Here is a 72089-nt window from a genome sequence, read left to right on the forward strand (position 1 = left end):
CTGTCATTCCGATGCGACAAACAAAGACGTTCGTAACAGACACCCCAAGCCACATTCGGCAGAGAACGGTCGTCTCGGATCGAGGTAGGCCAGATGAAATCGTGAGTCGTAGGCACGGATCCAGGCGGTGACGACGGGTGTGGAGAAAACCGGGCGTGTTCGACATAGACCTTGCGACATCATACGCGAGCGTATTAATCCTTGCTGCTGCTTCCTGATAGTAGAATAAGTTCCATCACGCCATTTTCGTGAGCATTCCCAACTGCATCGTAGGTATGCTGGTTACCAATGATGCCGCAGTGGCCTGGTAACCACTGGAAAGTTGCATCATGCCCTTTGTCTATTAGTTTATTCTAAAGTTGTCTTATTTCCAGCACCAATCGGTCTTAAGGCCCACGACGCAGAGCAGTTTGAAGACATCGCAGAGCTGGTTTCGAATCATTAAAAATGACGGGTGCTTTTATGTCTAAATGCCCATTTGATCTCCCTGCGCAATCAAAGTAAAGAATCTGTCACTCTGTTTTTCAATCACATATTATTACACGCACTTGATCTGGACAACAATATTCAATTCAACTCAATTCAAGTTTATTCAGCATTACGAAACTTCCGGGAAGGAAATGCAAGGATAAGAGCAAAAAGTTGGAAATGCGAGGAAATGCAAGGATAAGAGCTGCTATGTTGGTAGCTTGACGACGCTGCTACCCCTTCTTCCTTGGCACCGGAAATCCGCAGAGCACAGATATGAAAACATTTAGGCATTGATCTGCACACTTCAGGAAATGAGAAAAAAAAACTGTTCATTACAACAGAGTTTCAGGTTTAGATAGAAATGAATAAAAAACAAAAAAGGAAAAAGAACAAGTCATACAAAAAACAGCGTACAGTCAATCATGAAACAATGCACACGTTGCTAAAAGGTTACCAATTGCTACAAAAACAATTACAAAAAGTATACATCATAAAATCTGAAAATCGTAAGCTTGGGAGTGGTATAAACGAAACACTGGCAGGTGAAAGGTTACATGTTCAACTCCTGAAGTAAAAAAATATGAAAATAATTAAGCCACAACGTACACTTCAGCGTTCAAGTCTTTTTAATCCATGATTAGTTCGCGAATAAGGTACAAACCGGAAAGGCCTTCATCATCAACCATATCATCAACAGATAATATAACTACTAATAATCCTCAAAGATTAGTAGTATTGCAAAAGAAAGAATATATATATATATATATATATATATATATATATATATATATATGTGTGTGTGTGTGTGTGTGTGTGTGTGTGTGTGTGTATGTGTGTGTGTGTGTGTGTGTTTTTACAATGTTATCCGCATCAACGCTGCCTTTTAATGTAGGCTACTCTAAATTTTCCGCAACGGTAGTGACTGTGATAGTCTCAATTTTCTTTTTATAGTAACGTTGAAGCATAAAGTTCCTCGAACCAGATGCGCTCGAAAGTGGACTGCTGTTCGTGACATTACGCACCATGGTAATCAAGCTCGGCGATGTTCTAATGCTGACCATCCTAAATACCTACAAAACGAATGACAAAGACATATGTATTCTCACGCTAATCCCATTGGACATTTTGAATGCAATTTTGTAATGTCTAACATACACAATTTTCAGCTTTTGATGAAATTGTTCGCGTGTTACTTCTGGAATAATTATTTCATTGCAACTTCCGTTAGCAATATATTGGACTAATTTGTGATACTGTGTTTAGATGTTGATACATTTATTACCACATATATGAACGTTTACTCTGTCAGCTTACTTGAACCTTATAGGTGGGAACCATGTTGAGATTTTGATTGTTGAAGATTTGTTTTCCTGACGTAATTTACGCGTAAGTCCACAGAATTTCATTTGTGTCAATGCGGAGGAAGTAATTTTGTCAAAACCAAGAAATGAATAAACAGTCGACCAGGTCATACCTGCTCAATAATTATCCGATTTTTCTAGCTGAAACGGGTGCTGAACCACTCTTTTCAGTAATCGTCGATTAGCCTCAGTATTGAGGTTGATGACGTCAAGAATCGATCACCGCAAATATCTTTGTAATCCTTCAAGAACGAACGGAGTTACAGGGTTTTGACGCACGCTTTAAACTCTCTCTCTCTCCTCTTCCGTTTCGACGGGAGAGCTGGAAGCTACACAGGGAGCGACTACCAGTGAGAGAGAACCCTCGTCACGTGTACGTCATGAAACGCGAGCGCACTCTATTCCGGTGCGCGCTGGTGTCGCTACTGTGTAATTTTACCATACTGTAGATTGCGGCACCCGGCACTCAGCACACCGTGGCAAGAAGAGCATCATACAAATACGCCGTTGTTGACTTATGTAGTCTATCGGCCAATGCCCAATAGTAGCTATCTGTGTTACGAGGAAAAATCTTTTATTTGACGGCCCTCCGAAGAGTGTGTACGGGCCTCTTCTTTAATAGAGGGCGCTTGAAAAAGTCGAACTTCGCGCTACACTTGTGAGCAGTCCATATCGCGCACAACTGCAGGATTTGGCTGAGCTGTTTATAACAGCGTCTGCTTTCCTCTGTTTTTTTTTTTCACCAAGCGAGAGGGGTGGTTCAAGACCCTTTTAATACCAAACTTTTAGCAGGTTTCCCTGACAACAAACCGGATGTGCCCGCTGGGAATCCGAAGACGCGTATAAGCTCGCGTTTCATGCCACGCTAAATGAAACGGCAATTCAGCGAATCGATTACCCGGGCGCAGCAGAGGCTTGCGCGTGTGAGCCTAAACACGGCATCCCCTCTTTGACGAGTCGATGGAGGAAGTGCCCCTGAAAGACAAGCTCCCCAGGGAACTTATTTCTTGCTCTGCGGAAGCGATAACATGGGATAATGGGGAGAATATCGATAGGAGTGCCTGTCACTTTGAAAGCCCCGCATCCATTTAGGCGCGCCGCTAGGCGAGCATAATGTGGCCGGCCTGACGGCGTAGAGTGATAAATGACTATTATGGGTGTGTTTCCCTTGCGAAAATTGCCTCGGTGACAGTCTCTTGACGAAATCGCTTGTGATAAAGCTTGTGTTTTTCTGTTGTCTGCCCTTCTATCGCCTTCGCTTCGTGGTATATTTTTTGTTGTTTTTTTCATGGCTATAATTTCTAGCATAGTGAATCGAAAAAGAAAAAACCAATCTGCTAAGACAAACGTCAATCTAATCATTTCACGATACTGTTATAGGAAAACTCTTCTGTTAGGGTGGTCATCGCAGGTTTTTGTGAAATATTTTGTGAATCCCTGAGTCTCAACGCCATCACATTATGGGTTCAGCTGATCCCTTATGCCCCAGTTGCATATGCCATCACTGGCGTTTTTATATAAACATTTCTTGCTTGTCCTTACTTCTCGATTAGTCAAATCAACGTCTCGTAATTGTGCTCTCTGCTTCCATTTTCTCGTCCCTCCTCGGAGATTATTTTCTGCGCCATGGCTACGCTATGCGCCCGTGGTGAAAACTAAAGGCGGTGCTGTTCGAAGGTCGTTGCATTTGGATCAATCGCAGTAAATGGTACACCTGGCATGCCTTTGAATGGGCACTGCGTGGAGAAATAATCTTCATGCTGAGAGATGCGTGTATGTTCGAGCAATGGAACGACTTGCCAGAAATAATTCCTCGTTTACGGCTCGTATTGCCTCGGCTCTGGCTCAGGCATGAAGAATCTGGGCTGTAACTATTTTCTCATTACCCTTTTATTTGGAAGGATGAGATCAAATCAGCCGACAAGGGCAAATTACTTATCGGCGATGTCCGACAGCTTCAGAGGCATCCACAAATAGTTTGTTTGCCTAGCGAACTCATTGCCCTTTACCTGGGCTAGCTTCCGAAAATCGGCATATTGACGTTCCCTTGAAAGCAAGCTAAGTTTGCGGCAAAAATCGTTTACATCCATGTTTTCTTCACCTGAACACTGCTATGAGCGTGTGCACAATCTTGAAGTAGTCTTGCAGACATTTCCTGCGTGCGACATAACGTGTGTGTTTTTTTTAAGTATAATCCTTAAAACAGAGTAAAAATGTTCTGGTTGCTAGCTTAGGTTCGAGATAGGGTACACACATCTTTTCACAGCTGAACTTTTACATGCTGCATTTATGAGGATTACTTAGATGCGCAGTATGATGCAGAGTGGGCCGGCTAATACAAGCAGCCTTCAGAAAGCAATATAAAGTAAATTTTCAAGCAAGTGAATCATACAGTATTAGTCAATAATGTTCTTGCCAACGCTGCATCGTGTGTAAAGTCAGTACGGCGAGGCGAATTCGCTAACATTAAATATTTTCGCAGGAGTTTTGAATCTAGCAGAAATATAATGTAGCATCTCGTACCACCTTTTTGAAAATTACGATGGAGTGTTGAGAGGAAGTAAGTGGGTCTTATGACCAAGTCAAATAAGGTTTCGTTTCCGGTCGAGTAATCTACACATGTTCACATTCGCATACCCAAGAAATTATGTCGCCTACCCGACTTGTGAGCAAGTCATATTACATATCAAAAGCGTATCATCACTATAATCATTTCTAATTTTCGAGGCGACAGCTTTTTCTCCATAATGTGAGTACTTTAATATAAAATAACTCTGCTTTAATGCACCAATGCCGCGCCATAGTTTTTTTGTCTTGATGAGAATAGTTTTAAATGGCTGTAAAAACATCCTTAACAACTTGTTCCGCCATTAACGTATGGTGAATGACAAGGAAGGCGGTTTACTAAAAAAAAGTCACAGTTTCGCCTCAAGGGCAAAGCAATGCATGTAAAAGCAAGAAATGGGAATGCCACAGTTAGAACGGCAAGCGGCGGAAACACGCTGCGCGCTGCTCAAGCACAAAGGACGCAGGAAAAAAAAAACACACAAGGGGAGTGCGAACTAACCACTACCACAGCACGACACTTGGAAGCGCGCTGGTAAAACACAAAGGACGGACGAAAAGAACGTATATCTATACATAGGCCGAGCGCGAACAGTCACAGTAGTTACTTCAACTAGCCCCTACTTTGGCTCTTCTAGCTAGCAGCTCACTCCTTTCGCAAACGCGGTCGCTGCAGTGAGCAAAGTGACCTTCGTGCGGTCGATAGATTTAACGCAAACTTTGCGGGGAAAGCACAAGACGTACAAAACTCCTCCTCAAGAGATAATCGCGCGAAGACGGTTGATCATGGCCTGTATGTCAAAGTACATGTCAGAGGCTCACATCCCAACCAACTCCAGCGCAACACTAGAGAGTTTTATATTTGGGGACCCAAGAAATTTGCGAGACACCAGGAAGCATGCGCAGAACACAAGCCATCCTCGGACTCTTGCGCTCGCTTTGTCCTAAGACTCTGCAGCGCCTTCCTTGGGGTGACGAACAAGACCGGAGAGCGCGCGACCTCAAGAGAAGAAAATAAGGACGGCGCTTGGCAGTGGCACGTGCAGCCATAGGCGTGCACACAGGAGGGGGGGACTGTGGCCTTACCCCCCCCCCCATTCACCTAAGAGGGGGGCGCAAAGTCAGCCCCACACATTGACATGATAGGGGGGGGGGGGCTGCGACACGAAGGAGCGCAATGTCAGCGCCATACATTGACATAATTGGGAGGGGGGGGGGCGCTGCGACGAACCTTCGCCCCCCCCCCTGAAGGGGAACCCTGCGCACGCCTATGCGCGCAGCCACGGCTCACGTTGATTGCTGTCTTCGATTATGGTTGGATTGGAGTGGAAAAACTTTATTAACAATGTCTGGAGGCGTGTGCCTTAGCACAAGGCGGGCCGCTCCCACGACGGGACAGTCAGACCGAGACCTACAGCAGCATCGCGGGCCCTCTGAGCATCACAAGGTTGTGACTGTATGTCCGGACTCGCCAGAGCGGAGCCCGATTTGCTGGCCGATGCTGTATCAGTGCCACGTACCGAGGGGCACTCCCAGAGCATGGGGTGTGAGGTGGCTACACCGCCACATTTCGTACATGAATGTGTCAAATAAACATCAAGATGAAGCTTGTGCAGAAAGGCAGGATTAGGATACGTTTCAGTTTGCAGCAATCTGTGTGTCAAAGCCTGCGCCCTGTTTCACTTCTGACCTGGAGGCGGAAAGACTCTCCTACTCATAGCGAAATGTAGAGTAATTTCATTGTACGTAATCGGTTGATCCCTATTTACCAATCTTCCAGGTTGACCCAGAAGTCCTCCGTGATCGCGGATATTTAACGCTCGCGCCCTGTAGTGGGCCAGCTCACTGAGGTTGATAATATCTTCTACCATGGAGCCCATGTGAGCAGGGAACCATGTAAGGGTATGAGTTGTTATTGTTTTCTCACCGAGTAGTGATTTGGCTTCTTTGCACACGCAACCAACACTGAAAGCGCGAATGGCCGCCCTAGAATCACTATATATATTTTAGTAATTGTCATCTAGGAGAGCCATGGCGATGGTAACCTGCTCGGCTGCATTAGCAGTTTGGGCGCATACCCCCGAGCGACCAGCGGACCTGCAAGGTAGCACGAGGACATTCTGCGTGCATGCGAAGTGGGAAAAGAGGGCTTCCGCGGCAACCCTCCTACTCCTCTCGGTTTCGCGCCCTTTTCTTCTATTTGCTGACCTCCCCCGTGACGTCATGAAAGAAATATTTTGTTTGAGAAATATTTGTAGTAGATATACCGGCAGCCGCCAGTGGTGGAAGCGGCGCTGCCGCAGCGTATCAGCATGCGAGAGCACCTCCCATGGAATGTATAGGGAGTTTCTGCCCCCTGCTAACAGCGCCAACACACTTTTTTGTCCTTCTTAATTCTTCTTACTTCTTTGTCTCTGCACCCATCTGAATATGATTTCATGTCTTCGCGTATCCAGTGCACTATCATCCTTGTTACACGTTTTCGTTTAGAGCCATTGTTGTGTGCGCATGTGCACTAAGGTTGCCTCGGGCTTATATATGCATTGGCGTATGAAAGAATAAAGCAGTTGTTAGTCAGCGCTTGTGTCTTACGTTTCTTTTCTTCGTGGGTGTCTTGCGCGTTTGCGCTGTAATCTTAGCCTCAGTCTACTGGTCACAGTGTAACATATATACTGTGATTCTGGTGGAGCCGCCTCGTTCCTTCCCTCCTGCGGCATAAGCCTACGTTCCCAAAGCGTTCCCACTAGCTCGCGCCACCACGAGCCACGGGACGCTCTTCCTTTGAGCTGACCGACAAGCCACGAGTCGGCGCGGCGCTGCAGCTCCAAGATGCAAAACTAGCGTGTGTCCCCAGCGATACGGCACAAACACAGCGCGGGCAACGCTGCAGCATGGCCCGCGTCTCGCATAAGTTTAATTTCGCCACGTGTGTCCCTCCGGGCGTTTCATCCAACGCTGCGTGCGCTTGTATTCTGTCATTAGTACACTAGAGAACGAATGACACATGGCGTAATTGCCTAAGACAGGGCGCCGAGGAGCCAGGGGTCGCAGGTTCCAACCCCCGGTGGAGCGGCGCGGAATTTCTTTCTTCTGAAGTATTTTTATTTGTGGCTTTTATTTATGTACATATGCACGGGAAATGACGGCGACGGCAACATTCCGCCGAGTGTCCATATCAATGCTATCGCAATAGAATCGAGTATTGTGCGATTTGTCTTGCAGAAATTAAAGGTTTCAATGTATTATGTATTCTTTTTTCTTGCGTTATGTGCATGCAGGGCACCGGTTTGCTGGGGCCAATGGAACCGGCCTGCGGTTAGCCTCGCTATGAAATGCCAGCGGGCCATCGTGCTCCATTGCATACTGTGTTTCACCATGGACCTCGCAAGGTATTCCGGCACTCTTCTCAACCAATCGATAAGTGCCTCCACCATTTCAATATCAGATATCCCCATTGGCTAGCAGTAGTAGTAGTAGTAGTAGTAGTAGTAGTAGTAGTAGTAGTAGTAGTAGTAGTAGCAGCAGTAGTAGTAAACAACTTTATTGAGGTCCTGAGAAGCTAGGCTGGGGGACCTACTAGGCAGGTCCTTAAACACCCGTTGGCTAGTTCCATGTGGGAAAAGAGTGTCCGTGCCTCTACGCTCGTTCAAGGGTCCTATGGACAGCCAGTAGCTGGACGCCTTGTCTGGGATCTGTGGTGGCCTCAGACAAGACAGGATGAAGTTCGACGGGATTTCATCGGAACGCTACCGCGGCGGAGGCGAAACGATGGAGGCGAAACGCTAGAGGCCCGTGCACTTAGACTTAGGTCGGCCTTGAAGAACCTTGAAGAAATTCCCGGAGCCCTCCACTACGGCGTCCCTCATAAACATATCGCTATTTTAGGACGTAAAACCTCCGAAGATTGTTATTGCTGACAAGGTGTGTGCAGTCTGCCTAAGAAGTTTAGAGACCACGAGACCCAAGAAAAAAACCTAATATTCTGACTGCTTGGGCAGGCAGCCCTTAGTTTAGATTTCCAGCTAGTTCTAAAACGCGCTAACGTGTGCTATGCAGTTCCACCGAATACAATCACAAATTCGTGGTAAAATGCAAAGTTGTCTCTGACCTGGTGGTCTGTACACTTTTGACGCCGACTGTACCTATGGAGACTGCAGTACGGGAAATGTCAAGGTGGGCATGCAAAAAAAATTCATTCGACCCTAATCTTTGACCTATGTGTCTGGTAGCGGGACTCACATGTCGGAGCTCCTGTGTTCTGGTTATTCCTTGGTCACGCGCTGCTGAAGCGCATCTCGGCGGCCGCGTAGAAAGAAGTGCGCGGCTGAGATCTGCTCCGCCAGGTGCCGCAACGATTCTAGCTGCTCACAAAGTTTAGGTGAACTCAGTTGTTTAATTTCCATTAATTATCCTCGCAGTTACATGGCCCGTATCTTAAGTGAAATTATGATCCAATATCATGTGTTCAAGTTGAACCAAAACCATCGATTTCTATTTTTGAAAAGACTGTTTCTGATATTCGGAAATCCGGAAGTCCTTCGAGCAAGAACAAGAGTGTCCCTCGCGGCTCGTGTTACTAAAAGGATAGATCGATAATGTGGCTACTTGGCATTGCGTTATGCGGAAGCTTACAGTGCAAGAAAGACACTACACGAAGAAACAAGAACTCACCGCCCACAAGCGTGTGGTGTGTGTTCCCGTTCCTTCTTAAGAAACTTGAGCTGCAAGTTTTTTAATACTGAGAAAACAAAGCTGGAGAGGAAGCACATATAGCGTGCCGTAATCTATAAAAAATACGACTAATAAAATATTAGCTTGACTTCAAGTCAAATGGCTGCACGATGGCAAGATGGGCTTGAAGAAAACTGAAGTGAAGATCCGTGCGCAAAAACTATTGGCTTACTGCATATCGTATCATGTCGGGTATTATTATCGACATGAAGCGATACGAACGGAAAACAAGAGGAGGAATGACACACTCGGATTTGGACAAAGAGCACGTAAAACCAGCGGATGTGTACCATAATTGAATATACGAACAGCGCAACTGACAAGGACAAAGGAAGGTAACAACACACACTGTGTGTTGTTACCTTCCTTTGTCCTTGTCAGTTGCGCTGTTCGTATATTCAATTATGACCTACCAACTTGCCCAAGTTTCCACGCTTCATGTGTACCATGTGTGGCTATAAGTTGCGGCCATAGAATATAGATCTCAACCTTTTCATTCAGGTTTGTCGCAAAGTCTACATCGATTTAAATTATATTCATTGGTGACACGGTATCATAGGAACATAAGGATATTTGTCGGAAACAACCGGGCCTGAAATGAGCACTATAACTGTTAGGCCGTATCAAAACACTGTGTAGCTAGTCGCAACTTGGCTAAATTAGTGACACCGCTCTGGATGCTAATCTTACAAAATCCCGTGTAAGTGGGATAGGTTTCAAACAGGAGAAAGTGCCTCGAACAGGCTGGCCGACGTTTCGATAGGGGACCTATCTTTGTCAAAGGCGCCTTGTCATCCCTGGCGTGTTAGTTTTAAGGCGTTAGTGATGGCGTCATGTCCAGCGGTGGCGCGTCTGTGCTGTTGGTAATTTCTGCCTGGAAAGAAAGAAACTCGAAAGCAGAGGAGTGTAGCCCTTGCCACATTTCAAGCAAGTTTGCAACCACGTTCGGGTCTGCCATGTCAGAGTTAAAAGGAGATGCAAAGAAAGAAAAAGGAAAAGAAAGGGGGGGGGTTACAACAAAGCGAGAGGGCGAGTGCAGCCATCACAAAGAGCTGCAGAAGGTGGTGGGGAAGGCAACTACAGGCGGGGAGAAAAACCGGGCGGCGTACGTTTAAAAGTACGTGTAAAAAGGACTTTTAAACGTACGCCGCCCGGCGTACGTTTAATCCCACCCCGTGTATCCATCTGTCGGCTCCCTTTTTGATCTTGGAATCCCGTGTAAGGGTATATTCAAGCATGTATTCATCAATATAACAGCGTCGCTGCTACCTTTAGCTTACAGCTTACTTAATACAGAGGGGCAACAATTATTACAAAGTCTCCTTTAACGTATTTCAGACAACATCTGTCCTTGCAAAGCTGTTTACCCGTTCCCGCATGGCGTTCACCTAAATATTGTAACGATGGTATGGATTTATTTACAGGCTGAGAGTAATGAGAGATGTTTGGTGCAGCGCAAGGGACAGGACGGTCAGCCCCACAACGGCTCGCTCCTCGTGCGCCCTACTCCTTCCTCTTCTTCTTGGCTCCAGCGAACTCATGCAGCGTGACAATTTCCCCGGGCGCAGACGAAGCTCTCCGAGCGAGTTACGTAGCCCGATGGTGGTAATGCTTTAGGCGGGCAACATGTACTGCTTGGGTTCTACGTGACCGCCGGTTGTCAGAGGACACTTTGGCGATGACGAACGTGACGTCACTCAAACGTCTCAATATGACGTATGGTCCGGTATACCTGGACAAAAACTTCGTGCACAATCCTTTTTTCCGCACAGGCGTCCAGAGCAAAACAAAGTCTCCACGAGCAAATGTGACAGGCGTGTGTCGAGCGTCGTAACGAGTTTTGGCTCGATCTTGTGACAAAATAGTCCTGAGGCGAGCCAGTCGACGAGCTTCTTCAGCACGACATAAAGTCCGGGCTACTGAGAAGTCTTCATGCGGAGACCAGGGAAGTATCGTGTCGATAAAGCTTTGGGGATGGCGAGCGTAGAGCAAGAAGAAAGGCGCATACCCGGTGACTTCGTGCTTCGCCGTGTTGTATGCGTACGTAACAAATGGCAAAACAGAGTCCCAATTTTTGTGGTCATTGGACACATACATGGCAAGCATGTTGGTCAAGGTGCGATTCGTGCGCTCAGTCAGGCCGTTTGTTTGAGGGTGGTAAGGCGACGAATGCCGATAGTCAGATCCACAAAGGCGTAATAGTTCTTCAACAACATCCGCTGTAAACTGTCGTCCTCGGTCACTAATCACAACACGCGGAGCACCGTGGCGAAGAATGACAGAGTGCAGCAGGAAGAATGAGACGTCAGCTGCTGTAGCGGAAGTGAGCGCCGCCGTCTCAGTATATCGCGTCAGGTAGTCCACACACACTATGATCCATCGACACCCAGCAGATGACTTAGGGAAGGGGCCAAGCAAATCGACGCCGACCTTTTCAAAGGGAAGGGTTGGTGGCTTAACTGGCTGCAAGGCACCCGCCTGAGGCGTTGTTGGTTGTTTGTGACGTTGGCAAATAGCACAGCTGGCAACGTACTGTTTTGTTGTCTTCCAGAGCTTGGGCCAGTAGAAACGCTGACGCACACGGTGCAGCGTCCGAGCGAAGCCTAGGTGACCTGATGTAATGTCATCGTGCATGGCGCGAAGGATCTCGGGTCTAAGATTCTGGGGCACGACGAGGAGGAGTGGAGCACCTTCAGCGGAATAGTTCTTCTTGTACAATAAACCTGCGGATATGGTGAAAGGTGAACTCCGTGCTGCTGACCGAGCGGCATCAAGAAGAATCCTTACTGAAGGGTCTTGCTCCTGTTCACGCTTGAAGGCGGCGGCATCGGGAAACTCCGTGGATATTCCGAAAAGATATTCGTCCAAGTCATCCTCCCCATCTCGGGTGCTTGCTGACGGAAGTCGAGATAAACAGTCAGCGTCGGTGTGACAGCGACCACTCTTGTATGTGACGGAAAAGTCGTATTCTTGCAGCCGTAATGACCAGCGAGCTAACCGGCTGGTGGGGTCGCGTAGTCCAACCAACCAGCAAAGTGAATGGTGGTCGGTGACTATCCTGAAGGGACGGCCGTAAAGGTATGGTCGAAACTTCTGAATGGCGAACACTACCGCGAGGCATTCCATTTCGGTGACGGTATAGTTCCGTTCTGCCTTTGTGAGTGTACGGCTTGCATAGGCGATGACTTGTTGGCGTCCGCTATGTATCTGTACAAGTACCGCTCCAATGCCCACACCACTAGCATCGGTGTGAAGCTCAGTTGGTGCCTCAGGATCAAAATGGCGTAAAATTGGAGCAGAGGTAAGTAAAAACTTTAGCTCACTGAACGCAGACTGGCACTCAGCAGTCCATGCGAAGGGTGTGTCCTTGTGAAGCAGAGACGTGAGTGGATGAGCTAGACGTGCAAAGTCCTTGATGAAACGTCGGAAATACGAGCACAGCCCAAGGAAGCTGCGGAGGTCTTTCACTGCCTTCGGTTGCTCGAAGTCTCGGACGGCGGCAAGCTTCTGAGGGTCGGGACGGATACCTTCCTTGTCGACAAGAAAACCAAGGACAAGCGTTTCACGCTCACCAAAGTGACACTTTTTCGAGTTAAGGATCAGTCCCGCACGGCGGATGCATTCGAGAATAACTTCAAGCCGTTGGTTGTGCTCGTAGAATGTCTTGCCGTAAATGACCACGTCGTCAAGGTAGCACATGCATATTTCCCATCGGAGGCCGCGAAGGATCGTGTCCATGAATCGCTCGAAGGTTGCCGGAGCATTACACAAGCCAAAGGGCATTACATTAAACTCAAAGAGCCCATCCGGCGTAATGAAAGCGGTCTTCTCTTTGTCTTGTGGGTTCATAGGTATTTGCCAGTAGCCTGAGCGCAAGTCGACAGATGAAAAGTATGAAGCGGAATGTAGGCAGTCTATGGCATCGTCTATTCGTGGGGCAGATGGTTGCCAGGGTACGGCGTCTTGCATGCGAAGCGGATACGCACGATCTCTTGCAGTGCGTTGCGGACGACGTCTGCAGTACCTCGAGATGTGTCCCTGAACACCGCAATTGAAGCAGACAGGTGGGTTGCGGTGGTTCTCGTTGTTGTAGGAGACAGGTCTCCTGGGCATTACGTAGTCGGAAGACACTCGCCGAGGCGGCACGTCCTGTCGACGCGTAAAAGTCGTCACTTGAGGCTGTGTCATGGTGCTCTCCATATGGACGTCATCGCGGTTGGCGTATGCAGGTCGTGACCAGGAGACCGGTACTTCCGGATAGCGCTCATCCAATGCACACTGGTGACACACGCGGTTGGCATCTCCACCTTGAAAGTGAGCCAGTTCGTCTCTGACAACACGCCGTATCATAGCGGCGAGGTCGTCAGAGGAAGAGATGTCTACACTTGCTACATTCGTGACGTTGTCCAGTCGGCCGAACTTCGGAAGTACCCGCCGTGTTTTGAGAGCTTCAAAAGCACGGCAGTGACGCCTCAAGTCGGATGGCGTCGTGACATCTTCCTTAGAGATAAGAAAGTTATAAACATCTTCGGCAATTCCCTTGAGCAAATGTCCCACCTTGTCCTCATCCGACATGTTTGGATTCACTATACCACATAGCTTCAGGATCTCTTCTATGTAGGTCGTGCACGTCTCTCCAGGTAGCTGTGCTCGCCGTGAAAGTGTCTGCTCGGCCTTTTTCTTTTTGGAGAGCGAATCACCGAAGCACTTCTTTATCTCGTCGACGAATGTCTCCCAAGTTGTCAGCACATCCTCATTGTTGTCAAACCACAAAAGTGCAGTTCCGGCAAGGTACAGGACAACATGCGAGAGTTGTGCAGAGGCGCTCCATTCATTAAGGCGGCTCACCCTCTTATAGTGCCGCAACCAGTCGTCGACGTCCTCATCTTCTCTTCCCGAGAATGTGCGCGGCTCCCGATAAGGGGTGCAGCCCGCCTGTCTTGGGCGAGCAGTCTCTTGTGCGGTTCTTTCATGGCCATCATCACGTCTGTCCGCGTCATTCATGGTAACGTCTCCCGGTGGTAGCCCGGCCAACCGTTTACTGCGTCGAGGGGGCGGTAGAGCTCGGTCGTCCAGTGTTACGTACCCCGCACGTCCACCAAAACTGTAACGATGGTATGGATTTATTTACAGGATGAGAGTAATGAGAGATGTTTGGTGCAGCGCAAGGGACAGGACGGTCAGCCCCACAACGGCTCGCTCCTCGTGCGCCCTACTCCTTCCTCTTCTTCTTGGCTCCAGCGAACTCATGCAGCGTGACAATATTATTGCCTGTACATCTAAAGCTTCGTATTTTACTAATATGACTAATGGTATCATTTCAATTGAGAAAGCCTGAAATGATACACAGGGTGTCCCAACTATCACGCAGCACAGTTTAAAAAAAAGTGGAGCAGCTTTACGCGATGCAAACCTGGTACATATTGTTCCCAGTACACTGTAGTATCCGCAGCAATTTTTTTCGTTAGTAAGGTCCAATATTTAGTCATAAGTATGTTTCTAACGTGAAAAGTACTCAGCTAGTTATCAGATGTCAATGAAGCATACGTAGGCATGCTCAAATGGCATCTAACTGCACTATTTTCAACAACGTACTGCAATTACAAGCTCATTTTTCTCCTGCTGATAAAAAATGCCCGCGAAATATGAAAAATGTTTATTATCTGTTATTATCGATAACGAGGCCGAAGCACTGTTCAGATCATGCCTGACTCAACACCCAAAGTGGCGCGTTTCTTCGACCGGCGAGTGTAGATAGGGTGATCCATACATTTTATTGCAATAGCAATTATATGGACAGTCTCGACGGGTTTTCGCCGTTGCCGTCGCCGTCATGTTTTCCGGTATGAAGTCCAAATTGATAAGACCTCCCGCGCATTGTACGTTCTACAGCGGGTAAAAGTGCGCGAGCGGGGGCGACGAACGCGGCCGAAGCAGAGTTCAAACGAGCCGGCTCATTTCCGTCGCTCGGAGGGTGCACGCGATAACATCACCTCGCTTGGGAAGCCTGCCGTCGAAGCAGACAGGAAACGCCCCGTCCGTCTTGAACGAGCTTTAAAAGACGCGAAGACGTGAAGGGGGTAGGGGGGGGGGAGTGTCGCTTGAGCAGCAACTTTGAACTTTGATTCTAAGGGCGCGGGAGCGATCGCTGGTGCGCGTGCTATCTCGAAAGCCATCACAGCGGGTGGCTCGTATACCCTTCTACGTGCTGCGCTGTCAACGCGAAGTGACTATGCGGAGAGCATCTCTCCCTGGAACGGCCGTATTCTCTTACACCAGCGTTTTGTAGCCACGCGAGATCGTATACAAAACAGTTAGCTGCCAGCCTCACTTCGTGTAACACTACAATTTGTTGCTATCGCATTCATTGCTTCGCGCTTGCGGTGAAACTGTGAATTTTTCCTTGACTTGCTACCTCACAGTGAGCCTGTTTGAGGGCGCTGCTTTCCGATGCGCTCAGCAGTGTAGTCACTGTCCTTTTTCAGATTCCGCGGGCTTTCTTTATTAACCAAAAGAAGTGAGCACGCAATTAGTACGTTGTTGAAAATAGCGCAGTTAGATGTCATTTGAACATCTCTACATACGCCCCAATTATATTTTAATGATTACATGAGTGTTTGTCGAGTGAGAAACATAATTAGGACTAATTAACTAAAAATGGTAGTAGCTACTACAGTGCACTGGGAGCAATATGCACGAGGTGTGCTTCGCGTAACGACATTCCTCTTTTTTTTTTTAATCATGATGCGTGATAGCTGGCCCGCCCTGTATGTTTACTAGCAGATCATCTAATTTTCTGCCCACATGGATATTTCTCTTCTAGAACAGAGCCTTTGGACTTGGAGTCAATCCTACCAGAGAATCCTGGCGACTACGATAGCCTGGAACCTCCAAAAGAAAATGGTGACACTTTTCTTATCCCTCGTATGGCGGCTTATTTTTGCTGTTTCTCATGTCATGTTCGTTCATAAGTATTCACAGCATGTGATGGGTGCCTGATTTAGCTCTTTTATTATTTTAACGCGACAGCGTCAACGAGTTCGTTTCGCAGAAATTCCGGCGTCGGTGTCGGCGTCGGTGTCATTGGTTGTGAGCGAAAATCAGCGTTTTCCGTGATCGAAAAAATCGAGAAAGATGCAAATAAAACAAATAATAAACATCTTAGGTTCAAGGGAGAATCGAAACCAGGCCTTCTGCGTGGGAAGCGTGTGTTCTACGAGCTAGGCCATTGCTTTTTTTTTCTTTATTACCTGGCTTTGGTACAAAAAAAACAGGGCACTAAAACTACTTGCTATAAAATCTGTCACAGTACACTGTACATGCGGTGACTCTGCAGTCAACCAGCATCATGCTGGTATCGTCAGATTAAAATTTGCGCAAGCAAACGAGCGGCTCTACTCTTGAGAGCCACTCGGGTGGTTCCGGTGACGCCTTATGTGTTTCCAAAAACCAATGCATACTTTCCCTGAAATATGCTCGCGCAGGTCGCGCATCTTTGTCAAAATGTAGCCTGCCATACGTGATCTCCACAAGGAGTGGAGGCCCAGGAGCATAATTGCGTCGAAAGGAACGCCATCTTCATTTTCTACGCTCAAAAACCGGATTCCATACGGGTCCAGAGGAAATTCTTTTTTGACAGATCTCTGCAAAACATCCCAAAAGTAATCCCCTTCCCAACAATGTAAAAAAACATGGTCAATTGTTTCTGGACATTTACAAATTAAACAATGAGTGCCCCACGGTAAAAAAAGCAACCCTTCTTTTCCAAAAAGGCTTTAACTGGCAACGTGGCTGAATGTAGTTTAAAGAAAAAGGTTTTTGTTCCAGGCTGCACCTGCATTTTTTTAACTCTTTTTAAAACGTTTCTACCTGGGCCTCCGCTGTACAATGATCTGTACAAAGGCACTGGGAATACCATTTCACACTAAGCAAAATAACGCTCTTTTCTCTTCACATTGGAAAGATACTCTGCTGAAAAACGTACGGTAAGAAATCTTGCACTGGTCACTATTTCTTTAAAGTAAGCACCGATTCCTCCAGACACTCTTCCGTTGATACGACATACTCAGGGAGCAGTCTGCTTAGCCGTAATTGAAGTATAGTGCGGAGGAACGGGTCGGTAATATCTCTAAAAAACAAAAACCGGCTTACAATCTGCCGTAAGAACAGGTGACCCAGTCCCAGCCCTCCATCCTTTACCCGACGAAACAAGTTAGTACGACTGCAGCGTTCCCACTCAGAAACCCAGACAAATACAGCGAATATTCTATGGATCTTCTGCACATTTGTACGTGAACAATGCAGTACCTGCATTACGTACCAGAGCTTGCTAATAAAAAAAATATTGCAAGTGGTGGCTCTGGCAAAGATCGATACCGCGGCACCTTTCCACTTCTCCGTTTTTTCCAGCATATCCTTGGCCTGCGCTTTCCAATATTGATCTCTGTCGCGGTAACAGTCGAGCGGGACGCCAAAGTACTTGCCCGGGGTCGTCACCCAAGGCACGTTAGCGAAGTGGTCTGGTTTCGCTGGCCACGATCTGTGCCAGAGCCCAAGGCACTTTGACCACTTGACGCCACTACCCGTAGCTTGGCTGAAATTCCGAACAATTTCGACACCCTCGGCTATACTACGCTCATCTCGCGTGAAAATCGCTACGTCGTCTGCATAGGCTAGCAGCTTCACTTCTGCTGCTTGTAACTTAAAACCAAGGATGTTATTGTTATTAATAATTTGCATTGTTTCCATGTACATGCAAAACAACAGAGGGCTTAGGGGGCAACCTTGACGTACCAAACGCTGCACGTTAATGGGGGCCCCCAGACTCTTATTTACAATCAACCTCGTCGTGCAGTTTCGATACGCCAGAGCCACTCCCTCACAGATAACAGTACCAAGGTTAACATTATTTAAAAAGCTAGGCCATTACTTGTAACTGCTGCGAAAAAAAAGAAACACTATATGAATGTCATGTTGTGGGAGGAGCCTCCTTACTGCATGTAATATTGCGTGGAAGAAGCGTATAATCGCGCCAGGCGTCAAAAGATGTGAATTGCAACGAGCGAATGTTTCAAAGCTCCACCCATTACAAAGCGCTTACACATATTTAATCATCATCAGCAGCAAAAGCATCCACAAAACCAGCAGCTTCGTACGCTCGCTTGCTGCCTTACGGACGCGTAGTGGGCTCGTCGCCGATTCGCAAATAAAAGAATTATGGCGCAGTGGGCACTTGCAAACTGTACTTGCAGTAGGCACTCTAAGATAGTTTGAAACGGCCAATGTTAAGCGCGCAGAAACATGCGAAAACCGTTTGTTTGCTGCGTTTGTTTACTATGTTGTTTGAAAAGTTTTTTTTTTTTCTGTGTCACCAAACTTTAGTGGTGTGATTCTTTCAAAGGTTTTTTTTTTTTTCTGGTACATGAACTACTCTATAAACAAGACCGCATTGTACCTGCTAGTATGCTACAGGTCCTTCTCCGATCCATTTGTCGGAGCGGAAAGGAAACGCTGCCATTTTTATAAAGTGGATCTAAGCATTCTATGAAATTATTCTAAAAGTGACATACTCAAAATAAACTTCAGTTGGTGAATGCATGAGTAGATAATTACAAAACTAGGTAAAGTAAGCTTTTAATTTTCTCTTGATTCTGCGTCACATAGTCCAACGGACAGCTTTAACTAAATGTTAAACCCATTTTTTGAAACAGCATCCATCAATCTATAATGTATGCCCTAAAATCCTGCTGTTTCATTCTTTGACCAGGAAAGCCTACAGTCGTGAGCTTCCACGTCACTGTGCTCAGCTTAGATTCCATTGATGAAGGATCCATGGTAAGTCAATCATCCTGTTGTTACTTCACCATTAATTATTGTTCTTATTTTCTTCAGCAGGGTGAGGGCCTCTCTTAGTGATCTATCATCACTTCGAATAAGTGCCGTTGGGCGTGTTGCTACAAGTTCATGACGACAAAAGCATGACTATATAAACCCGAAGGATGGCAGAAGACTGTTGTCTTGTGCCAACGGTTGCGGCCTTATGTGCGGAGGTTTGTTAATCTCGTGGTATGAATTAGTTACCTGCCAGTCATGACTAAGCATTTATGTGACTGTGACATTCTCTAAACCTAACAGGAGAAAGACAATACGCGGACTGCTCAAATCCACCTTTTTAACCTGAAGGATCATGTTGGTAGCCCTTATTAGCTCTCTAATCCACATTGCTGACTTCAGCCAACGGTATCTTACCTACGATTTTCAATTTCAATGACACTAATACGTCTTTTTCGCCGAACTACTCTCAGTATGATGGTGTCGTGCCAGTAATATTCAATACCTAAAGGAATACACCGAGGCAGACAGGTCATTGTCCCAACAGCTTGGAAGAAAGCTACTAAATTTATTCAAAATAGTAATTCCTAATTTGATATTGAACCCAAATAAATAACTCTTATACTCTGCAACTGTTTGCGATTCCGATGTTTGTAATACGTATGCTGTTCGTAGTTATTACGTAGTTATTCTGTTAACGTAACTCTATCAGTTCAGGATCTTTATCGCGATATAAGATTTGCCAGCGTCTTTTTTTTTTCACTGCAACTATCCGCTACGAATCATTTCACGCACACTGGAAGTTATGAACGCCTGCATTCACCAGTTTTAAAATTTGTATTTTTATACTGGCCCTGGAGTCATGGCTTGTTTCTCGTAAGCCCGGAGTCGAAACGTTGCCTCCGCAAAGGTTTTTTTTTTTTTTGGCAGCTCTTGATTATCAGGCTTAGCAACCTAGCTTCATTTACAGACACGTCATCCTCAGAGCTTGTCTTCTTCATGGTCCTCTACGTTGTCTACAACTACAGGCTTTTCCGCTACGCTCTAAGAAAAAAATAGCTATTTTGACTTTTTTTTTAGTCAGTCCTGTCTTGCCACGTATATGACTCTATTTAAACAAGACAGGCGAACTCTATTTGGGGATCATTTTAATCTCGTTGGAGAGTCGTGGAAGCCAAAAGAGAGTTAACGGGTGTCTTTAAAAAGAGTTATATACGTACATGGTAAATTAGGAATCACCGAAAGCAGTTAAGGTAGTCTTTTCTCACAGTGTACATCTGTTCATGTGGCGTCGGAAATTTCTAGGAAAGCACATCTTGTTCACTCATGTCTGTGGCCGCTCGGAAAGGTTGACATATCGTAGATGTATTGGAGATGCGGCATGTTTCGCGCAGACCTACGTCGCCGACATCTTCATGTCACAAACGTGGCATGACCACCGGCTACGTCTTCCCCGCAACATGACATCCAAGTACCGCCTGTTGCCTGTCAGCTGGCTGCAGCGCATGTGGCGTCCGGACTCGTTCTTCAAGAACGCCAAGCGCGTCACTTTCCAGGAGATGACCATACCAAACCACTACATATGGCTCTACTCCGACAGGCGCATCCTCTACATGGTCAAGTAAGAAACACCTGGCTGTTTGCATGCCCATGTCTCCCTAGTCTTTACCGCAGCTATTGACCGCTTCAAACTTTGGGATAGATGTGCAGTTGTAGTAACTACCTAGTAGGCAAAGCTTTTGAGAACGCATGGTGTTCGTAATTAAATGCTAATGTCGCGTACAGTATGTGAGTGCTAGTTACGACCTACAAATACTGATGACCGACAACTTTCCCACGTAAACAACTACGCCTAAGCTGACAACTAAAGTGTAGCGCTCATTATAATCTAATCCGGTGCTCATTCAGTGGTTAATGTAACGCTAAAGTGCAGGTCTTGGTGTAGTTCTAAATTCCGCGCTAAATCCCGCAATAATGTCGCCCTTGTGTAGGCCCTGGTATAGTTCCAAACCCTGCGCTATTCTACTTCTTGTGCAGTCCCTGGTGCAGTTAGAAATCCCGGGCTAACTCCTGCGCAAATGTCGTTTTTGTGTAGGAGTTGGTGTAGTTATAAATCCTGCGCTTAATGCAGCTCCACTAACGTGAAACCTGAAAAAGTATGTAGCACGCGCAACCCGGCGATTCCCTTGGCAATCGCGCGCTTGCCACCGCCTCGACCAGTAGAAGGAGGAATAAAGTTTATTGATACGAAATGGGAGTGAGAAATTTCGCGCTTGCCGAGGTGGTGGCACCCTCTTTGGTGTGGCGTAGCTATTAGCCAGATGTATTAGAAACGTCTTTCGCAATTTTAGGAACATTATTGCGTTTAATTCTTGGTTATTTCAGTAGTTTTGTACCGCTTTGTCCGACATTACGTACGCTCGTGCTCCAAGTGTCAACGCCGGAAGAGCCCAGCGCACACAGTCACTGGACCACTACAGCCGTTGCCTTGTCCCTCCCGGCCCTTTGATCGCATCGGCATAGACCTGTATGGCCCCCTTCCCTACACACCTGACGGGAACCGCTGGGTGATTGTCGCTATTGATCACCTGACACGCTATGCTGAAACTGCAGCGCTGCCAGAGGCCACATCACGTGAAGTCGGCTTATTCATTCTTCAAAAACTCGTTCTTCGCCACGGCGCACCTCGCGAGCTACTCAGTGACCGCGGACGTACGTTCCTTTCTGAAGCCGTGCAAGCCCTCCTTCGTGAATGCAACGTTGTGCATCGGACAACCAGCGCGTACCATCCCCAAACCAACGGAATGACTGAGCGCTTTAACCGCACACTGGGCGACATGCTGTCCATGTACGTGTCCGCTGACCACACCAACTGGGACCGCATACTACCCTTTGTTACGTACGCCTACAATAGCGCCACTCAGTCTACGACAGGATTCTCTCCATTCTTCCTTCTTTACGGCCGTGAACCTTCCTCGTTTATGGATACCATTCTTCTGTACCGCCCGGACGCTTCAGAATCCACGACTTTATCCGAAGTCGCCAATTATGCCGAGGAATGCAGACAACTCGCGCGTTCTTTAACCGCCCAAGACCAAGCGCGCCAGAAGGACCGTCACGACGTAAACCTGCCTACTGCGTCATATTCGCCTGGAACGTTGGTGTGGCTTCGCGTTCCCTCCTCTGCTCCTGGCCTTTCCACAAAGCTACTGCCTAAGTACGAAGGCCCCTACCGCGTCCTACGTCAAACATCCCCAGTCAACTATATTATTGAGCCTGTTCAATCATCTACGGACCGCCGTCGTCGCGGCCGCGAGACTGTTCACGTCGATCGACTGAAGCCGCACTATGACCCACCAGTTGTACCTGTTCCTTAGGTCGCCAGGATGGCTCCTTTTCCGCGGGGGAGTGATTTGTAACATGGTAGGGCGCAGACAAGAACGCCAGCGAAAGAAGAAGACGAAGACGGTTGTTGTTGGTGCTCGCGCTTGCTCGGCTTGGACCGCTGATCGCTTCAGCTGCTGCAATCTTCTAATAAACGCGTTACTGCCTGAACGTTAAACGACGAACCATAGGTGAAAGCGAACGTCGCCGCGGGGAGGGCGATCGACGTGGGTTGAAGGCACGGCGGTTCGATGAAAAGGTGTCTGAAGTAGCGTGTGGAGGCATTGACTGTGGTGGCTCTGGGCGGACGTAGCTGTAGCTGTCCTCGATGGTACCTGGACGAGGGACGCGCCTGCGACAGAACCGTTCAACATGGCCGGGTAGACAACAGTAGTAGCAGATTGGCCGGTTATCCGATGTGCGCCAAGGGTTATTGGAAGGCGTTGCAGGACGGCGATAAAGAGGAACGTGCGGGCCTGCCGGCGCCCGCGTTGCGTAAAATGCGTTTGTTTGGGGAGCAGTGTCCGCGATGGGCGGCAGCGCATGTGGCTGCCTTCTCGCGACGTCAGCGTAGGTGAGGGGCGCGGATACAGGCGGTGGCTGGTACGTGGGTGGTAGTGCCTCGGAGACTTGCTCTTCGATGGTTTGTCGCAGCGATGAAGTGAGCCCATGAGTATTGCCTGGGAGAAAGGGCGCAAGAGACAATTGGCGAGCCACTTCCTCTCGGATAAACTGCTGAATCTGCTGTGTCAGGACCGCCGGGTCCGAAGATATTGCGCCAACGGTCGCTGCTGACGTGCTGGTCATGTCCGAACTAGGACGTCGCGTGGAAATGCGCTGCTTTCGCAACTCATCGTAGCTCTGGCAGTGCTGAATGACGTCTGCGACTGTTTCAGGGTTTTTCGCCACAAGCATGTGGAACGCATCGTCCTCAATGCCCTTCAAGATGTGCTTGACTTTCTCGGCTTCGGACATGACAGGGTTGAAGCGGCGGCAGAGGCCTACGACGTCCTCAATATACGAAGTGAAGCACTCGCCAGCCAGTTGGGCGCGATCACGCAAGCGCTGTTCTGCGCGGAGCTTGCGCACGGTTGGTCGGCCGAATACGTCCGCGAAGGTCGTTTTGAAAGAGGCCCAGTTGGAAATCTCAGCCTCGTGGTTGTTCAACCAGAGTTCCGCTACTCCTCTCAGGTAGAAGTGGACGCGGCCAAGTTTGTCGTTGTCATCCCACCTGTTGTTGACACTCACTCGTTCATAAGAAGAGAGCCAGTCCTCGACGTCTTGCTCATCAGTGCCGCTGAAAATGACGGGGTCCCGCTCTCTTGGAACACCGGGACAGCGGGCAGCTTGGGGTGTGGTAGCATCGTTCGGCATTGTTGAAGGGGAAAGTAGAGTCCGGCTGCGGAGTTCCAGGATGGAGAACAGAACCAGCACCTCCACCACTTGATGGTATGCGTTTAACGTTGAGGCAGTAACGCGTTTATTAGAAGATTGCAGCAGCTGAAGCGATCAGCGGTCCAAGCCGAGCAAGCGCGAGCACCAACAACAACGGTCTTCGTCTTCTTCTTTCGCTGGCGTTCTTGTCTGCGCCCTACCATGTTACAAATCAGTTTATATAGTTTTGGACCTTGCTGGTTTATTTTACACTGGATTTGAACATGGTTAGCCTTGTTTTAGGCTTGTATTGAGCACTGCGTAACCATGCAGACATGAGACAGACGACAACCTGGATCCCTAAAGGGAAACACACTTAAAAAGTCAATTCACAAGTGTTTGCTGATTATGCATTTCAACTTAACCGAAGCTGCCGAAAAATATTTCCGCTTTGAAGTATACTTCGATTCCGCAGACTGCGGGTGCCTGAAACGCAGCGCTTTTTATAAATAACCTCCATTTTCTGGAGACACCTGTGTTGCGTTAATAGCATATGGCTGGCTTGAGGTTACAGAAAAAAAATGGAAGCTGGAACTCTTGTGAAAAAAAGTGAAATAGGCTAAACAGCTAAAATTCATTAGAGAATTTTAGATGCTTTCGCGAAATGTACTTCTGCGACAAAACAACATACTTATACATATACGGTGCATGTCGGCGGCGACGGCCACGGCGACGGCAAAATCCAGCCGAGACTGTCAATATAATTGCTATCGCAATAAAAGGCTTGCACTGCCCATCGTCAACATAACTGTACCCAATTGTCAGCAACACTTTGTAAATGATTGTCATTCTGTGAAAACGAACATTGGAGCGACGCTTTACTGCACTAAATTTGAATGGCAAGGGAGCCCTGTAGTTTTCACCTTCAAATGTATCTTCCATCACTCTGTAATTTGCGTTGGAGGCTGCCAAAATATTGATTCGTTCGTAACATTCAACGTCAGCGAATATATATATATATATATATATATATATATATATATATATATATATATATATATATATATATATATATTACGCATCTAATTTTTGCATTAATTATCATTCAGTTCTCCAATATTTTCCATGAGCGCCGAGACATTTCATGTCGTAACAATTTGTGCTGGGCATATGACTAATCTGGCTACGATTACTATACCTGTTAATTTTCGCAGTAGAGCCAAGACAGAGATGTGGCGTTATATAAACTTGAGAGCACCATTTAACATAAATTGGAATCGTGCAATGCTCCTCTAAACAAGTTCTGTAATGGAGACAAAGACACGTTACGACAAGAAAACACAAGAACAGAATCGCACAGGACAAAGGATGGAGTTACAAGTGTAGTTTGCTAAAAGCGGGTATTCACCACAACACCGCCACCCATGTGTAGTACACCAACAGTAGAAGTCATGCAAGCATACAAAATAACCCTACCCACCCCGCTGTTTATCTTTTGAAACGGGCGTTAACAGATGCGCTGCACGGTGAAATGATATTTTTGTCGATAATGGAGCCGCAAGGTGGTCGCCATTTGCTGCTAATGCATTATGCTGTGTGACGAGGTTCACGGCCTTTGTAATGCGTGGTAACTTATACCGCCCTCTACCAACGAAAGCCGCGTTTTTCAAAGAATATTCGCGAGTGAAAGTAGGTGGGGGATAACTTCAGTGAATGTGAAGGCGTCAGGAATTTCCAGTTAGTCGTCCAAAAGAAATTGCATAGGTTGGGCAGCACACACATATGGCCTTATTTATGTCTCCCGATGTAGTAAATCATTATCGTTCGATCACTTTGGTGCTTCAAAGGGATTGTTCTTAGTGTGAATCCTTTTAGTAGTGATGTAATAAAAATATCTGGGGTTTAACATCCCAAAACCACGATATGATTATGAGAGACGCCGTAGTGGAGGGCTCCGGAAATTTCGACCACCTGGGGTTTTTTAACGTGCACCTAAATCTAAGTACTCGGGCCTCAAACATTTTCGCCTAGTCATGTAGTTTATGTAAACATTAAATAGTTGTACAATGAGCACACCCTCCAACAGAAACACACAAAACAGAGTGTACATTTTCTTCAGCCATGTTCTTTACTACCGAGACAAGCGTTCGTCAAAATATCGATAATAATTAGCGCGACGTGTTTTTTTCTCTCTTTCGGACTGTAGAATTGCTCATGAAGGACGACGTGGTTGAGTTTTTCGAGATATCTCTAACGCATTCGTTTCTTTCATGTCTAATTCTCTTCAAATATCCTAATCTTGTTCTATTTTGACTCTTCGAATTGTGCCAAAGTGTCGGTGAATTGACGCTTCGGCCCTTAGGCTTCAACGCGTCATATCCACTCAGCCACAGCAGCGGGTGTTTACGGAATCAGAATTTTCGAAGAATCCTCTCTAAAGAAAGCAGAGGAAACCTGCAAACATGCGCATAAACAAACCGCCGATAAAATCTTTAGATTAGTACCTCAACATCGCCGAGGAATCACTGAATAACTTCCCTGTATTCTTATGCAGGCTGACCTTGCTGTTATCATGTGCCATGAAGTTTGAGACCTATCCCCACGACACCCAAGTCTGCACGCTCAAGATGGAAAGCAGTAAGTGAAACCTTGTCTTTTATCGGGATACTAGGTAAATAGAAAATGGCGCGTTTTATTGGGAACAAAGCGAGTATTTCATTAGTTTAGAGGCAATGCGGCGTTTTGTATATGGAGAAAATAGTCCAAAGTTTATCTCGTGTTGCGCGTGAAAGCTGTTTTGCCTGGGTGTTCTGCCTTCGCTATCGATTCGAATTATTGGCTAGTGCTCTTTAGCAGCTTGAAGAGATTGTGGGTATACCTGTCACTCAGTAAGAAAAATTCTGGCTGTGACGGCTTGTTACAAGCTGCCACCCTAGCGTCGCCAGCGCGAAGTCGGGCACGGGAATGACAGCAGGTTAGTTCGTTCCGTACGTAAGCAGAGACAGTGAAGAGATCAGAGACGTGTGAAACAAAACAAAACAACTTTACTCTAGTGCAGCACAAGAAATCTAGCACAACACTTAATACGAACTAACAAAATACAGATGAAATCAATAAATCAGCTTACAAGAGAGAAGCATTACAAACTACACAAAACTAACAAACAATAGAACTACTGATGAGAAACTTCGATGATATAAACAGGTGAAGGCATACGTGTGATTACCGGCAGCGTTGAGTCCACGACGATCGGATGCGAGAAGTCGAAGAGAGTTCTGGTACAACGGCGATGTCGGCGGTGTTGCAACGCTGGTGTTTCCGGGAGGCTAGTGCTTGAAGGTGACCTCGGGCAGGTTGAGCTAATTCGAGGGGAAATCCCGATGTCTACGTTGTAGACGTTAATTTCGCGTCACAACTAGACGAACGGCTAAGTTTAGGTGGCCACCCGATACAGAGCCACACTAAAAACTTCCAGAAGGAATACTTGTTGATCTGCTTCTACACCATGTTGGTCAGCAACTAGACTGCTTAGCAGGGCTAAATCCTGCGCTTGCATCATCCTCCGTGTCCCCTGATTCTCTTCCTGGGAGAAAAGGGACTTCTACATGGGTCCAATCATGCGCGTTTCATTGTTAGAAACTCCGCCCTATAAATATATTAACCACACCCCTTTTAAATTAGGAGAGGGTCCTCAATCGAGCGACAATGACAACCTGTTGGGGTGCTGTCATACAGCTTGTCCACGAGAAGTTTTTCCCGTGGGAACGGTAAGTTTGCTTGGCTCTCAGCCGGTGCGTCTTGTGGTCAAAAGCTTGTTCGGAGTACGTCGGGGCCTTCCAAAACCCTGCCGACGCCGCCGTAGGTACAAAGAATAAAACGTCCGCGGTGACATTCGAAGAAGGACACCCCATTCAGCACTTCCCGGCTCTTTTCATGAGTACGCGGCTCCCGCCGATCAGCGGGGGAGTGCGGCGCCCGTTAATTAGCCGTGACACCGGGTCGCAAAAATGGCAGTCCGTGACACGGCTCCAGCTCTGGCGCCCACGATCAGAGCACCATGCCATCCGAGTCGGCCGCACTTCACTAGCAACGAACATAAACCACGGCAGTTAGAGTTCGCTGTGTCATTCGTCGAAGACCGCAGTGGAGTGTAAACACTCGCATTCGCCCGGGCTCAACATCTGCATCTTATGAAGAGAGGAGGTCCTTGTTATCCTAGTTCCAGAAAACCAAAAGGAACTCAGTTAAAGCAGAAATACAGACAACTCTGCGTGTATACAGATAGCTATGTCTGTAGCGACCCGAGAGACATACCAAGGCTTAGGAACGCCGGCGTTCGAGTGCCACTACAGACACCTAAGTTGAGGAATTGGGTCTCCTCCAGCTTTTTCTTTAATTCGTTCTTTGTTTTTTTTTGCTTTTTTTTTTGCGGGTCACCATACAAATTTTCAATCATTCCCAACCCGTCTAAATTTCAATTCTTCCCAACTGTGAAGGGGTTGCTAATGCGTTAGGTCCACGCAGAGCGAAGGAAACCTTTTAAACACGAGCTCTCCGCTGTCGGGTAAGTTTAATACTTCTTTTAGTGTTGGGGAACATTGCCACCGAGCTCCCGTGCATGACGTATGTGTTTTCGCTCGTTCTGTCCGCTGCAGTCTCGTACACGACGGACGACCTGGTGTTCGCGTGGGAGGAGGACGTGCCTCTTGTGGTGGATGACTCAATTGAGCTGCCTCAGCACAACCTTGTCTCCACCACCATGGGAGACTGCACGCAGGTCTACTCCACAGGTACGTGGGCTAGTTTGAATGAAATAACTGCAATAGGTGGACACCAGAATATGCTAGCTGGTGCAGCGCGAAGCAACACAAAGGGACAAAGAAAGGATGAACGCAAGCGCACTTCTCTTGTCTATTCGCCTGGCTTCAGGACTGTAGATACGATTCTACCTACAATGCACTTACGATTGTAGATAACCAACTAAGCCGAACCCATGCCCGTCTATGTTTTGAGAAGGTTGTCGTCTAGGTAATGGTGCGATATGTATAGAGGAAAGAAGAATGGTCTGAAATTGGAGAACATGCACTTACTATACTGCGTCGTCTTCGTTGTTCCCGGGCACTCCTCCAAATTTAACAGTTTGTCCCAAGAAAGAAAATCATCGTCCAGGAACTCCGTCCAGGTGCTTAACTATCGAAGCTAAAACTTGCGGCCCCAGTGCTCATCACTACCTTAATCCCGAGGGTTCACGAATGTCTTTCTGAATTATTGGTTACGTCTGTTCAGAAATCTTAATTGGTGTTTGCCACCCTTGTTTTCCCTTCTACATTTCTAGTGGAGTAGTGGTGAGCACTGATGCTTGCCCGATTAGAGTGGCGCATACGCGCTAAGAGATTTGCGTACGTGGAACGAATGAATTCTGCTTTAGCCATATACTACTTCGCTGTAAAAGTAAAACTTATGCTGCTATTAGGACAGAAAGCCTGATTACTATAATTTTCACAATATAACATTAGCACAAACAATAATCTAGCAAAATGGTGTCTGTCATACATCCGCAATTTCAGCCGAACTGCTGGTATCGCTTATCTTTGCTTTCAACGAAGCAATGGAGCACCGTGTGATTGCTGCTATTTCTGAATTGGCAGAGTTCCGTACAGCTAACGGGGCCATTTTTTTCTAACTCTTAGTGCTACTTCGAGAAGCTGATGTGCTGAGCGAGCTGGTATAGAACTTTTCGCGAGAAAAGACCAAGTATCACCATAGGCTTTAGTTTGAGTGATACGTAACACTGGAAAGCGTGGCACAATTCCGCGTGGGCACGCGCGCCCCTCTCTCTCTCTCTCTGTTTGTGTGTGTGTTGTGTGTGTGAGTGTGTGAGTGAGTGAGTGAGCGAGTGTTCTGTATGGTGCGCGCTTATGTGAGTGAGTGAGTGAGTGAGTGAGTGAGTGAGTGAGTGAGTGAGTGAGTGAGTGAGTGAGTGAGTGAGTGAGCGAGTGAGCGAGTGAGCGAGTGAGTGAGTGAGTGAGTGAGTGAGTGAGTGAGTGAGTGAGTGAGTGAGTGAGTGAGTGAGTGAGTGAGTGAGTGAGTGTTCTGTAAGGTGCGCGCTTATTCTAACGCTACTGCTGACGTCAAACTTTCCCCTCCTCTTGGCCAACAGGCAACTTCACCTGCATCCAGCTCGTGTTCACGCTCAAGCGGCGACTGGGCTACTACATGTTTCACACGTACATTCCGACATGCCTGATCGTCATCATGTCCTGGATATCCTTCTGGATCAAGCCCGAGGCCGTGCCCGCCAGGGTGACCCTGTGTGTCACCAGTCTTTTGACTCTGTCCACGCAACACGCACAGTCACAGAAGTCTCTTCCGCCGGTGTCCTACATCAAGGCCATCGACATCTTTATGTCCTCGTGCACCGTGTTCGTGTTCGCCTCTCTCATGGAGTACGCTCTAGTGAACATACTGATGGGCGAAGCCCAGACTGACGACGACGGGCGCCGAAGGAGCATCAGGGCCGTGGTCGTCTCACCGCGGATGTCTGTAAGTTTATGCGTGATTCTGTTATGAGAGCATGCAGCAGTTACTCTAGCTTTCGTTCTAGAATTAACTGTGCTTAAGGCATATAACTTCAATTGTGTTATATCCTCCCCTCCTTTACCGGGGCGAACGTAGTTTCTTATTACAGTGTATATTTACATACACGAACGGGAACGTTTAGAACAGTGTTATTCTTGTTTTGTGACATGTCATGTGAAGGTTAATAATCAGATAATTAGAGATAAGATGAAAGGCCGCAAAATATACAGAGCCAAAATCAACCGCAGTGGCTTATGCCTCCACAAGCCACTTACATAGAACGCAATGATATACTAATTATTGGCATTTTACGTCCCAAAATCACATTTTCGATGGAGGGGAAAATGTCTGAGGCCCGTGTACTTAGATTTAGGTGCTCGTGGTTTTGGGACGCTAAACCCCAGATATTATTATTATTATTAGATTTAGGTGCGCGTGAAAGATCCCCAGGTGGTCGATATTTCCGGAGCCCTCCACTACGACGTCCCTCATAATCATATCGTAGTTTTGGGACGTTAAACCCGAATATTATTAGTCCCAAAATCACGCTATGACTATGAGGGACGCCGTAGGGGAGGGCTCCGAAAATTTCGACTGCATGGGGTTCTTTAACGTACACCTAAATCTAGTGCACGGGCATCAAGCATTTTTGTCTGCACCGAAAATGCAACCGCTGTGGCCGGGATTCGATCCCGCGACCTTAGGGTCAGCAGTCGAGCACCATAACTTCTAGATCACCGTGGCGGGCTACAAGCAGATTATTGCGTGTAGGCCTGTAGGACTGCATTTGTGCATGAGTGAGCTGTAGTGAGGGCATTCTGATACATCCGCAGCCGAGCTGGTGTGCACCTACCTTGTCCTGAGTTGGCTAGGCTTTTACCCTCTCGCCTGTCTCTTTTCCACCTATTACTATACTATACTATACTATACTATACTATACTATACTATACTATACTATACTATACTATACTATACTATACTATACTATACTATACTCATGGAACAACTTCAAAGTTCCGAAGAACAAGGACAGACGAAAAAGAGTGGACACCACGAGCGCTAACTTTCGTCTGTCCTTGATTTTTGGCGCTTTGAAGTTGTTCCAAGATGTCTTACAAACTCGCCCAAGCTTCCGTGCTTCTATACTATACTATACCATACTATACGGTACTACACTACACTATACTATACTATGCTATGCTATACTATGCTATGCTATATTAACTATACTATACTATACTTCACTAAAAAAATCACCGACTATCACGATACTGCCTAAAGCCAATTCTGAGCGCAGCTGTTTAGCTGTTTTGATTTTGCGATAAGTTGAGGCAGACAATTTGAGGGAGGCATGTTTTTATGTACAGTTGCATTCCACTCTTCATTTTCCAAAACATTAATAAACACTGCTCTGCCAGTCTGTTATTGTAATGAAGGAAGCTTTGTGGTCGGAGAAGTGAATGGAGATATGTTCGACTTGTTGCACGAATGCCTGATTCTCAAAGACGAGGTCTGTGCAAGTGCGATGAGTTACGATGGAGAGGAATGCAATGTTCTCGCGCATAAGTGGTAGGAAGCTCTCGTTTTTTATGTCTATAATAAAATCACCCACAAATAACATTGGTGTTCAGAAAGAACTGGCTGAGACTATTTTGTATATAGGTACACGGTTTGCAGAAAAGAAGAGAACGTCGTGAGTAGCATGACTGGCGCGCACAATTTCGTGCTGCCCATTTCCCATCAACTGCCGCAGACGGAGCGTAGTGCGTCTCCCTCGCTAACCCGGAGACAGCGCGTGGGCGCGTTCCACAACAGCCGCCGCAGACAGGGCCTCCGTTTATGCACCGATTTATTTCCATATATGGTATCAGTGGACTCTCTTACCGCAAACCTTAGTGATGACATCATCGGCGACCGCACGACGGGGCGCACTAGTGTGGCGCCGCGGGTGGCCGCCGCGGAACCTTTCGTCTCGCCACTGTCGTTCCCTCCTCCTAGTGCTCTCCTCGCTATCGCCGTCTTTCATCTTCGTCTGCTGCGCTCCGCGTTCGCTCTCTTTCGTCCTCGTTCGCTCTGTCGGTTGCAACGCCGCCGACGCCGCTCAACTCAGGAACGGGTGCCTAAGAGCTGCGCACTAAAATTTGAGAGAATAATTTATCGCAGACGTTTGAATTAGTGTTTCACCTTGGTGTTTCTTTATACATACCCCCTCCACCAACCCCCCCCCCACCCCCATCACGTCATACTTCACTGATATCCCTTTCACTGCAGGAAAACGCTGCCCTGCCAAACGGTACAAAGCTACCCAAGCCGCCAGAGGCCATTGCCAGTGAGTGCCGTGAAAGGGCCATGCTTGTAGACAAGATCAGCCGTGTCATCTTTCCAACGTCATTCATCCTGCTCAACTGCGTCTACTGGTCCCTGTACATCGATTCCTGAGGTCGGTGCTGAGAAGACTCATGCCCTGTGGCCAAACGCACTTGGCGGATTCCTGACGCTTTGTGATGCTCGAGCAACAAACCTTTGGCATCGGTCAAATGAAGCGCCCCGGCCATCTTCCTTCCAAGACTGCATCTTTCAGCATGCTGATGCCAAAATGGCCCACCACTGCGTCCTCTCATGTGCGGGACTTCCCCATTCACCCACATTTCTCCCAAATCTCGTAATTATCGCTATGTAACCCTTCGTACGGGTTGTGAGCGGGTTCCTAGACACGGGCAAAGAACACCTGCAAAGTGCCGAAAGACAGAATGAACGCAGTTTTCTTTCGCTTGCCCAACATTTCGAGAAGTGTTACGTGAAGCGTGTTCAATGCGCCTGTTATGGACAGTCTCTCACATGACCACACGCCTCAGTGGATTCTTCTAAAGTGATTCAAGCCATACTAAGTGGGCGGCTTCCGATTTATTTGTTAGCCTAGTCGGAAGCCGTACTGTACAATTTTCATCTCGCATGCATGTAACGATATCCGGTATTTTAAGAGTCACTGAAAACACTGTCGTGATTTGTTTTTTGTTTTTTTTTGCGTCAAGTGAGGTACAGTTGGCGCAAAGTTGTGGCATGTCGAAGTCAGAACGACCTCATCTCGCTGTTGTGACTAAACAAGATCTGTGAATTTCACCATGACACATAATTACCGCGGAGGTACAGGAGATGACTTAAGTTCTTTGAAAGGAAAAGAAAGAAAAGCTGGTGTGCAATAGATGGCGGTGTGCAATAGATGGAAGCAACGGAGGCATTCGTGCTTTTATCTTGAATATTGACACCGCCACTGCGGCACCATTTCGTCAAGTATTTTTTTTTTCTTTTCGTGCTGCCAGCCTTTCGAGTGTTGAGATTGTAAAGTAACCGTCCCATTAACTCGTATGCTCGAAGTTGATTAACCGAAACTGGGTAAAGCCTTCTCGCTTAAACTGCGAACCTTTCCTTCTGAGCTAAAATTTGTGCGTTTTAACAGCAGCTTCGCGCTGCTCTAGACCACATCACATTTTTTAATAAAAATTCACTGTAATTACCACTGTCATGTGCATCGTGAAAAGAGTTAAGGTCCGCAGACGCAGATGCAAGTGAAGGGAACAAGACGACACAAGCGCCGTCGATCGAATAGGAGGGGGCAACTCAGGTGGGAAAGAAAGTTCTCGCTTTTTTCTTCTCGTAGCGACGTTTAGCTACTGATTCAGTTGCAAGATCGAATACGAAGCGTATTTTCCCGAAATATATTCGACTGCTTAGCCCACGATCTCTGAAGCGTCCGATGTCTGCATACAAATTTACCGACGACCCTCGAGCCTGGTAGTTTCATGCAATAATTACAGGCCTGTCAAACAACGAGTCGAACATAACCTCACAGATGAGGACAGGAACTATCTAATAACGCTGTCTCACTCTTTCCTGACCTTTGCGCTGCAAAATTGAAAGATATTTGCGTTATGTTACAGAGCTATACAATTTTGTCACTGGTTTTCTCCTCAGAGTTTCTTGACCTCACGTGACAGCATTAGGTTTTTTTAAATAATTTAACTGTATGAAGAAAATACTAGGTGTTGGTACGTTGTAGTAGTAGTGGATACTTCCTTGCCAAAAATGCTTATTAGAAACACGAATATGTCTCTATCGGTCAAGATACAACAATGAAAGTCACACGGCCCCCTAAGGCGACTCGAAGGCGAAAGCCTTCTTCTTTCTCTTCTAAGACAATTTATTGATTCTTCCCGGCTCCCGCAACTTTCTGCATCCCACGTGGTTTTGCAGGGCCTCCGGAATCGGTCCATTTTTGACCAAGCGCTGGTGTGTGATGACGTCTTTATGTGAAATATCGTTATGCGGCGTCAGAGTGACGTGATAATGATCTCTTAAATCTTGGCGATTTGTGACGTGATGTTGACATCATATGATGACGTCACCACTTGATTTTTCTGCGTCGCTATCGTAGTTACTCCGACGCTGCAGACAGCGATGGTGACTTTTTGCGTATGATAAACTATCTGAGGCTTTCGCCTTAAAAATGACGCAAACAAGTTCATTTGGGTAGACATGTGTGAATATCAGCATGCAGCTGCCATGACAGCCATACATATATAAAAATTGCGCAGTTTAGTGCATCGTGGGTCTAACGTCTAACATGCGGTGTTTACCAGGCGCATATTATACGAAAGTGCTCGTAAATGTCCGCCTCGTTCGAACACGAGACAAACATAGCTGCTCTATAGTGCTATTTTCAATGCGTTTCCAATATATTTTGCTGTTGCACGTATTTATTTTGTTCTCACCCCTATAGAGAATCGTCTTCGTTCTATTAACCGCTTCTCAAGTGTCGTTATTTTTTTCTTTCTGTATAAACAGCATGAGCACATGAACAACAAAGGCTCCGTAGCATTCCAGAAAACTGCTCTAAATTTGTTGAGTTCAATGAATGGCAGTCGGTTAATATTTTCGTAATCGCGACAGTTGGTACCTTTTCGGTGCAAATTGTTTAGGAATGTATAACTTCAATTTATACTCTTTGCCCCCCTCTGCCCTTCCCCCCGAATCAATATACACAAAGGCAAAGCAGTTGTTTCTGAGTTAGGCTTTCCAAATGGAAGAAATGAAATCCATAAATACTCCCGTTTCATTATTTCAAAAAAGGTAAGTAGCCTGAATTACGAAACACGAAGTTGTTGCAGTCAGCAGTTACTCGAAGTTAAGACCCGACCAGATTCTTGTGAGTCGCTGTGCTTAATGAGTATTTTTGAAGATCAAGCTTGAACATTTCTCTGCGCTATTCTCTGCTGCTGCTATTGTAGCAGCAGAGCTGGATATGCTCGCACATTTTTCTCCTTTTACCTGCTCATGACTTCACACCTTTTAGTGGAAGGCGATCACTAAAATTCCTCTTTCAGCGGCAAGTGACGAGTCTGACTGCGAGAAAACATTTCAGAGTGACTAGAAGACATGTCTGTGCTGGATTTTCAAACTTGAGGTCTGTTAATGAGCGTTCTGGTGGCAGTAGCCAGACTGGAAAAAGTTCTTCCATAAACCTTTCGCGAAATTAAATGGTTGGACATCTGTGAACCGCTGTTACTGCTGAGTTTCTCTAATTCTTTCTGCGCTTCAATTTGTTTTCCTGGACTAAAATAAACATTAATAACCACAGGACTTGTTTTGCAATGTTCAGCACCAGAGCACTGGCGAGGAACGGAGCTGCATACTGGAACGGCACAAAGGTAACCTGATGCTTACTGTTTCTAACCCGGAGAATGGTCTGCCTTTAGGTGCATGACTCCTCTTGACCAAACAGAGATGAAGTTACGCGGAGACTTGTGACATCCTGGTCGAACAACATGAAAGACTATAGTTGAGTGATTGCAACAGTCAGTTGCGTAAGTAGCGTAAGTTATTCTGTTGCGTAAGTTATCTAATGCGGATGCGCAGGGCAAGTGCCTTTTATTGCGTAGAAACACGAAGAACCGCGATGTACTCGGGGATAGTATTACCATAACTGAACAGCTTAGCCCGTGAAGATATAGGAAGTTGCGAAAGCAGAAACCGTTTTTCTAGGAAAAGAATACGCTGATGTTCAGCAGGTGTGCTGTATTTAAGAAAAGTTCGTGTCTAGTGATCAGTGATAGCAACAAATCTTTTTCAAAATCTTTCTGCTAGATACCCAACAGCATGAATTTCAAATCTAGGGCATCAGAAAATGAAACAATTATGTGTAAGTCTAATCTAACAATGCATATCAATGCAATAAATTTGGTAGGTTTAGAGATACGCATAAAATCTAACGTTAATTTTGAGTAGGTCTTCTACTAAACATGGTTAAAAAAATTTGATAGCTCTGCGTGATCTTAACGAATACGTACTGAAGACACACTATCAGATGCGAAATGAAGCATAGCAATGTCTGACTTTGTTGCACAATTTTAATTTCATGCGGTTGTGCTTTTATTTGCCTTTCATATTTTCACATATTTCGCCAATGAATTCGAAGTCCGAAATCTACATTACCATTCGGTAAACACTTTCTACTGCCTGAATATTTATCTTAAACGCAGAAGCTTTTATTTGAATCCTGTAAAGAAAGTTTTCTATACCGACAATATCTGCCTTCTGCTTGTATATGAATACTCTAATCTAAGTTAACCCCAAGATAACCCCTCATTATAAGATAGGACCTCGTTGCAGTGAGTGATCGGCCAAAATTTCTCACAACACTTACGCGACTTATTTCAAGCGATTACGTGAGAAAGTATTTACATGTGCTGTAGCATCATATTATTGGTACGTACAATATGCGTTATACGTGTTTTCGCAGCTGGCTGTTCAAGTACCTGGCAAGCCACAGGTTGCAGAGAGGGAAGAAATACTCTTGTCTTACTGTGAGACAGTCCATAGCGGTGATGTAGTAGTTACGGTGCTCGGTGCCAACGCGAAAGTCGCGTGGTCGATCCCGGCTGCGGCGGTTGCGCTTCGACGGAGGCGAAATGCTAAAGACCCGTCTACTGCATGATGGCACTGCATGTTAAACAATACCAGACAATTTGATCGGCCTTGTTGGTAATGATCCAGCACTGCAGGCAGCGCAACGCTTTACGAAGGACGGATACAGAAGGAACAAACCAGAAGCGCTTAATGGCAACTTTCCACCTTCGTAAAGCGTCGTTCGTATAGTGTTCTGTTACATACAACGAAGGAACACCAGATGGTCCTAATTCGCGGAGCCCTCCACTATGGCATGCCCCATAATCATATCGTGGTTTTGGTGTGGAACACCTCAAAAATTCTTCTTCTTCTTCTTCTTCTTCTTCTTCTTATTATTATTATTATTATTATTATTATTATTATTATTATTATTATTATTATTATTATTATTATTATTATTATTATTATTAGACATTGAGCGCGAGCGTTTTGCACGCAACAGTATTGAGCTGCTTCGACCTTTGTACTTATTCCCCTAGGGGTCGAGTCATTGTGCAAATTTAATATTAACTTTGCGCGGCTTGAAAGCGTCGTTACATTCACCAGAATGTGATTTCGCTTCGAGTAGTACTGTAGGCAAGGCTGTTAGGCATGGGCGTTTCCGTCGCTAATTAGTTGACGTCGAGGATGACCACCCGTTTCATTTGCAAGTACATCCTAAACCCTTGAAGTTAAATTCCTGAAGACGTAACCGCCCTAAAAGCTTCCTGAAGATTTAACAGCACTACGTTCTCAAAGGCTACCTTGAAAACGACGGTGGTGAATTCGGTCGAGTAATGCATCGGATTTTGAAACTCGGAAAAAAGCATTGCGATCCAATAAACTTATGCTTTTGCCCGCTCGCATCACGGTGACATCCAGTGAACTTCCCTTATCTCCACCATAATATTATTCGATGATCACAGGGCAGATGCACGAAGTAGTGCTCATTTACCTTGGAACTTGCCTGACTGCGGACGTATTTTTGCGCGTTCCGGATGTTAGTACGGGAGAAAAACCCCGGCAAAACAACAACAAGAAGGCACCTCTAATAAAAGGAGCCGAGTGCAGTGCGCCTCTCAAGCAAGTTCTTCCGGTAATCTAATGGACGCGTCTGCAAACCGACAACATCTGAGCACCACCATGAGAAAATATTTACCTTGGCGACAAGAGGAGAGCCGTTCTTATCGAGGCGAAGCTTCTGCAGAAATATATTCATAACGAAATTAGTTTATCTTAACGCCACATCACGATTTCAGACTCGGAAAGTAGAGTTCTGCGATTTGGAATGTTATCGCCCAGCTTTAGTCCTGATGCTCAGTATAGAGTAGCATGAGCCAGAGAAGCTCAGTAGTTACAAGTTTTTACAAGTGTTACAAGTTTTACAAGTTTTTACAAGTTACAAGTGTGCATTACATTTATGTATTCAAATAAGCGTTTTTAGCACTCCTCTCGCGCATTCTTAATATTATTATGTAAAATTGTTGGACTAAGATTTCAAGTGCAACCTTATTCTCACGCCGTTCTATTGAGGAGCTGTAGAACCTTTTGAAGAATATTGACATATTGCTTATGTTATGAGAGACATGTGCTGCGGCTTCAACTATTCCGGACTACGAATGATATCTGCGCGAAACTTGAAAAAGTACGAAGTGACTAGAAACCTCAAGAATGCCGTGAATGAACTATTGATGCAGCGCGCAGACCCATGGAGTCAAGTAGTTAAGAGCAACGAAAGTTTAGCGAACGCAACAGAGTGCAATTCCAGGGGTGTCCAGCCATCTTATCTCTTGAAGAACGGATGCGAATAGGGCCGTGCGAAATATTCTAGATAACGAAGAGAGAGAGAAGTGAAGCTTAATAAATCAGCGAACGATTATGTATGTCCCCAGGTGGTCGGCATCGTCAGTCCAGGACGCCGTGGTACCTCGCTACCCGTCGCGCTCTGTCCACCAGTCGGCGTTGGTCCTCAAGTCACGAACTGGACAGTAGGTTCTCACACTGCTCAGGAGTACACTCTTAAAAAAAAGGGTGTCTGTACTGACTACCTTTGGGTGGTAATCGCCTCGCTACACATATGATGACCTTTTGGGGTGTCAAACGACTCCCTTCGTTCTTCAGACCAACGACTCCCTTCTTCACAATTTGGGGTGTCAAACGACTCCCTTCGTTCTTCAGACCAACGACTCCCTTCTTCACAAGCAGAGAGTCTACGTTACTCCCAACGCAGGAGTCTACATGACTACCTTTTATTTCCCGCTAGTACCTCTAGGTAGTCAGGGTGACCCCTTTGCCATGGTAACGCTGACCCCCACTGGAGCGTTCCTTTGACTCCGTTGTCCTTAAGGACAGTGGTGTACATGACTCCCCTGGCAAGAGTCAGTGTGACCACTTCGTGGTACTCAATGAGACACTCTGCAACAAATAATGCGTTTATTTTCCTTCTTGGTCGATATTGATGAAACTTGCTGAGTTTAGGTTTACTTATGTGGCGATTTCAAATATGCAATTATCTGGAAGAAAACGCAGTTTTTACACATAAAAATTTCATGTGTCTTGATGAGCAAGCCTTTCCAAACTTGGAGTTACAAAGTAAATCGACATATCGCTATAGTTAGGGGATAAAAACTGTATGCAATAGTTTTAAAGGAGTTTACTGCGCTGTTCTGGCAAAGGAGTTTACTGCGCTGTTCTGGCATAATGTTCATGAACCCACTAGCCCACATACGAACTCGCGTTTTAAACCCATTTGAGTTAAAAGTTACGTAATATTGAACTCTCGTGAGCGAATCACCAGCTAGACATACACTTACTGGTCAATGTTCAGCATACTATGACTATTGTAAAGTGGGTTTAGGACATGCATTCTGGTTATGTTGCATACAGTTCCCATTTCATATTATTGTGATATGCTTACTTTGTAACTCGTGCAGGCCTAACATGGCACATGAAATGTTTGATATACTTAACACGACATATAATAGTAGAAAAATATTTGCATTTTCAAAATCAGCGTACAAATACACATAAACTAAACAAGTTTTATAGAGATTGATCAAGAATTTCAAAAGAACTTCAAATCAGAGCGAACACCATTAGGGTTTTTATCTGACAATCGACGAAAGTTGGTGCCGCTACCTCTTGTTACTCAACAAGGCACTTCCACCGGGTTTACTCAAACAGGAACACTGTGGTGGATGCATGACAGCCGCAACAAGTTTTTGTAGCAACTTTACAGTGCTGCATTCGATTCCTCTGGGGGAAATAAAATACTACTCGAAGTTTATATAGATGAGTCTCAGAACAATTTCCGCTCGCGTAAAACAACAAAAAATGTTGATTCTAGAAGAAAGTAAGCCATGCAACACGGAAACAGAAGAGATGCGGACAGCTCAAACGCTAGCGTTTGGTTTGTCTGTGTCTTCTCTTTCACGTCTGCATGCCTTCATCCTATAAACAAACTGAAATTTCTGCGATTCGTAAAATTATTCTTTGAATCGGTTTTAAACACTTCATACCATTTCATACATGTTCACATTGTAATGACAACCTACTGTTTTATCAGTAAGCACCTAAACTATAGGCACAATCCTGCGAATAATGCGTAGTCCTTAGCCACGTCACCACAATTGTTAAGCATTTTATATTATATATATATATATATATATATATATATATATATATATATATATATCTGTGTGTGTGTGTGTGTTTGACATTTTTGAGCGCGCAAAAGAACAGGGACGAAAAACGACGCGGACACAGCGCTGACTTCCAACATATGCTTTATTTTCTACAGTGGTACATATCTATATATAGACAACAAAAAGCAACGCACGCAGGCGCATTGTACAGGAAGGCTTCACGTAAAACCACAAATAAGTATGCATGATAAGCAATCAAACAACCTGATACCGGATTTTTTTCTTCTTCAAGAGATCAAGCGGTCATTCCTGACTACCACTATCGTCTAGTCACCCTGTGGGCCTTGCTTAGAAAGTCTAGTTCTTTTTGGATAGGTCAATTGAAGGTGCACTAATGCACATGTCTCCCAAACTTGCAATCTTCGCCGCTTCAATTATCTCACGTGTTGTTTGTGCCTGGCTCCTTCCTGTCGCAGTGCACTGCGAATACATGGGATCGCACCCACACTTCCTGCAGTGGAAAGCCAAATGTCCCACACCTCCAGTTCGCACGTTATTTGTGTGCTCACGCAGCCTGTCATTGGCACACCGTCCCGTCTGCCCTATGTATTTCTTGCCACAGGACAGCAGTAACTCATAAACGATGTTCTCACATTTAACAAAGCTTTCTTTGTGCTTTTTTTGGCACCTGGGTTTTTCAGAGCCACTGTAGGAGGCCTTGCACAGATTATAAAGCTTGTTTGGTGCTGAAAGGACGACTCTTACGTTGGCGTTGTTTCCTATCTTTTTCAGCCTATGCGAGACATCGTGAAGGTACGGTATGACGGCGCATTTCTGCTTGACAGGCTCCGTTTCTGGTGAAGCCTGCTCCTCACCCTCGCAAGCATGTTTGACAGTCTTGAGAAGACCCTCTGCCACAGATGTGACGACATACTGAGGAAACCCCGCCTTTTTCAGGCGGTCAGCTTGCGCCTGGAAACTACACGAACACTTGTGAGGACATGAGCGGCGAAGCGCATTCATTAGGGTTAATTTTGCAATACCCCTTTTAACTAGCTTGGAGTGGCCCGAAGAAAACGGCAGAAGCGGCTTATTGGCCCTAGGCTCGTACGACCAGCAGACCTGGTCTCGCTCGAAAAACATTCGTATGTCAAGAAAATGCAAGGCGTTGTTTTGCGGCATTTCATGCGTGACTGCGAGCGGTTGCAGGAAACGCGTGAACAGATCAAGTACGTTTGAAGAATCATTGCCAAATTCGCCTGGACTTGATTCTAGAAAGACAACGTAGTCGTCTACATATCTAAACACCTTCTTTACATTTGTGCCTGTTAGCTCTGTTTCTAGTAACAGGCACAAATGTAAAGAAGGTGTTTAGATATGTAGACGACTACGTTGTCTTTCTAGAATCAAGTCCAGGCGAATTTGGCAATGATTCTTCAAACGTACTTGATCTGTTCACGCGTTTCCTGCAACCGCTCGCAGTCACGCATGAAATGCCGCAAAACAACGCCTTGCGTTTTCTTGACTTACGAATGTTCTTTGAGCGAGACCAGGTCTGCTGGTCGTACGAGCCTAGGGCCAATAAGCCGCTTCTGCCGTTTTCTTCGGGCCACTCCAAGCTAGTTAAAAGGGGTATTGCAAAATTAACCCTAATGAATGCGCTTCGCCGCTCATGTCCTCACAAGTGTTCGTGTAGTTTCCAGGCGCAAGCTGACTGCCTGAAAAAGGCGGGGTTTCCTCAGTATGTCGTCACATCTGTGGCGGAGGGTCTTCTCAAGACTGTCAAACATGCTCGTGAGGGTGAGGAGCAGGCTTCACCAGAAACGGAGCCTGTCAAGCAGAAATGCGCCGTCATACCGTACCATCACGATGTCTCACATAGGCTGAAAAAGATAGGAAACAACGCCAACGTAAGAGTCGTCCTTTCAGCACCAAACAAGCTTTATAATCTGTGCAAGGCCTCCTACAGTGGTTCTGAAAAACCCAGGTGCCAAAAAAAGCACAAAGAAAGCTTTGTTAAATGTGAGAACAACATCGTTTATGAGTTACTGCTGTCCTGTGGCAAGAAATACATAGGGCAGACGGGACGGTGTGCCAATGACAGGCTGCGTGAGCACGCAAATAACGTGCGAACTGGAGGTGTGGGACATTTGGCTTTCCACTGCAGGAAGTGTGGGTGCGATCCCATGTATTCGCAGTGCACTGCGACAGGAAGGAGCCAGGCACAAACAACATGTGAGATAATTGAAGCGGCGAAGATTGCAAGTTCGGGAGACATGTGCATTAGTGCACCTTCAATTGACCTATCCAAAAAGAACTAGACTTTCTAAGCAAGGCCCACGGGGTGACTAGACGATAGTGGTAGTCAGGAATGACCGCTTGATCTCTTAAAGTAGAAAAAAATCCGGTATCAGGTTGTTTGATTGCTTATCATGCATACTTATTTGTGGTTTTACATGAAGCCTTCCTGTACAATGCGCCTGCGTGCGTTGCTTTTTGTTGTCTATATATGTATGTACCACTGTAGAAAATAAAGCATATGTTGGAAGTCAGCGCTGTGTCTGCGTCGTTTTTCGTCCCTGTTCTTTTGCGCGCTCAAAAAGTCAAACATGAATTACCAACTTGCCGATGCCTACGCTCTCTCAATATATATATATATGTGTGTGTGTGTGTGTGTGTGTGTGTGTGTGTGTGTGTGTGTGTGTGTGTGTGTGTGTGTGTGTGTGTGTGTGTGTGTGTGTGTGTCATTCCATGCCAAGTGTCCCAGACGTGGCGCTCGCACATCACAGATTTTGCTGATAAAATTTGTGCCTTTTTCCTGTGCCACATGGAGTATTGTGGCAAAACACTTTTGGTCGAAAAAAATTTTGACAATCATGGCACCCCCTCGAAATTCGCTTCTATTTATTAAACTGTACCTAATAGAAAAATGTGTATAAAATCTATTTTTGTGTGTTGAGCTACGAAACCGCGCTTGCGCTATCACAGAGGTTCTGTTTAGTTGTCCCATTCATTATTTCCGATTTTTTTTGTGTTTCACTACCAGCTACGTAGCTTCAAAAACTACAAAAATCTTCAATGTTCGTGAATTTTTCTTGAGTTATTTGCAACTCACCCTAACCAATATTAATCATAGCCTGATTTCCAGGAAAGTGTATTTTAGTACAGAAATGTTTCGGGGTAAAATAGACTTCAAATCTTTCCGAAAAAATTGTGATATTTGAGAAAATGTACGATTTGTCGCATGTTTGACCGTATTTTTCATACTGATGCGGTCAAAGTAAAAATCCTCGTCATGTGGCGTTTGATAGAAGACTTCATCGTTAAGTAACGAAGAAAGTCTAATCAAATCATTTTTTTTTGTTTTAAGGAAGAAAATAATTTTTGAATTTGGCCCTCCGATCGCGCAGTGCATTTCATTTTGCTGCCACTTCGCCGCAAAGCACGTGGTCGCCCTTACAGCTGACACTCGTCACAGGCAGCGGCCAGATGCGAGATGTATGTCAGCGGCTCGTGAGTGGTCGAAAGTCTTGTCGCGCTGTCAGGGCGACGAGTAATGAATTTGCGTTACAATGAGCATTTGCTAGGCGGGCCCAATGGGAAATATGGACGCCCGAGAGCAGCATGTGGAGTCGTTGGCACAATGTCCTAGAGGGACGTCTGCACAACTAGCATACACATACTGAAAGAAATAATGCACACTGTACACACTTCTTTCTCAGGGTATACATGTTGTACAGACGGCCTCTAGCACAATGTGCCAATGATGCCATAGGCTGCTCTCGGGCGTCCATACTTCCCATTGGGCCCGCCAAGCAAGCTCACATTGTAACGTGAATTCATTACTCGTCGCCCTGACATCAACGTGACAAGACTTTCGACCACTCACGAGCCACTGACATACATCTCGCATCTGGCCGTTGCCTGTGACGAGTGTCAGCTGCAAGGGCTACCACGTGCTTTGCGGCGAAGTGGCAACAAAATGAAATGCACTGCGCGTTCGGAGGGCCAAATTCAAAAATTATTTTCTTCCTTAAAAGAAAAAAATGATTTGATAAGACTTTTTTCATTACTTAACGATGAAGTCTTTTATCAAACGCCGCATGACGAGGATTTTTACTTTGACCGCATCAGTATGAAAAATATAGTCAAACATGCAACAAATCGTACATTTTCTCTAATTTCACAATTTTTTTTCGGAAAGATCTGAAGTCTATTTTACCCCTAAACATTTCTGTACTAAAATACACTTTCCTGGAAATCAGGCTATTATTAATATTGGTTAGGGTGAGTTCCAGATAGCTCAAGAAAAATTCACGAACTTTGAAGATTTTTGTAGTTTTTGAAGCTACGTAGCTGGTAGTGAAACACAAAAATTCGGAAATAATGAATGGGACAACTAAACAGAACCTCTGCGATAGCGCAAGCGCAGTTTAGAAGCTCAACAGACAAAAGTAGATTTTATACACATTTTTCTATTAGGTACAGTTTAATAAATAGAAGCGAAATTCGAGGGGGTGCCAGGACCGTCAAAAATTTTTTCGAGCAAGAATGTTTTGCCACAATACTCCATGTGGCACAGGAAAAAGGCACAAATTTTATCAGCAAAAGCTGCGATGTGCGAGCGCCACGTCTGGGACACTTGGCATGGAATGACCCTTAAATATAAGAGCTACAGAAAGATCACGAAGGTCCTGATACTGTAGGAAGGCATTTGACACACGACGTACGTTTTAGCACTATGCTAATGCTAAAACGTACGTCGTGTGTCAAGTACCTTATATATATAAGGTATGATATATATAAATATATATATTTAGCGGTGGTATGGAGAGTTCTGTACAGAACTGAAATACAGAAACACCGTCCAGAAATACAGCGAGACACATTACTGTCAGAATGAGTGAGATATGAAAAGCAATAGTTTCGCTAACATCGTTCATTACTGTCAAATGCGGCAATATACTAGACCTGGCATAAACATTAGCATAGCCAGCAGTCAGTTTTTATGAATAGGAATCAATGGCCAGCCATCAAGCACTTCTTTGCGACATCCATTACATATTTTATGTGGCATACAGCGCAAAACATGCAACATGTGTAGTTCTCATGTAGTACAGGATTCTCATGTAGTCATCTGAGATACAGGACCCCAATAGGTGACACAGCTTGCGTGCATGAGCTTGGCAGTGTCGTGTTCCCAGACCATGTCAGGGTCAGGTGGCATTCTGGCGAAAAGGACAGCAGGTTGCACTGATTCGAGACCACTCACGGCCAGACCTTAAGCGTGGCTATTCCGAATTCTTGGACACGTCTTGACTACCTCGAGACACGAAGTTTCCAAGGAGGCTTCCTGGTCAAATGCAGCTGTAGAGCTTCAATGTGCAGTCTTGAAGCAACCTGAAATAGTCAAGTGCACAAAAATAAACACATGATGACAGACAGATCGATCACCTTTTAATCTGACAAGGGCAGCGCTCACACACCAGATTCCATGAAGTGTCATGGCAATGAACAAAACCAGGGATACTCATTAACTTTGCTGTACTTTGAGGGTCTGTTACTGCCTTAGCCAGCTGCAACTGTTTCCGCTGCATGACCTCCGTACAATTAGAAGGATGTTTTTTTAGAGAACGCATATTTCTTATCAAAATTGTATAATAGTCATGCTCAAGATGTTTTCGCGCACACACTCTATGTCAAGAAGGAAATAGTTTGCTGCAACTAAAATGGTAATGAAGAGATTAATTAACAAAAACTCATTAATTAACTTTTAATTCCTGACCTGGAGGTAGTTGTTTATATTAGAAAGTTGTATCGCGTGCCAATTTATGGCATACACATTTTTTTTAATCGCGAAAGTTACACGTAATTCGTGATATTCATCCTTGAATTTCAAGGACGAAATCGAAACTGATAGCGCCTGACGTGCAGGAAACGTCGCTTCTCTGTTACGTAAGCTCGGAGCTACACGTGAAAAGAAGGTGATGATAGTTTAATGAAGGTGGGCCGAAGCAGAATGTGATCAGGAAAATCTGCAAGCATTCAGAAATACACAAGTAAACAGCTTATTATTTGGGTGCGATGTGTGGTACTTATCTGTAAACATAGAAAGAAAAGGTTGATATTACTGTTGTTTCGGATGCGCGCATCTCGAAAGAAACAAATGAGCACCAAACGCCACATGCAAACGTAAGGCGATCCGCTGACGCAAGTTAGATGACTTGCCAGTTTTCACGAAAAGGTACGACCACGACGCGCCTTCATTCAAATTTCGTCACTCCCTTGTCGCGGGCAGCTCCGGTCTGACGTAACAGAAAAACCGCGTTTTCTGTGTGCCGGACACGATCAGTTTTGATTTAGCCCTTAAAATTTCACAATAAATATCTCGAGTTACGTAAAACTTTCATGATTTCTGAAAAATGGGTATACCATAAAGCGGCACGCACTACAAATTTCTAATATAAACAACTGCCCTCAAGTCAATAAATAAAAATTAGTTAACGGGTTTTTGTTAATTAGTCCCGTCAACGCATTTTTTGTTGCGGCAGAATATTTCCGCCTCGAACTAGAGTACTACTGGAGCGTGAATGTCATAGTTTTTTATAAAAGATATGTACTGTCTGAAAAAAAATCACCCTGTATAGCATGGCAGCAGTATTTTAATAATAATAATAATTGTTGGGGTTTGACGTCCCAAAACCACGATAAGATTATGAGAGACGCCGTAGTGGAGGGCTTCAGAAGTTTCGACCACCTGGAGTTCTTTAACGTGCACCTAAATCTAAGCACACGGGTCTAAACCATTTTCGCCTCCATCGAAAATGCGGCCGCGGCGGCCAGGATTCGATCCCGCAACCTGCGGGTCAGCAGTAGAGCACCATAACCACTAGACTAGCAGTATTTTAACGAAGACCTGTAGGTCGCGGGATCGATTCCCAGCCTCGGCGGCTGCATTTTCGTTGGAGGCGAAAATATTTGAGGCCCGTGTACTTAGATTTAGCTGCACGTTAAAGAACCCCAGGTAGTCGAAATTTCCAGAGCCCTCTACTACGGCGTCTTTCAATCATATCGTGGTTTTGGGATGTTAAACGCCAAATGTTATTATTAGTTTAACGAAGAAAACGGCAAAATGTGTATACAGCTACACGAAATATGGCGAATGTACAAGACTAGGCTTGCCTTCACTGCCTTCTTTCTGTCGCATCATTGTGAGCGTGCCCTTCTAGTGCCTGGCTTCAGAACAGCTGCACGAAGGTGCAGCTATTCTAAAGGCCTAATGTGCCATTTTTTCTTCAGATCTATATCAACAGGCAAAGGTCTCGTTTTTCCGTTTGTCTGGAAGGACAACCCACCAGCCAGCGTTGACCAGTATAGAGGGTTGGGAGCAAACTCGGGCAAACTGTGCAGCACAAACATCACCTCAAACCTCAAACAATCAAGGTGATGAGAAGCGGTCAAACAAAAAGGAACAGTGCTGAAGTGACTTATATACATATTAAAAACAACAGCTGATTATGGCACGAAATTGGGACAATTAAGGTGCATTGTAAAAGAATGTCAAATGAGGTACCCTGCTGTAAAAAGTGCTAAATATTCATTGCAGACTATGGCGAATAGAATTCAAATAGGATACAGCGAGTGTTTCGAGGTATAATGACGAAGCAATAATTGCTAGAGATTTATGAGCGAAAAGCACAATGCGATTAAGCGGTGCTACATAGTGGGAGATCACGGATTAATTTCAACTACCTGGAGTTCTTCAACGTGCACAAATCAGAGGGCATGGGAGTTTCTGTATCACGCCCCCTTCTAAATGCAGCTGCCGGGGTCAGGAATAGAACCCACGTCCTTGGGCTTCGCAGCGTAACGCTTCCAAGTCCATTTTAAGGGATTTTTGTCCACTGCCCACAACATCACTGTAGACTGTATCTTTGTGTTGAAAATAATAACGAACTGAACCACGGCTGGTATAACAAAGGCATCCAATATCCACGAAACACAGCGTTTGAGCAGTATGTTTACTGCCATTATTACTAGCCGGTGTTGTGTTTACTATTAGGTACTAGCACCACACCACATTAGACAAAGCAAGTATCACAGGAGGATGAGGTTATGCTCGTATGCAGTTTGTGGAAAAAAAAAAAAATAACTACAACTTTGAAGTGAACTCACATTTACCTTTGTTGCATGATATTTTTTAGCATCATAAGATGAAGTCACCACTGTTTCAATTAAATGAAACCGTGCTACAAAAGCTATTGCATCAAAGTTTTATAGCAGTTACGCACGCACGCACGCACGGACGCGCGCGCACGCACGCGCGCACACACACACACACACACACACACACACACAAACAAGCAAGCAAGCAAACACGGCGAGAAGTTCGAATATGCAGCGAATAAATACGTATTAAACGTGTTTCAACGTCTGGGTAGCAAAGGAAAGAAACACTAAATTCTAGAGTTTCACGAGCCAAAATCATGATCTGGATATCAGGCATGTTCGGGCCGGGTGCATTAGATTGATTTTGATCAGCTGATCTTACTTACCCTTCAAATATATATCGGTGCAACGTTGCTCTACGTGTCACCACACTCGACTTGCAACCGAGATTTCAACTCGCAATTTCATGTTTTTCTGGCATGTATGGAATAAGGAAACACGATATTGGCGCGCACCACTCCGTTTTACCCGCTACTGGATAGTCCAGTGCGGTTTTTGTCGTTGCCAAGCCATTGAAACACGATAGCAAAATCCGTGCAACTGGAACATCAAAAAGACAAGTGGCAAAGCTACGTGTGAAGCGAATAAAAGAGTTGTAGGCAGAAGCCGGCAGAACTCACCTGAAATCTATAACGACCATAGGAGCGTCGTCCACAGGCTTCGTCTGTCGGTGCCACTGGGATCCGTCATGCGCTGCCATCTTGCTCAGGCAAGTTCACGACGAAACGAAGCTTACTGCAGGGACTTCTCCGTCCGGAGGCTGCTTTTCCCAAACACTGAGTGACACTGCTTCAGCCAGTCACGGCAAGCGTGAGCCGACGACACAATACTACGCCACGAATGCATAGCACGGAAGGAAAGTCACACAAAACGATCAGCCAGACACGGCAAGAGCGAGCCGACGATACCATACTACGCCACGAATGCATAGCACGAAGAAAGTCACGCAAAACAATCACTTGCAATCACGCCTGACGACACAGATTATTCTGGCGGACTAAAGCACTAAAGAACGACCACAACGAGACGGATCACGAACAATGCCGTCTAACGACGCCAAAATGGCTGTCTCGTATTGATGGCTTCGGCTTTGGATTAAAGTAGCCTCCACGAAAGCCTAAATGGTTTCGGTTTTGTTTTGGTGCTATAGAACACACATCCATGCATAGTTAAAGCTCTATTGAAAATATCAGGGTGGAGGAGGCGAAGCGTGCCCTGTGTGTGTCTGTAAGGGCTGTACGGTGGGAGGGGGCGCAGGTGAACGTGCATCCCCTGCTCTAGGGGCTAGGGAGAGTGCGGTGAGGCCGTGTGTGCGTGCCTAGCTGTGCTCAACGTTTGCTGAGCGATTTGGTGGCCCGCGCGGATTATCGTGAAGATATAGTTTAGCTGTGGCGGGCAGAAATGATGACCACGCGAGCTATAATTCTGGTAGTATTGTCGCTCTTTAGGAGACGCGGTAAAGCGTCGCCTTGATAACCGGTCTGCGCGGTTATCATGCCAGCTTTGCGGCACATGTTTTTACGGCCGTCGAGTTAGATGTGTTCCCGATCGCCAGTGCGTTCAACACCATGCACGTCCATTTCACTAATAAATGTATGTTTTCTGCCATACATGCTGTCGTAGGAATCTACAAACCTCGCTTGCAAACGTGCGAAGATTCGCAAATTTGTCAGCGCTGCCATTGTTAAACGTTGTCATAACTCTGAATGTTTCGCTTGGGGGCAAGATTTTTTAAGAACCCTGTTTACTTGTAGACGTTTTCGAAGCGCCGTTTCAGCAATATCGTAACTGAAGCCATAACACAATACGTGCGTAATTCCACATTTTACGAATCCATGTTATATATTCTCAACCAAAATTTTTCGGTATACCACAAGCCAAAGCAGCGAACTGTATCTTGGTCGCAGCCAGTGAAGCTTTCTTTTTTAAAAAAACCACCCTGTATATGCAGAACCATCACTGACTCCCTTGGAGCAAGGGAGTCATCTATTTCATTCAGGAGCGTCGACCAGAGCATTGTGACTCCCCTTAGAAAAAAAGGTGGTCATCGGCTGCCACAAAGAGAGTCAAGCAGACGTGACTCCCTTTTGACTCTCTTTTTTTTAAGAGTGTAGGAGGTTGGGGGATCATGGGCAGTGTGTTGTTGTGTGCACACTCCCATACCATATGGTAGAGAGTACACATGGCTGAGAATTTCTTGCATGCGCAGTTTTAGCTTACTGGATTATCGCTTGCGACAGTGTTCCGTGTAGAAACGTGTTTGTTGGAAGCCTCCTCCATGCGACGGCGTCCTCTCTTCAGCTTTGGGTGCGGCATAGGGTGCCTTCTTCTGCCAGGTCTGTAAAAAGCCACAATATCAGTGCATTGCCGGGTATGCCTTCGTCCGGGTCCACCACGGCGCAGGCCCCCGACGCATAATTTTTTGAGCTCTGTCAGCGTTGTTGCTGTTATTAGACAAAAGGGCGATGAGGCTTGGTATGCGAACGATGATGCGTTAGAGACGACGAGTTCGCCACCGCTGCCTTTCGGCCTGCCTGCTGTCCCTACTAGTCTTCTTTGATAGCTATAGTGTGGCTAAGTTCAGGCATCTAGAATCATGATTTATTTTTTTACAAATCGCGTCCACGCCTTAAAGTATGCGGCCGCCGTAGCGTGGAATCAAACCAGCTACCTACTGCTCAGCAGAGCCAAGTTGTAGTCGCTGCGCCATAACCCACCACGTTGAGTACCATTATGCCTAGTTCTCTTGCCAATCGGATGTGAAAATCATTGATAACATCAACGTGAGACAGTTTTATCAGCAATAATAATTTTTTATTTCAAGGATTTGGGGACATGTGTGCGTCACGTCGTTTATCGGCGGTTTCCGCGGCGAGCCGTTGTACGCAGTAGGTCAAAATGTACGTGATGAAGAGAACTAGTTATCAAAATTTATTCGTGATTATACGTAGTAGGTGTCCACTGCAACATTCTGGCAAATTTATATTACCGTATCACAGAGCGCGTAACCTCAGAGGCCGTTTTGATATCTTACAAGCGCCCATAAAGGTATGATGCGCTGTATTTTAAAATATCATATTGTTCTTGGAGGCCATGGACCTTCCGGCCTCCTACTGGAATTCTACGCAAATCATCGCATTGGTCAGTGTTCCTGTGGGACTATATAGAACTACCAGTGAATTTTACAACTAGTTCTGTTCGCCAGATCATTCTTTTTGGCGTGCCTACCATTTACTTACGGTGCGTCACACTCCCGCCGCTGAAAGACGGCACCATGAGTAAAAGTCCCCCGAACGCTGGTCATGTAGCTTATGATGTCTTCACCTCAACTCGTCTAATCTTCGGGTTTGGCATGGGCATGGCGCTTCACCAGGATGTTCAAGTCAACGCGGAAACGTGTAGCATAAAGGCTGAAGGCATTTCCCGCAGCTTGACATATACTATGGCACAAATTCCTGTGGCTATAAAGCATGAGATAAAGAGCCGGAGCTCACCTGTGATAACACCTGAAGATATAGTTCTCAGTGAAGATCTAGCTTTATGACCATGTAAATGTGACGACGTACAATTTTTTTTTTTAATTAATAATATTGCGACACGCTCTTTACCATGAAAGCAACTGTAATGACAACCAGCAGACAATCAAGCCAAGGAAAGTATAGTGGATCTTATTTGTAGTAATTACTGTACAAATGTGGCGAAATTAAAGTGGACAAAAAGGCAAGATGCCACCGGTAGGGACCGAACTTAAGCCTTCTAATAAAGCGTCCGACGCTATGACAATTGAGCTATGGCAGCGGCCATCCTCCCGTACACTTTATCGGGTATATCTGCGCATTTAAACGTGGCAGTGTTAGTCAGCAGGCAAAAGAAGGGAGTTCCACGCTCACCGTCATGGCTACGAGTGGCGCTGCCTAACACTACCAAGTTTGAATGCCCAGATACATCCGATAAAGTCGACGGGAGGACGACTGCTGCCGTAGCTCATATGGTAGACCATACGACGCGTTATTCGAAGGATACAGGTTCGGTCCCTCCCGGTGGCACGTCGTCTCTTTGTCCACTTGAATTTCTTCACATTTATGTCGTAGTTACTACAAATCAGGGCCCCTATACATTGCTTGGCTTGATTGTCTGAATTCGTTGTCATTAACGTGTCTAACAAACAAAAACAAGCCCTTAAAATTCCCTTTCTTTCGTTCATTTTTAACATGAAAGCGTTTCGTGCCACTGAATATCTATGGCATATAACTACCTCACCAAATCTAAAGCGTGCACATTTTCCGAGATTACTCAAAGTATATGCTACTTTACTACGGTAAACCAGTGAAACAGGAATATGTAAAATCTGCAACGCATGCACCGGGCAAGTTACGCGTGCGGTACGTCGCAGAGCGCTCGCGGTATTAGTAACGCCTAATCGATTAGAGCGGCCGTGGTATTAGTAACGCCTAATCGATTAGAGCGGCCGTTGTATTCGTAACGCCTCTCGTTGGCGAGATTAGTAACGCCTAATCTCGCCAACGAGAGTTGGCGAAATAAAAACGCAGGTAATCTATTGCTTTGGCTCAGACATACGGTAGAGCTTGCCCAGTAATTTTGTCGCAGCTGCGGCAAGTTTAACACTTACGGTTGCGAACCTGCGAACAAAACGCGGTCCATAACAAACTGCAAGCGGCATCAACATGTTCGCTCAAATGAATTGCGATTCAAGCATGACTAGGTCAGGAGAGGGTAACCGTAATATCCGAGGTCTTACGTCTCAAAAACAAGATATGATTATGAGGCACTCCGTAATGAAGGTCTCCGGAAATTTCTGCCACCTGTTGTTCTTTAAGAAGCACTGTGATCGCACAGTACACAGGTCTCTAACATTTCGGCTTCATCGAAATGCGACGGCCGCAGCCGGGCGCTGTAACCCGTGCATCACCGCGGCGTACAGGTAAGAAGACATTCCGTAATGTTCCTACTGCGTTAATACAGGGACAACAGAGGAGGTAAAAGAGACCACTGCGCACGTGCTGTCTTCTGCTTTCTCTGTTGTCCCTGTGTTAGCGCAGTAAAACGATTACCGAATGAACGTCAACCAACTAAGAACTTGGTGCACTTCTACCAAAAGAAGACACACTACTACAAGTAATAATATCTGGGGTTTAACGTCCCAAAACCACGATATGATTATGAGAGATGCCGTAGTGGAGGGCTCGGGAAGTTTCGACCACCTGGGGTTCTTTAGACTTGCTTCTAAATCTCAGTACACGGGCCTCAAACATTTTTGCCTGGATCGAAAGTGCAGCCGCCGCGGCCGGGTTTCGATCCCGCGACCTTCGAGTCAGCAGTCGAGTGTCATAACCACTAGACCAACGTGCCGAGGTGACACACTTCTAATAAACGAATTGTTTTGAAACTACAAGAACACACGACTTGTTTTAGTGAAGCAGATAACAATAAGACTAGATATTCATATCTAGTTTGACATCACTGTAATATGCGCGAAAAGCAAAAAGAATCTCGACTAATCTTGTATCTTTATTAGCTTCCCTTGGAAAAAAAGAGGGGAGACGCTCACGCCTCTTCTGAAAAGCGCGCTTGTGAATTTAGTGTGCTGGGATACGCCCACCAAAATCGTTCTCGCGTCTTGCTCCTTCGCGTGCTTTCTGAATTCCGGTGGGCCCGATTTCGCGCTCGTCGAGCGCCCTATTTCCGAGGTGTGCTGTACCGTGAGCGAAAGTACGTATTGCAAAGTGAGCCGAGTCGGAAAAATCGAACAAGCGTTGCCTTCAGTGGTATTGGTGTGACTATGGCGACCTAAGAGAAGATGAATCCGGCCCCGAACAGTGAACGCTTCCCACTCGGCGCGAAGAAGCAAGGTTCAGCGCAAGATTGCAAGATTTTTTATGTAAGTAATGAATTATTGATATATCAACGGTATTTTTTCTCTGAATTACGATGTTTCAGAACGCGCGGTCACAGGCGTGCTAAACGCAATGGCGCAGCGCGAGACACGTTACGCTCGCGCCAAAGTTCACTCGGGTGCATCTTTCCTGCGATCCTAAACACTCGCGGAATATGAAGTGCTTTCGTTGGTTCAAAACGCAGGTTTATTCTTTCTGAGATATAATAAAGATAAGTGTATCAACGCATATGTCTAGTGGCCCTGAAAATCTTAATTTTCCTCACCTATCTTTCGACGAAAAATAAGAAACGAAATATAAGCGTCAGGCGAAGGTCGAGTTCTTAAATTAGCGCAGAAGCTGTTTCTACATTAGTTGATACTGTAATTTGCGCAATGTTCTCTTTTCACTCTTATATGTAGTCCCCTTGTGCATCACTATTATCATTATGTACGAAACATTCAGCACGTTGAATTAACCCAAGGAAAGATGATGAGAAGGGACGAAGCGTCGACTTCCAACAAGTAAGCTTTAAATCGCGAAGAAAGTTAAATATGTATAGCCATCCTTTGTACGCATGCGCTTAGACGTACGGCTAGACAGAAACAAACGTACGATATAAAAGCAGATATCAACTAGGCGCACGGGTGCAGTACGTGTTGCTGCCTGGATACCTATAGACGTAGCGACGCATGTTTCATATGCAAGTGCCCTTCCTGATAGGAACGATCTTTTTCTAATAGGAACGAGCTAGGAACTGATCAGGTCTGATGTGCCTTTAGCCTTGTGCCACTAGGGCAGGACACGCCAGGAATTGTTTTAAGGCGAACGCCGTAGATGCCTCCTAAAACGCGCAATTTGTGCGTCAGCGTCGGCGTCCCGCGGCGTCGGAATCGAGTGATGCAAAAAATCATCATCGCGCGACGAGGACATTCTATGATGTCACAACGACGTCACGAATCACCAAAATTTGTGAAGTCATTAGACTTCACCGTGACGTCACATGACGAAAACAACACATGATGATGTCATCTCATGACGCCGTAGTTTCGTCAAAGGTGGTGCAATCCCGAAGGCAATACAAAACCAGGTGAGATGCCACCGAGCTTCGAGGCAGTGCAAAAACAATTCAGGCGCAGAAAGCTTTCGAATTCTCGCGGGAGAGAATCAATACATCGACTAAGAAGAAAAAGGAGATGGCTTTCGCCTTTGAGTCGTCTAAGTGAATTCATAAAGGACCATGTGAGTTTTTTCGTATCCTTATCCAACCTAATTCTTTGGATGAAACATTTGTTTAGCGGTAAATTAGCAGTTTCTGGAATGCAAGCTTAGATGAGCGCAAAAGATTAACGGACCAGCAGCAATAGTCTCGGACTCGTTTGAAAGCTCTCGTAGTCTGAAGCTGATGCATCTGCCAATTTGGTCAATGTACTTGCTGCCAGTGGACGACGGGAAAGAATAGACTATCATGTTTTTAAATGGTAGACAAACTCATTTCTTGTATTTATTATTACATAACTTCTTGACAGAACGACAGCTTAATTACACAACGAAAATACTTTCTGGGGTGTCGAAAACACAACACGGATATTCGATTTACTGGAGGCCTTCTACCAGTGCCACATGTCGTGCATGTGCAATTCCGTGCAACAATCTAGAGACCACGGGAGCGCGTGCCAAACTGCAGTGCTGCGCCTTTTGGGGGTTTCACTGCTAACTTCGAGCGCGTACAGCGCACTGCATCCTTTTCTACCTGCCAGCCTGATCGTTCGATCGATGCAACGATGCGGGCATCGGAAAGCGCGGGCGAGCTCAAGGTGCCGCTTCTTCAGTCACTATGGGAGTGCCGAGTGATGATGTGGCCAAATCAAGTAGTGACACCTCACGCTTCGTCTACCGCTCTCGCTAACGTCATGGTGCGGCACTTGTTTTCCGTAGTACTTTTATTTTGAAGCTTTATAGTTAAGGAAACTTGCAGTTCGTCACGCAAGTATATCGCAACATAGCGAGATTTTCAACATCCGGCATCTCAATGAAATATGAGCGACTTTCTCTGGTGATGTCATGCCGATGGTGCTCCACTCTAGCCCATTTTTAGAGCGCATCAGAAGAGTCCTTCAGTGTTCCAGCGATTTGGTTGACATCAATATTACGTGTCCCTGCAACTCCTCGACCACGGCACGACAGCTTAACAGCTTAACAAATGTTTATAGTGTCGAAGAAGTTCTCCGGCGTACCGATCTAGCCGCTAAGGGGAATGAATACCTTGATGGAATTGCCCCAGCACTTGCCCCAACACTTTAGAGCCGCAGGCTCAAGAACATCACACGTCGGCAAGAGCCAGGATGCAACGCCCGGCAGGCTGGAAAGGAGGAGGGGGAGAATAAAGGATAGCATAGCCGTGTATAGTATAACGTAAGATTACCAGCTCGTCCAATGCTCTGTTCTTTTAAGTTCATTATTGCAAGGCTACGGAAAGGGACAGTGATGGTGAGGAGGAGAAATGCGAGGGTCAGGATTAGGAAATTGAGAAAGGGGAGAGTAATGCATAGCATAGTTGTGTACAGTACGGTATAGCAAGGGGTTCGGAAAGGGACGTGAGAATGGGGAGGAGTAGTGCGAAGGTGAGGAGGAGGAAAAGGAGGGGAGAGGGCGATACTGTATCAAGATTGAACGTTTCCTCTCCCGCCATAGATGCCGAGGAGGCTGCACATTTGGAACGCTAGCACAGCGCACTTGCCCGTGAACGCCAGAGTCGTCGAAGGGCAGGCAAATCATAGCTCTGCACCATGCAACTGCTACGCTCCTTGCGCAGCGGGAACGGCTAAACACCACGCCACAAGGACGGGCCAAACTTACCAAGCTTGGCTTTCCTCTTGCCCCGCAGTACAGTGGAGATAGCACAGAATTAATCCCTCCGACTATACGTTCACAGATACACGTGGCACCAATACCGCGTCACGTGCACCCGGATTTCCACAGCGCGCGACTCCAAGCTCGTGCACGAAAGCTTCGCAACTACGGCACTGATCCTGACGTGTACTACACGGACGCCTGCCCCTCCGGCCCCAAGCAGTGGCAAGTAATAGAGAACAACTGGTGGCAGCAGCGACGATACGCACATCTCCTGTGGCAACAGCGGAGGCCGCTGCAATCGCCCTGGCCATCACAGATGCAGACAAGCGAGGTACAAACTCCACCGTCCTCACGGATTCACAAAGAGCATGTCGACTTTACATGCATGGCACACTACCACGAACTGTTCTCGGAATCCTAGGCTCGCACATCGCATCTGACCACGGCATCATTTGGTGCCCGGCACATATGGATGTTCCCGGGGATGAACGGGCCGACCGACTCGCTCGCGCAAGTACATACCGAGCGACGGACGCCCCTGTCGACGAAACCATAGTCCCTGACAAAGACGAGCGACCAAGCGGTCGAGCCGACATCCTCGAAGCTCAACGGCTCGAGCGACGCACTATGGCACCACCTCACCCGAATCTGAACAGAGAGCAATCGAGAGACTGGCGCCGACTGCAGACGAGCACGTACCCCAACCTACACACACTTTCTAAGATACACCCCTCCGAATATCGAGATGAATGCCCCTGGTGCGGAGGGATACCAACACTGGCACATATTACATACAGCTGTACCTCGCGTCCTGTTGCGGCAAACTCCACGCTCATAAAAACACACACATTACCACACTGGTCGTGGGAGGCGCTACTCTCGGATCAGGCCTTGGGAAGCCAACTGGCAACCCTGGACCAGACCCGGCGAGCTGCAATAGCCAGTGGAGCACTGGACGAAGGGCCCCACCCACTTTAGGTGCTAATAGGAATAGTTAATAAACGTTTGTTCTCTCTCTCTCTCGTGAATAGGCTCAAGGGGCAAAAAGGCGGTGTGTAGATATGAAAAAAGCACACAAAACGCAGAAAAGAAAACCAGCCACGTGCCCCGTGGCTCACTGCGCGCGAGCTGCGTGGTCACATAGTCTTTGCGGCGTTCGCGTGATTAAAAATAGGAAAAGGGCGTTCGCGTGACTCTAACTTCGTCTTTGAGAAAATTTGAAACCGAAGCGAAAAAGAAAAATATAGACGGTTCCCCTTGCGCAGAAAACGCGATTGGAAGCTTCCGCGTAGCAGTGCCGCCTGCCTGGAGCTTGAAGAGTATAAACAAAAAAGCGACGCTCGCGTGACTCTTCTTACGAACATCTAAGGGAGCGAAAGCCATAAAAACGAGTGTAAGAATCACAGTGGCTGTTTACTTATTTTTTTTTATTTTTTCACACATACTGCGAGCCTCTACTGAGATCATAGCAGGTGGGCACTATATACGCATACAAAGAATGCTCACCACGTTAACAATCAAAGAAAACATTGAGAAAATCCGAGTAACATCAACCTTTTACTTCAAACATAGGCATCGCGTGGCTTTCACATAGGATTATGATGATAATAAAAGCAAAATTAGTTGTGTGGCAAATAGTGATGGTGAATCATTGAAAGCTAATTATATCACGATACTGAAGGCAAATGGAGTGAGTGACGAGTTATTTATCGAGAGCTGCATTAGTGAAAGTAAATTACTGATAGTTCATAGGTGAACGTTGGCCGTCGATCTGATGTGCGTGGTAAAATAGTCGCAATGCATAGGCTTCGCCTTTTAGTGGTCTTGCCTAACAGTTGTTTTTCTCCTCCCCCATGCTCACGCGACGAGGCTCTGGCGCACTGCATTCTCTTCTTTTTTTTTCGTTGTCGTTTCTTTTCTTTTTGCAAAGCGTTCTCGTTTCTTCGTCATTGTCGTTTTTGATTATCCAGCGCTCGTCAACACACTACGTGACAACACGCTTCTAAGCCTTCATATCCACTTTTCTAAAACAGCTCAGGCACTACACAGAATGTTCTTGAGGAGCGCGCAGCCAGCACAAATGGGTCTACAGCGCTCTTCCAAAGACTCGGAAGACGCTGGAGCTTCGCCTTCAAGAGCAGGACGCGATAGCATGATCGGGCTCCGTGCGCATCGCCTTCAACCGTGCCGCAAAGAACCGAACACGTGCGCGCGTAACACTGGCCGTTTCAAACTATCCTACGATGCCTGCTTCATGTGCAAATTTGAGGTGCCCACTATACGCCATAATTTTTCCTTCTGCAAAAAAAAAAAATCACGCATATCCACGAAGTGAATGATGGTGAGTGGGCGAAACACTGGGGATCATTCGGGTAACCGTAAATACCTCGTACATTGCCCACTCGAGCATGTAAATGCGTGACAGACACGTGTGTACAGTATATACAATCTTGTTTTATTGATGTCATGAGGCGTATGGTGGTGTTGAGGTGCGGACTTCGTATCCCCTTCATTAGGACTGCCTTGTGATCGGTGAAATAAAGAGCCAGGAGTTCTTGAATGGTGTGTAATCTGCAGTTAGCGAAGACGAGGTCTGTACACGTCCCCCTCTTGGTTGTTGGATGTTTATGGTCATATGAAGTGCATCTGAGAGCATAACGCGCCGTTAGCGGTTTGCATTCAAACCAGAGCACGCGCCGGGTGCGATCGCGTAAACAAGAGCTACGCTATACGCGGGGGGTACAAGGCTCGGCCCTAAGGTGCTTCGCCCCTGATTGGCGGAGTTCCTACTGCGCGTCCGCAAAGTGCCACGCGCACCTGCGCACCTGCACACTTTGTAATGTGTGGGGAGCATTAAACCGCCGACTCGTTGCGAAATTCACGTGTTTTGACGCCTGGGGCGATTCTACGAACCTAATAAACAAGTAGACCAGGCTAGTTTCTACAGATTCATCATAGAGCTTACAGAGAAAGAACTTCGTTTTTTTATGGTTTACAGTAATGGATGAGTGATGACTGGCATGACAGGTGGACTTATCTGTTTGTCTTCATTTATTTAGCCTTTTATACGTTCGCTTTTCCAAATAAAAGCTTAGTTGCAGTTAAGCGCTTGTGCGTGTCTTTCTTCCTCGTTGTCCCTGTGTGTAGTTTCGCGGTCCCTACGAAGATGGATCTACGATCCTGCCACGCAATAACTTATGCGTTAAAGAGACCTCCCAATACATGAAATTCTTAATGGCGTTTCTTTACCAACAGTATGAAGCGCTGGCGTAGCTCCGTGGCAGAACACCTGCTTACCACATAGAGGCATTGGTTCGGTTCTCACCAGGTATGTCATATGATAGAGAGAGAGAGAAGGAATGTAGGAAAGGCAGGGAGGTTAACTAGACTATGCTTCCAATTTGCTACCGCACACATGGGGAGGGGGAGTAAGGGAGTAAAACAGAGAGAGAGAAGGATAGACACCTGTCACATCACACACACAGTGCCGAGTTTCACAGGCGGTCGCTCAATGAAGTCGCTTTCAAGTACCGCAGCAGGGCTCGTGTGGCTTTCTGGGCTTTCTGTGCTGCGCAACCAGGCTCCTAAGATCATAGCCGTGGGTAATAGAAAGGGGACGGAAAAGGGCAGTGATGGTGAGGAGGCGTGAAGGTGAGGAGGAGAGAAAACAGGAGGGGAGAAGGCGCCACTGCATCACAAATAAAGGTTCCTTTCCCGCTGTAGACTCCCAGCAAACTGTGAATTTGAAACGCCAGCGTACGCTTGCCCCTGAACGCGAGCGTCCGTCACAAGCAGGCGAATCACTGCTCCTCACTCGCTACAGCTTTCACGTTTAGTGCAACTGCGTGAATTTTTTATTTGCATCTATACCGAATTTTCACTCAGGGATAACAGGGATTTCTTGCTCACAATAAATGACGCCAACACCGACGTCGGAATTTCTGCGAAACAAGCTCTTTAACGCCATCGCGTTAAAATAGGAAAGCCCCACCAGACGCACAGAGGGACGTAGGTTTTCCATCAAAACCGGGCCGGAAAGGTGGTGGTAGGGAGGGGTTGTCCTCACTGGGTAACCATGCATTGACGATAGAGGTGTACACCAAGTAAATCTGGCATTGCTGTGATCGGAATTCGGAACTTTGTTTTCGCAAGGTGCATTCTAGCATTATGCTGCATAACTACATGACGACAACGATGCATTGGCAGCCATGTGAATGAATAAATTTGCTTCATATATAACAACTACAAGCATTGTGATTAGCTATATCTGCTTATGGAAGCGAAGCCCATAAAACCACTCAGCGCGTGACGGAAGATAGCAAGGTTAGCATTTTAACGCGGTAGCGTGAGAGAGCTCGTGTCGCAGAAATTCCGCTGTCGGCGTCGGCACCGTTGGTTGTGAGCGAAAAATCATCCGTGAGCGAAAAATCGAGAAAGTAGCAAATAAAATAAACGATAAAATCTTCGGCCCCAATAAAGATCGAACCCAGGCCGTTCGCGTGGCAAGCAGGTGTCTTACCACAAAGCCACGATGTTGCTTGCAGCTGCTTCGAACAAAAACACTACATAAATGCCATGTAGTAGAAGGAGTCTCCTTAACGCATTTTGTTCGGCAGGTGTCACGACGAAAACGAGCCCATACGGTAGGTGCATTCGCGAGGCCATCAAACTACGTCGAAAAACGCCGGGATAGTGCAGCCATTGCCGCTAAATACACACACGAACTTTCAAACAGCTGTAAAAATGGACAACTATGTCCATCTAGAGGAAAGCATATCAAGCCAACGCAGCGAACGCTAGATAATGTGCTGCCATCTGTGAGGCATTGTGAGAAAAATGTCTCGACTTTTCATGGCATCCGAGAGGGCCGGCGCGCGGCGTATATCTTGGAGGCCATGCGACTCTTGCTTTACATCGAAAGCCTGTAAAATTCGCGCGCGTGCGTGCGTGTGTGAGTGTAGCAATACACATTAATAAGTATGCACTTAGTGGTTGAAGTGCGCACTAGGGGCCGGATTTCGCTATCGCGTTCAACTCTTAAAGGCGAAGCTTAAGGGTCCCCCAATTTTTTGCACTCTTTGATTCATGGAAAGCTTCGCATATGTTGGCAACACTTTAACCCTTTCAGCCCTGAATTTTTTTTAACGGGTAGATAATTTTTTTTCTTGTTGAGATTGCTTTTTTATCACCTCAAGATCACGAAAATAATCGTTCCTGAGCATCCCATCAGTGTATGAGAAAAATAGCGCCATGTCCTATATATAGGACACCAGGGCTTAGTGGTCGTGAAGGGAAATATGGTCAATTTTGATACTGCTATTTATTTTACTCTGTTTATACCTGATATTGTTGTGAAGCTAGCATGCCAGCAACCATATATTAGTTACTGCGTTTCAAAGGTCCAAAAGCATGCTTTTGCACTCGTGACACAGTGCACTTCAATGCACTTGAATGGCCATTATCTGATTATTGGACGCCTTGTAAGATCTAACATCATAATAGGTTGCCGAATCCTCCTTTGGTGCGCCGCAATTATTGTCACACGTGCCTGCATGGGTAAGCTGATGGAACTGCACTTCATCCTCGTTATCTTCAAGCCCTCTCATGCACCATTCTTACACTACAGCAAACGTATTCAGATCAATTATGTATATTCTCGCTGTTGGGACCCCCTTGCAAATTAGCAAGAAATGCAGGCTGATTTCCCAAGGAGAGTAACAAGAAATTGGAAGCAGACACAAGCGCTACGGCTCCGGGTCATAATGCAATGCATTCAAAGATCTCACAACCACTAAGCCCTGGTGTCCTATATTTAGGACATGGAGATTTTTCGGTGCAGCGGCCTAACCGGAAATGTTAGGGAAAGCCCCCTTTGTAAATAAGCCGTCAAGCACTTTAGAAACAACAGAGAAAATTACGATAGCTACAGAGAAAATAGTTATTCAGTAAAATGCCATCAAATATTTGGTTGCGGCGTTTGTCGTCTTTTTCACCTTTCGCTGTCTTGTTTTCAACATTGCAGACTTCCGAGGAAGACGACAATGGAAAAACTACTACCTATGTTTGCACAGGTGTATTGGGGATACCACAGACACATTTTTGAATTTTTTAGTTATTTATGTCACAATTTATCGCAATCTTTCTTCGTGTCCTTTTTATAGGACGCCAGGGCCGAAAGGGTTAAGTCACGCCATCCTTATCGAGAAAAACACGGTACTCGCACAAATAGTCCTTTTCTCTAAGAATGATCCGCCAATTGAACTCCCTGTCTGAAGTGGTTATTACACCTCAGAATTTAAAAACAAAACGTCAATAATATATTCAACCACTGAAAGAGACCTTTGCCAGATCAATTTGATGATTCCATCAGAGGTCATGTACTGAAACCTTGTACATATCATTATGCGTGATTGTGAAAATGTTTGGTTTAATGTGTTATTTTAAATCACGTATATCGTCATTGTCCAAACAAGCCATATCGCCCCCTTTGCGGGGGCAGAGAGACAGGAGCGACGGGAGGCTGCTTTGCGCAGCTCACGACCTGACGAGCAACTCCCGATAGTGTGCTGGGCCATGCGGGTCGCCGAAGCGCAAGGGCTTTCGGCCACCTAGAGCGGCCCGAGGGCCCGTCGGCTTCCTCTTCCCTGAACCCATCCCCCCCCTCAAATGACCCACTTCATGGCGTCAATAAAGTTATATACTCCTCCTCTACATAACTGTAACAACTTGTTTTTGTATTTTGTTTCTGTTTTTGCCCTTCTTGCTTGTACCATAAAGGCCTGAAGTATCATGCATGCAAGTAAATGAAAATAAGTAAATTATTAGCTCGATCAAAATGCAGCGCTAATTAAGGCTGCTAAGGTATGCGGTCCCCAGTGGCGACCCCCCTCCCCCCCCCCTTTCTTCGTTATCGCAGCCTCTGGGTACTAATACTACTTCTTCTGTCTAATGGAACGTTCACTATGCACTCTCTCTCTCTCTCTCTTACCCCTGTGAGGAGAAGCAGTCTGGAGGGAGGCTCTCCAGTCCGGCCTCTCCTTTATATTCATTAAATATCTTCTTCATTAGTAATCTAGAGAGCGCTGCCTAACCAGTTAAACCGGAGAGCTCTGGCATTGAGCATATCGTTAGCCAAAGCAGTCAGCCTGTCCCTCAGTGCGAAAAAACAAAATAAGTGCATTTGAACGCTGACCTAACCTACGAGAACTTCCGCCAGCGACGATAGAGATGCGCGCCTGCTCTAATGAGCGCATTCATCAACGCCCCTCGACTTTCCACGATTTCACCGAGTTGTCCGAGGTGAACTATTATATTAGACTGAAGTTACGACTAAACGACACACGAACTGCCTTCAGTAATCGTATGGGTGATAAGGTTGAAGCATCGGATAGTTCGTTCATGCTTGTTACAGAGAAAATTCAGCGCGAGATTTTGACAGAACACCCGACGAAGAATGAACGACAAGACAGCATTGTCGTCCCTTCTTGTTGTTGTGTTCTCTGAACATTTTGCGCTCTTTTTTCCTTGTTACGTATGGCTGAAATTTTGTAAACGCCACAGCGTGTGGTTGGTAGGTGGGTAAGGCATTCTTCATCATCATCATCATCATCATCAGCCTGTCTACGCCCACTGCAGGGCAAAGGCCTCTCCCATGTTCCGCCAATCAACTCGGTCCTGTGCTTTCTGCTGCCACGTTATACCTGCAAACTTCTTAATCTCATCTACCCACCTAATTTTTTGTCTCCCCCTCACGCGTTTGCCATCTCTTGGAATCCAGTCAGTTACCCTTAATGACCACCGGTTATCCTGCCGACGTGCTACGTGGCCGGCCCATATCCATTTCTTCTTCTTAATTTCAACTATGATATCCTTAACCCCCGTTTGTTTCCTGACCCACTCTGCTCTCTTCCTGTCTCTTAAGGTTACACCTATCATTTTCCTTTCCATCGCTCGCTGCGTCGTCCTCAATTTAAGTTGAACCCTCTTTGTAAGTCTCCAGGTTTCTGCTCCGTAGGTAAGTACCGGTAAGATGCAGCTGTTATATACCTTCCTCTTGAGGGACAGTGGTAGACTACCATTCATGATTTGATAGTGCTTGCCGAATGAGCCCCATCCCATCCTTATTATCCTAGTTATTTCACTCTCATGGTTCGGCTCCGCGGTTACTACCTGTCCTAAGTAGACGTACTCCTTTACAACTTCCAGCGTCTCGCCCCCTATCGCAAAGCGCTGTTCTCTGCCAAGATTGTTCCACATTACTTTAGTTTTATGCATATTAATTTTCAGACCTACTCTTCTACTTTCCGTATCCAGTTCAGTAATCATGAGCTGTAATTCGTCTCCCGCGTTACTCATCAATGCAATGTCATCAGCGAATCGCAGGTTACTGAGATACTCTCCATTAACTCTTATCCCTAATTCTTCCCAATCTAGGGCCCTGAAAACCTCCTGTAAACACGCAGTGAATAGCATTGGAGAGATCGTGTCTCCCTGTCGTACGCCCTTCTTTATTGGGATTCTGTCGCTTTCTTTATGAAGGACTATAGTGGCTGTGGATGCGCTGTAGATGTCTTCCATTATGTTTATATAGGCTTCGTCGATGCCCTGATTCCGCAGTGCTTGCATGACTGCTGATGTCTCCACCGAATCAAATGCCTTCTCGTAATCTATGAAGGCTATGTATAGGGGTTGGTTGTATTCCGCGCATTTCTCTATCACCTGATTGATAGTATGAATATGGTCTATTGTTGAGAAGCCTGTACGAAATCCTGCCTGGTCCCTTGGTTGATTAAACTCTAATGTCCTATTAATTCTGTTAGCAATTACTTTTGTGAATAGCTTGTAGACAACGGACAGTAAGCTGATGGGCCTGTAATTTTTCAGGTCCTTGACGTCCCCTTTCTTATGGATCAAGATGATGTTGGCATTCCTCCAAGATTCTGGTATCCTCCCTGTCGAGAGACACTTCGTATACAGGGTGGCCAGTTTCTCTAACATAATCTCTCCACCGTCTTTCAGCAGGTCTGATGTTACCTGATCCTCACCAGCGGCTTTGCCTCTTTGCATTCCCTTTAGAGCTTTCTTTACTTCTCCTGTTAATACTGGTGGGATGTCAGATTCCTCTGGGATATTACTGCTTCTTACATTATCATCCTGACTGTCTCGGCTGCTGTACAGATCTCTGTAGAACTCTTCCGCTACCTCAACTATTCTATCCATATTGGTTGTGACCTTGCCATCCTTGTCCCTTAATGCATACATCTGATTTTTGCCTATGCACAGTTTTGTCTTCGTAGCTTTGAGGCTTCTTCCGTTCTTTAGAGCATGCTCAATTCTCTCCATATTATACTTCTTATGTCGGCTACTTTACGCCTATTGATCAACTTCGAAAGCTCCGCCAGCTCTATTTTGTCTGTTGCATTTGAGGCTTTCATAGCTTGACGTTTCTTAATGAGGTTTTTCGTCTCTTGGGATAGCTTACCAGTGTCCTGTCTAACGACTGTACCCCCGACTTCCATTGCACACTCCTTAATGATACTAGTCAGATTATCATTCATTGCGTCAACGCTAAGTTCGGTTTCCTCGGTTAAAGCCGCGTACCTATTCTGAAGTGAAACTCTGAATTCTTGTACTTTCCCTCGCAGAGCTAGTTCATTAATCGGCTTCTTCTTGCGTATCAGTTTCTGCCGTTCCTTCCTCACGTCTAGTTGAATTCTAGATCTTACCATTCTATGGTCACTGCATCGGATCTTGTTAACTACTTCCACATCCTGTATAATGCCCGGGTGGTCGCACATTATGAAGTCTATTTCATTTTTAGTTTCGCCATTAGGACTCCTCCACGTCCACTTACGAGTAGTCCGTTTTCTGTAGAAGGTATTCAAGATCCGTAAATTATTGCGTTCTGCGAACTCTACTAGTAACTTCCCTCTGGCATTTCTAGAGCCGATGCCATATTCCCCAACTGCATGATCTCCAGCCTGCTTCTTGCCTACTTTTGCATTAAAGTCGCCCATCAGTACAGTATACTGTGCCTTTACCCTACTCATTGCTGATTCTACGTCTTCGTAGAAGCGTTCAACCAGTTGATCATCATGGCTCGATGTAGGCGCGTAGGCCTGTATCACCTTCATCCTGTACCTCTTATTAAACTTAATCACGATACATAAAACCCTCTCATTAATGCTATAATATTCCTCTATATTGCCAGCTATATTTTTATGAATAAGGAACCCCACTCCTAGTTCTCTTCTGTCAGCTAAGCCACGATAGCATAGGACGTGTCCGTTCTTCAGCACTGTATAAGCCTCCTGTGGTCTCCTAACCTCACTGAGCCCTATTACATCCCATTTAACACCCTCTAATTCCTCGAATAGTACAGCTAGACTCGCCTCACTAGATAAAGTTCTAGCGTTATATGTAGCCAAGTTCAGATTCCAATGGCGGCCTGTCCGGACCCAGAGATTCTTAGCACCCTCTGCTGCGTCGCAGGTCTGACCGCCGCCTTGGTCAGTTGCTTCGCAGCCGCTGGGGACTGAGGGCCGAGGGTTAATTGGTGTATTCATGTGGGAGGTAGTGGCCAAGTACTACACCAGGGGGGCCAATCCTGCTCTGGTGAGGGAGTGCATTGCTGGCTGTGGTCGCCAGTGAGGCTGCACCCCAGGCCTTTTACACAATTCCATCATCACGCGGATTTTTTTTTTTTTTTAATCCGGTTGGGAATTGTCCGGCACCGGGATTCGAACCACGGACCTCTTGCATGCGAAGCTGATGTTCTACCCACTACGCCATCGCTGCAACAGGCATTCTTCAGCATAGGAAAAAATGTAGCGGGTTCCGTGGCTGGCCGTGCTGACAGCATTTTGATCGCGGCGAGATGCACAAGCTTCTGTGTATGGCAACTCTTCCACATGGAAATTATAAGAGCTGATCCAGAGCCTTCCGCTACGACATCCTTCATATTACCGGGGTAACATTTGACTTCAAATCCCATAAGTGAACAAGCCCATTTCTTAATGCAAAGCATTAAATTCCTCGTTTCGCAGAAATTCCGGTGTCGGCGTCGTTGGCTGAGAGTGACAAATCAGCGTTGTCCTGGAGCGAAAATACGAGACAGATTTCAATATAGAAATAATGAAATTCTTCGGTTGGATTCGGAACCGAAGCCAGGAGTTCCTCGCGGCAAGCAGATGCTCTGCCAGAGACGCTTCCTTGCCCGAAACTCTCTCGGGAAAAAAAAAAAAAAAAAAACTTTACGCGAATGTCATGTAGTGCGACGGTTATAGTGAACACATTAATAATATTTGTTAGGAGAAGCTTAGAACCGCACCAGGGCGTCAAAATATGTCAATTGCAGAACTAGTGATTGGTTTAAAAGGCCACCAATTACAAAGCGCGCAGGCATAATTAAGCATCACTATCAGCGACACAATCTAGAAAATGCGCAGCTGATCAAATCGAACCGCTGAACACGAGGGGCGTATCCAGCAACTTTTTTTCACGGAGGGAAGGGGGGGGGGGGTGTCAACTACCCTTTATGCATGTTCTTGCGTGCGTTTTTATGTGTGTGTGTATATCCCATGCAAAACAGAAAAAAAAGGGAGATAATGAACACCCCGTCTTCGAGCTACAACAGGGCTGAACACTTAAATTGTAAAGCAAACAATGGCAAGCAAGTGAACTCACATGAAAAACACAAACAAAATTGCCTTATAGAAGAATCATTCAAGAGAGTAAACCACTAATATTTGCGTAATAAGAGGCACACAAAGCCTTCTGCTGTGTTTTTGCTGTTTATTGTTATTACATTGCTCAGCAATTCCTGAAAAGATATGCTTGTACCTTGTATGGTAAAATATATCTTTTCACAAGTTGGTGCATTATAATCTAACAAATTTCCAGCATAGAAATATGGAGCAGCAGATTTCACAGAAGAAACGATGGTTTGATTGTTCACATAACTGTAATATACATTGCCGTGAACAATGTCACGCCGACATCTCTTGTAGGTGGTACTGCGGAGTAGATTCAGGGTTGCGCAACCAAGGTAACGAAACTTTAGTTAACTTTCCCAGATATGTTATTTGCTCACGTAACATCATTGGTACAGAAAGAAAAGCTGCGATTTCTTAAACTCTCGCAAGCAGATATCATGCCACTCTTTCCGAAGCCAAAATGAGCATTATCCAACCAGTTCGACTTCGCGAACACTGTCGAACGAAGCTTATGCCCGTCATTCATCAGGTTCTATCGCACTTCTATGTTCTTTAAGTCTACCCTTCGCTGGCGCTTAGTTTCGGCTGCACTTGCACGGACATCGCGGTTGGCTCGGCGACGACATGCCGAGCCAATACATCTTTCGAGAACGAGAAATGTTCGCCATTCTGAAAGCGCTAACTCGTGAACACTGACAATGGCACGCGATTTCACACCGTCATCCCACCTCGGCGTGTTTCTTGAAGGTTCCCCCCTCGACATCCTCCGCCCTCATATCTTGCAGCATGCCCTCGCCTCTCGCAGCATGCCCTCGCGTCTCACAGCATGCCTTCGGGTCTCGCAGCACGTCGCAGCCATTCCCTTCCTAGCGATCCTGACTCTCGCCACACTGCAAGCCAGCCTGCTGCAAGGCCAAATGCCATGCGATCAGTCCTACACCGACCCCGGACACGAAAGCCTCGACTAAGAGCAGCGTCGCCGCTAAAATAGTTTATGGTTTTGTTCATGGATAAATGCAATAAATTCTGGCCGTGTCTTGTCCGCTTTTTTCGACAAGGAATCCGCTACGCGTTGAAGTGAGCAAGGTTCCCTCATGGAAAACGCTTAAACACATTCGAAGTATAAATCGCGGCCCAGAAGAAAAATTCTTGACACTCTCAGGACTCCTGATCTTCCGTAAGTATTAGATCTTCAGTATTTGTCCTTGTAGCCCACGTAAAATACCGGGAAAATGTAGGCACACATAGGCGCACAGGGCGCTAACTTTCAGCAACGGTTTATTTTAAGAAACCAGGGTACACTTATGCACTCGCCTTTTATGTGCGCTAAAAGCAAACTTACTGAAAATGTTTTACTATTTACCAACAAGCGCGCATCGCATCCTTCGTAGGTATTAGAGTAGTGCTGAGCAGGGAACTCCTTCAGCACAAACATTTATGTGAAATAAGCACCGATACGAAGGCACGCTGCACAAACGCGGTCTCTCCTTCCACCACGTCAAGCAGACAAATAACCAACACCCGCGAACAGATGCAGGTGCACACGAACACACCACACCTCCAGACAGATACGCTTAGACACGGACGCGCGCGCACACAAGAACGCACCAAACAGAGAAGCCCACAAAAGCGGCTCCCTTCTGTGGTACGAAAGAAGTGGTTTCGTGGTCCGCTGTCCTTTCCATGTAGTAAATGCAAAATAAAAGAACTGCTAGCACGTACATGCTGCAACATCATAGGTAATGCGGGCAGGACATCAGCGCTCCATCTGCGCACGTCGTCCAACAAAGCTAGATATTGCACTGGAGGGCCGTTTACGTAAGTGTAACCAAGTATGGATGAGTCTTCGGACGGATACCTTACACGCTTCCCGGGAGCGCGTCTCTTTTTCATTTTTGTAGCTCAGATCTCTCTCTGTGTGCGGCTGTGTGCGTGTGTGTGTGTATGCGCGTGCGTGCGTGTGTGTGTTGTGTGTGTGTGTGTGTGTGTGTGCGCGTGCGTGCGTGCGTGCGTGCGTGTTTGTGTGCCTGTGTGTGTGTGTGTGTGTGTGTGTGTGTGTGTGTGTGTACGCGCGCGCGTCTCTGTGTGTGTGTGCGTACCTCTCTTATTTGATGCCTCTATATTTTACGCAGTGCGCCGTATTCCTTATTTCATTTTGCGGTCGTTTCTCTTACGACGCAGCTTTCGCAGGAAGTCACGTGGTATACAAGCGATCCTGCCTTTTCACGTACCGCATCTTTCTCAACATTTGTCGAAGCGCAGTCGCATTTAGTGAGGTGTCTGTCCATTCCTTTCCTGCTCCCTCTCGGGTCCCCTTGGTTGCATAAGTTCCGCACTACGTAATTGAAATACCAATGCGAACGATAGCATTTGCTAACTTACTTGCAAGAGGTGCAAAGCAGCAAGGCTTTTTAAACGGCTTGCTGATCAACGCTTCTTTCTGTGAGCGTTGAAGTGACAGACAATGAAATAAGCGCCCACAACCACAAACCAAAGGTTAACGCAAGATGCGGA

The 72089-nt window shown here is 46.1% G+C and overlaps 1 protein-coding gene across 1 annotated transcript; it reads left to right on the forward strand.

Annotated features, from left to right (window-relative positions):
• Positions 1-7676: 7676 nt before the first annotated feature.
• LOC119372127 (glycine receptor subunit alpha-2) lies at positions 7677-35926 on the forward strand. The gene is made up of 8 exons (XM_037642590.2): positions 7677-7786; positions 15952-16031; positions 18895-18962; positions 20354-20580; positions 26272-26354; positions 28373-28507; positions 29878-30260; positions 32568-35926. The coding sequence occupies exons 1-8, from the start codon at positions 7725-7727 to the stop codon at positions 32733-32735; spliced, it is 1206 nt and encodes a 401-aa protein (XP_037498518.2). The 5' UTR covers positions 7677-7724; the 3' UTR covers positions 32736-35926.
• Positions 35927-72089: the final 36163 nt, after the last annotated feature.

The sequence above is a fragment of the Rhipicephalus sanguineus genome, chromosome 10 (genome assembly GCF_013339695.2).
Source record: "Rhipicephalus sanguineus isolate Rsan-2018 chromosome 10, BIME_Rsan_1.4, whole genome shotgun sequence".
Lineage (NCBI taxonomy): Eukaryota > Metazoa > Arthropoda > Arachnida > Ixodida > Ixodidae > Rhipicephalus > Rhipicephalus sanguineus.

Bases quoted from the DNA above. Each gene is read 5' to 3' on its own strand.
- LOC119372127 (XM_037642590.2), top strand. From the start codon at position 7,725: ATGAAATGCCAGCGGGCCATCGTGCTCCATTGCATACTGTGTTTCACC. The intron at 7,787-15,951 runs GTATTCCGGCAC...TTTCTCTTCTAG, and splicing joins TTCACCATGGACCTCGCAAG to AACAGAGCCTTTGGACTTGG. The intron at 30,261-32,567 runs GTAAGTTTATGC...CTTTCACTGCAG, and splicing joins TCGTCTCACCGCGGATGTCT to GAAAACGCTGCCCTGCCAAA.